The 72,089-nt window shown below is 33.9% G+C and overlaps 3 protein-coding genes and 2 long non-coding RNA genes across 5 annotated transcripts; 2 read left to right on the forward strand and 3 right to left on the reverse strand.

The window, feature by feature from the left end:
* The first annotated feature begins 20,937 nt into the window (after positions 1-20,937).
* Positions 20,938-27,491, forward strand: LOC114368598 (zinc finger CCCH domain-containing protein 48-like). The gene is made up of 9 exons (XM_028325811.1): positions 20,938-21,726; positions 22,406-22,501; positions 23,205-23,294; positions 23,473-23,574; positions 24,789-24,935; positions 25,055-25,174; positions 25,268-25,327; positions 26,394-26,491; positions 26,906-27,491. The coding sequence occupies exons 1-9, from the start codon at positions 21,304-21,306 to the stop codon at positions 27,048-27,050; spliced, it is 1,281 nt and encodes a 426-aa protein (XP_028181612.1). The 5' UTR covers positions 20,938-21,303; the 3' UTR covers positions 27,051-27,491.
* A 451-nt stretch (positions 27,492-27,942) lies between these two features.
* On the reverse strand, positions 27,943-32,572 carry LOC114367602. Its single transcript, XR_003657246.1, has 2 exons — positions 32,530-32,572; positions 27,943-28,181 (listed from the first exon to the last, which is right to left on the reverse strand). It is a non-coding gene; the product is annotated as an uncharacterized LOC114367602 (long non-coding RNA).
* Positions 32,573-32,588: 16 nt separating this feature from the next.
* On the reverse strand, positions 32,589-33,817 carry LOC114367603. Its single transcript, XR_003657247.1, has 3 exons — positions 33,404-33,817; positions 32,731-33,319; positions 32,589-32,647 (listed from the first exon to the last, which is right to left on the reverse strand). It is a non-coding gene; the product is annotated as an uncharacterized LOC114367603 (long non-coding RNA).
* Positions 33,818-43,155: 9,338 nt separating this feature from the next.
* LOC114368601 (sorbitol dehydrogenase-like) lies at positions 43,156-47,919 on the reverse strand. Its single transcript, XM_028325813.1, has 6 exons — positions 47,720-47,919; positions 47,554-47,621; positions 46,817-47,053; positions 45,065-45,355; positions 44,349-44,536; positions 43,156-43,618 (listed from the first exon to the last, which is right to left on the reverse strand). The coding sequence occupies exons 1-6, from the start codon at positions 47,835-47,837 to the stop codon at positions 43,426-43,428; spliced, it is 1,095 nt and encodes a 364-aa protein (XP_028181614.1). The 5' UTR covers positions 47,838-47,919; the 3' UTR covers positions 43,156-43,425.
* Positions 47,920-70,506: 22,587 nt separating this feature from the next.
* LOC114368403 lies at positions 70,507-70,857 on the forward strand. The gene has a single exon (XM_028325692.1). The coding sequence runs from the start codon at positions 70,507-70,509 to the stop codon at positions 70,855-70,857; it is 351 nt and encodes a 116-aa protein (XP_028181493.1).
* The last annotated feature ends 1,232 nt before the right edge of the window (positions 70,858-72,089 follow it).

Here is a 72,089-nt window from a genome sequence, read left to right on the forward strand (position 1 = left end):
GTTCCTTAATCATGGCAGGAGCTGGCGACAATGGTGGTGTATATCATCAACTGGACAGATTTCAGCGCTTATTACTGAACGCGATGACTACACAAATGCAATGTTTGTTGAAACGTAACAATGAAGAGCTCTACAGGCGAATATAAGGACTAGAGCAGCAAATGAATCCAAATGCTGGGAGACCTTATGGTGGCAACATAAGGGTCAATGATGGATCGAACCGAATAGAGGGGCAAGACAGAATTGAGGGAATAAAACCCAATGTATCCTCTTTTAAAGGCAGGAGTGACCCAGACGCCTACCTTACCTGGGAGATGAAGATTAAGCATGCATTCTCCTACAATGATTATCCGGAAGAGCAGAAGGTGAAGTTAGCAGTAGCTACATTCTCATACTATGCCCTTGTTTGGTGGAAGAAAAATCAAAGAGAGATGAAGAGAGAAGAAGGGCGGGAGATAGATACTTGGACTGAGATGAGAAGGGTTATGCAAAAGAGGTATGTTCCAACTAGCTATAGTAGAACCATGCGACAGAAACTCCAGAGGTTATCCCAAGGAAGTTTGATTGTTGAGGACAAGGAGATGGAGATGGCACTAGTGAGGGCCAACATTGAAAAGGACACCAAAGTAGTGCATGATGGCTTCACCAACAAGATTTCTTTCCAGCACCATGACCAAAAAATTATTCATAAACCTCTATCCCTCAGAGAAGTGTGTGATGACCAAATCAGAAGGAGAGAACAAGAGAGAGACAATAGTGAGGCATCACAGAGGAATAGAAAAAGGAAGAGTGATACACTTGAGAGATGGAGTGATACACAAGAGAGAGAGAGTGATAATTCTAATCAGTTAACTATTTATGTTTCTCCTAGTGTTCAACCCTTATTGCAGGAATTTAAAAATGTCTTTCCCAAGGAGATTCCTCATGGACTACCACCTTCAAGAAGCATAGAACATCAAGTTGATCTCCTTCCAGAAGCTTCATTGCCTAACAGGCCAACTTACAACAGCAAGCCCCAAGAGACTAAGCATAAGGATGCACAGGCCAAAGTTGAGTATGTGAAAAGATTGTATGACCAAGTGAAGGTGCAAATTGCAAAGAACAATGAAAGCTATACCAAGCAAGCCAACAAGAAAAGGAAGGAAGTGGTACTTGAACCCGGTGATAATCCTGAACATTTAAAGGCAAATGTTTTCCAAGAAGGAGGGAATGATGAGAATCCTGAAACTGGCTAAATACAGGTTAAAGGCCCAAGTGGAGAAGGACGAAGGCCCAAGTGGAGAAGGATAAAGCCCCTGAGTGGAGAAGGATGAAGGCCCAAGTGGAGAAGGATGAAGGCCCAGAGGCAGAGACATTATCAAGACTATTAATTGTTGCTGAAGGCCCAGACTAATTTGAAGGCCCATAATGAATATGTTCTATTTTTATTAATAATTTTTATTTATTGTAATTTTGGCCCAAACTGTTTAGAAGGCTCATGTCTATTTTTATCTTTTTGTTCAGATACATTATAAGTATTGGTTTTTGTTTTCAATAAAAGAAACTTTTGGCATTTGATAAAATTTGGTGAGAGTTTCTCTCTGGGTTCCTTGTTGAACCAATTATCAGACTTATCAATGTAATCCTTGTGGCGTCTATCCTGACTTATCTTCCCTCTTTGGAAGTGGCGTAATCCAGAACTCCATAGCCTGTATCAAACGTTCCGCCCCGTAAGGTTCACATCAGTGCAGGACACCAATTGTTCACTATTATAAACAAATGACATTAAGAGAAAAATTAGATAATCCAAGATGAACGTAAATTTAAATTACTCATAAAAATATATCACTTGTCGTAACCTGCCCTCCAACGGGGGCGCGACACGGGCCTCGATGGTGTGTCTTCCGTTGAAGGAAAATGCGTGGAGTCGCCACCAATGTTTATTCGAGGAAAACATTGGAAAAACCAAAATGGAAAATGCCGAAGTTCTACTTATTTCGAAATGAGGATTCGGGAGTCATTTATGCACGAGAAAGGTATTTGCACCCCACAAGCTCGTCGCAAGGGACGACAGCCTCTAATCGAGTGTGCAAATCATGACTTCAATTTTATTTATTTTCCCTTTTATCTTTATTTTCCCTTATTATATTCTTTACCTTTTTATGTTTTTTTTTTTACTTTTTTGGGGTCGACAAGGGTGTTTTTGTCGCTCCTACATATCCTCGGGTGCGATGAGGAAATCAGACCTACGTAGTTCTTTAAGAACTGAACATTGGTTAAATTGTTTTTTTTTTATCTTTTTTGAAAGATTGATTGTAACTGAGCAAAGGTCGTTTAAGGCGTCGGACCTTGAAATGATCTTTTGATTTTTGAAAAGAGAGAATCGTTAAGGCGCTGGACCTTTGAATGATCTCTTGATTTTTGAAAGGAGGAGAGAACCGTTAAGGCATTGGACCTTTGAACGATCTCTTGATTTTTGAAAAGAGGAGAAAGAGTCATTTAGGCGTTGGACCTTGAAATGATCTTCTCAAGTTTGAAAGGCGAGAATCGTTAAGGCGTTGGACCTTTGAATGATCTCTTGATTTTTTTTGATGAAATAAAGAAGTTTATGAGATGGTTTTATCTGGTTTTGGCTCATTAATTTTCAATCCTTTTTTAGAGATAACTTGCGGTGCTAATGACTGGTTAAAACTTATTTTACATTGATGAAAGGAGTTTACAACACAAATGATCGATCGAATTTTCTTTTAGTGGTGATTAAACGAGATTACGGTATGAACGATCGATCGAAACTCGCTTTAAACAAAGAAAAAGATCACCGATGACCGAAGAAGGAGATGAAGATGCACAAACAATAAAAGGGAACCCCTAAGGGTCCATAAATCAAGTTCAAATCCTTAAAAGCAAACACTAATCGGATGAAGAACAAAGAACAATGAAGAACGGTCGAAGAACGAAATATGAACGATGTAGGAGCATTTCGGAAGCATTTAAGGATTTGATTCAGAAGCATTTCAGCCTTCTTTTCTCTTCTTTCTTCTTCTTTCTGGACCTCTAGACTTCAGGGAACTTCAGGGACCCTTTTCCTTCAACCCTTCATGCCTATTTATAGCAAAATGAGGCATTTGGGCTGAATGTAGCTCGCCCAGGCGAGCTGAAGACTTAATTTTGAAGTAACTTGCTCGCCTAAGCGAGCTGGTTACTTCACCTTTAAGTTTTTTAATGGGCCTAGGGGCTAGAAAATGTCCCCGAAATGACCATTTTTCCCCTCTTTTGAATATTTTGCACATTTCCTTCCGAAACATCACAAAACCCTTCGGAATGCACGACAATTGGTGTTAAGCAGCTCAATTTGACTGGAAAGAATCCAAATGTTTGCAAATGATCATCCTCAAACAAAATTAGGGTATGACAGTTGTCCTTCTTTACTTATCTTTTATTGGAAATAAAAGGGAAGTAAAGATAAAGACGCTAATCTCGTTTGAGGGATCTCACCATCCAACATTGTCATCTTTGAAATGCAAATGATGGTCATTGTCGCCTTTGATGGCATGCAATGACTAAAGACATTGTCGTCTTCGCAATGCAAATGATGGTCATTGTCGCCTTTGAAGGCATGCAATGACTGAAGACATTGTCGTTTTTGAAATGTAAATGAAGGTCATTGTCGCCTTTGAAGGCATGCAATGACTGAAGACATTGTCATCTTCGAAATGTAAATGAAGGTCATTGTCGCCTTTTGAAAGCATGCAATTACTGAAGGTCATTGTCGCCTTTTGAAAGCATGCAATTACTGAAGACATTGTCATCTTCGAAATGTAAATGAAGGTCATTGTCGCCCTTTGAAAGCATGCACTGACTGAAGACATTGTTGTCTTCGAAATGCAAATGAGGACATTGTTGCCTTTTGAAAGCATTCAATGACTGAAGACATTATCTTCTTTGAAGTGTAAATGAAGGTCATTGTCTCTTTTTGAAGGCATGCAATGACTGAAGACATTGTTGTCTTTGAAATGCAAATGAAGGTCATTGTTGCCTTTTGAAAGCATGCAATGACTGAAGACATTATCGTCTTCAAAATGCAAATGAGGACATTATCTTCTTTTGAAAGCATGCAATGACTGAAGATATTGTCGTCTTCAAAATGTAAATGAAAGCATTGTTGCCTTGTGAAGACATTATCGTCTTCAAAAAGGGGGCAGATGACCATAATTTGTCTCTGCATGTCATTGGACTCGATTGTCTCTGGATGGCAAGGGGTGCGGATGACCATAATTTGTCTCCACGTGCCATCGAACTTGATTGTCTCCGGATGACTGAGGGTGCAGATGACCATAATTTGTCTCTGCGTGCATTGGTCTTGATTGTCTTTGGATAGCAAATGAGACTTTAATAGTCTCGGTCAAAAGGCATTGAAGTCTTCGACAAGAGGCAGATGACCATATTTTGTCTCTGTATGCCAACGGATTCGCTTGTCTCTGGATGGCAAAGGGTGCAGATGGCCATAATTTGTCTCTGCCTGCCATCGGACTTGATTGTCTCTGGATAGCAAATGTGTGCGGATGACCATAATTTTTTTCGTGTGTCATCGAACTTGATTGTCTCTGGATAGCAAAAGAGATTGTAATAGTCTCGGTCGAAAAGTAAATGATAGAGGACTTTGAGTCCTATGAAAGCATAAAGGCGAGGACTTTGAGTCCTATGAAGGCGAGGACTTTGAGTCCTATAAAGGCGAGCCAATAGGTACAAGTACCAAAAGGCCTTAACCTTATGAGAAAGCAAGATATTGACTCTCTAAGAGGGCCTCTCATCTATTCGTTTATTGCCTAATATGAACATGATTTTTGGGAATGCAAATGTATGCAACCTTCATCTTGAAATGCAGTAAATGTAGGCTTTGTATGCAATAATGCAATGCAATGGAAAATTGTAAAATGTTCATGACATTCTTTGTGATTTTGATTTTGATTTGATTTGATTTTTTTTTTTTTTTGGAAAACACATATTGATTGTTTTTTCTGAAGATGTGATAACTCATGCAACCTCATCCTATTTTTTGCAAACCTCTTCGGGGACTCCCTCAAAGTGTATATTTTGTTTGATTCAGTCACTTGAAAATTTTGGATGATGGCAGTGGAGCCGTTTGACACTTAATCAATCAACTGAAATAAGGGTCCTAGGGTTTTCCACCCTTTTTTTGTTTAAAACCGATTACTCTACACAACAAGAGAAATATAAGGCCTTGGGACCAATTGCATGCTCCATTGAAGGATGGCAATGGATCGTTGCACTTTGGTATATGACCAAGTGAAACTTTCTTGATTTAAGGTCATAGAGTGATGCCATGAGTCTGTTGATCCCGCTGGGAGTTTGATGACATGGGCTGATCACGAAAGAATTTATATGACGAAGCTACCACTTGGATTTGAAAAAAATCCCAAAGAGCTTGCATGAGAGACTAACGTCAGATGTACCCTACTATAACTATTGGCTTCGGGCATTTTCTATGAGCTCCTAGTTGAATGAGATTTCTTCTCAAATGTGCAAGTGTGAACCTTAGGGGTTTCTCTTTTTTTTTAGATAAATATATTTTTTTTAACAATCACAAGCGTGCACGGGTTTCATTCCAGAATCCCAACTTAAAATCAAATTAGTCATTTCGTGATCCACATGAGCTTTATTGGGCTTGTAACGTGGTCAGGGGTAAAAGAGCTTATGAAAGAAAGGATTAGGCAAACTCAAAGAGTGTTTGAGGGTTATATTGAGTAAGAACCTCAAGAGCGTCTTGCTTGTACCTTTTGCTCACTTCAATTTTTGAGTTGGGCTCTACTCCTTTTGTCTTGTACATTAATCTTTCATTGCACTTTTGTGCCTTTCTTGCAGAATTTGGAGATCTTTTGTCTCTGTTTTTTTCTTTTTTTTTACTCGCCTTTGGTGGATTTATTTTCTTTTTTCATTGTTGCCCAACTTAATGCATGTGTAGTTTGCATTACTCTTCTTGCTGGTTCAGCAGTGGTTCCCACTCAGGGTTTCTATTTTTCTTTTGCTATTTTTACTTTGTTGTTGTTTTTAGAAAACAACATGCTTTGGCTCGGAGAGGGTAGCAAAGGATAAATTAGTGTTTAGGATGTTGAAACATGGCCATGTGTCATTTCAAATCTTGACCAGATCCTTTTTGTAGTTTGGATTTTGGGAGAAAACCTTAATAACACGCCCCGGATTGTTATTATTATTTGTATCACCCTAATTTTTGCTTAGGCTGCCCTTTCGGATTTTCAACCTACTGGGTGAGAACTTTTGATCTACCCCTAGGTTCGCTTGAGGCTCATACATGCTTCTCATTGCCCCAGTGTAGGGCCTTGAGGTATCTATTGTTGTCTTTTGTCACGACCTTGTAGCAAGGAAAAATGAAAGAAACTGTGTAGATTCTCGAAAATGAAATTTCAAGGACGAGAAACATTTAAAGGATTTTTCAATTGACAGATTAAGCCGAACAACTCTTGTTCTTGCTAATTCACTTTTCTCTCAAAAAGACAAACTTTCAGGAATGATAAAATGAGGTCACATGAACGTATGTACTTTTTTAAACACAGCCAATCAAACATTTTTTTTTGTTTGTGTTGATTTTTTTTACTCGTGATTTACGGCACCCTCACCGAACGTGTAGAACGAGAGATTTCTGATTGAACAGACTTGGAAGTCAAACTCAGGAACGCAGGTCGCTTGAGCAAACAAACCATCGGCTTACACTCACATTCCAGTGAAAGTTAAATAAGCAAAGATGTAATTGTGAGAGGATGAGAGACATGGATGTCAAATTAATCCATATTATTAGCATTGTAACCTTGGTTTACAATAATGGCATAAACTTGAAAATCCTAATGAGTCATTAGAGACATCTAACAACAACCTTCAAATTGCCCCATGTATAGTGTTGTTTGCCAATGTCAGAATTCACAAGCAACTCTCTTCAAATTTTAGCCAGCTCGCATCAATTAGACCTTGCACCTTATGTTTCAGGGTCCTACAATGCTCAATGGAATGCCCCGAAAATCCTCCATGGTAAGCACATGTTGTGTTCGAGTCGTATCTTCAGAAAAATGGGGGTTGAGGAACCTTGGCTGGGGTTATGGCTACCATTGAATTATCGAGTAGATATGGGAGCAAGTTAGCATAAGACACCGAAATTGGGGTGAATTCTACAGGCTTTTTTGCTGGAAAATTCCCTTCCTGGTTGGTGTTTTGGTTTGTGTTAAAGGTGGTGTTTGGCATTGGATAGGCAACAGGTGGGCCTTGTGGCTGATTTAGGGATGGCCTTTGTGGTTGATTGGGTGGTGGGTAATGAGAAGGGCTAATATTGACTGAGTAATGAAATTGTTGAGCTGGTGGGAAATTTGGCCATGTAGGAACGGCATCCACAACATGGGTTCCTCCCTCCTTCTCATTCTCTTTATTTGCCCTAGCTTTCTCATCCATCAAAGCGGGATAATCAAATTTGTCTCTTCTCAAACCCACTTCGATCCTTTCACTAGCGAAAACCAAATCGGCAAAGTTTGAAGGCGTGTAACCCATCATTTTCTCATAGTAGAACACCAGTAACATGTCTACTATCATTGTAATCATCTCTTTCTCCGTCATTGGGGGCGCTACTTGAGCTTCTAGATTCCTTCACCTTTGGGCGTATTCCTTGAAGGATTCGTGCTCCTTTTTGCACATGTTATGTAGTTGCATCCTATCCGGAGCCATATCAGAATTATACTAATACTGGCTGATGAAGGCAACCATTAGGTCCTTCTAAGAATGGACTCGGGAAGGTTCAAGATTAGCGTACCATGTGGCGACTGCCCCAATAAGGCTCTATTGAAAGAAATGCATCAGCAGTTTTTCATCTTTCGCGTATGCCCCCATCTTCCGATAGTACAATTTCAGGTGATTCTTGGGGTAAGTGGTCCCCTTGTATTTATCAAAATCCGACACCTTAAACTTCGGAGGGATGACGATGTCAGGCACTAGGTATAACTCTTCCATGTTAGCAAAAGCATGATCTCCGCCTCCTTCAATGGCCCTGAGCCTTTCCTTTATATGATCCAATTTCCCTTTTTCTGCCATAGTAGGAGGGACTCTCCCCGCCACAAAATGCAAGGGTTGTGGTTGTGAGCGAAACTGAGGTTCCTCCAAAGTGTTTGGCAAGGGTACAACATCAATTGCTTGCCCCTCAATGGCGTATCCGAGGCAAGGCTCAAAGTCTGCTAGATTGTGGTAGGGTATTTCATGTGCCTCCCTCATGGGTTGAGAGACATGTGCATGATCAGATTGAGGTTGTTGGCTCTCAATGAGTATGGGATTGGAGTTATTGACATTCTCATTGGGAGTGTGCACCACATTGGGTGGTGTGTAGTTGGGAGGCAAGCCATATGGCGGGAAGGCATGCTTGTTCTGAACTTGCACAAAATGAGGGCCGCTTGTACTTCCCAACTCCTTGCCTCACTAACCTACCATATCCAAGGTTGGATGATTTATTTGGTTGAGGCCAGATGGGGAGTCAGGTCCACCTCAGCAACGACATTGGTAGCGACAACTGCAGCCGCATTAACTTCCATCATCTTTTTCATGCTCATCATGGTCTCCATCATTGTGGCCATTTTCTCTTTTAGGGCCTCTATGTCGGCCTTTATCCGCTCTTGCACCTCGTCTACTTCACCCATTACTTTAGCTCTAACGCGTGTTCGATAAAGGCCCCGTAAAGCACGTTCTTTCCTTTTGATAACAATGATTACAGTTCTTACTTCAAGGAAAGAATGCAATGAGCAATGCAACCAATGAAAAACATGGATGTATGCGAATAATGCATTGTTGAAGTATTGCAAATTTTATGCGGGACATAGGGTTGAATCAATTAAAACAACATGGTCCATCACATCTTGTCAAAGTGAGACTGGAAATAACACATGGATGTGAACAATCCTCAACTTTTTTTGTAAATTGGCAGTAGACAAAGAAACGATGTAACTTGATCCATCTCCTGCCCCAACTTTCACAAACTGGTTACTTCCATACTTGACCTTGACATGATGAACCTTTTCTTAAAACATGTGCTTGGTTCAACCCCATAATCCAAGGAAAATAAATTTTGATTGGCAATACTTTAGCAACCTATCATAGAGATGAATGACCAGGGCACACTCATGATATGCATGGCAAATGTAATTATGATATTGAGATGTGTTAGTTGCTATTCATGAGTTAGTTTGATATTGAATATTTGCAAGGAATTAGCGCTTTACCTCCAATTTATGGTTCTTTTGGGTAGGAATTGTACATACTTATCTTTATTATGTGATTATATAGAGTAAGAATTCCATTTTTGTGAATTTATGTTGAATCAAACTCAGTTTCAGGCCAAAGAAGAGAAGGTTCAAGTAGCTGATGACTCACTCAGCGAGGCAGATCCGCTCAGCTAGTGGCATCCGCTTAGCGAGGCATACAACTCACTTAGCGGATTGGGAAACCCTAGAAGAGGATAAGCTAGAGATGTGCTCACCCAGCGTGCAGCCAGCCCACCCAGCAAGGATGTTGTCTTTTCTCGCGCTCAGCGTGCCCTATCTCGCTAAGCCAAAATTCACTTACTCTCACTTAGCGAGTCAGTCTCGCTAAGCGAGCCTTCGGAAGCTAAAAGGTCCAAGAGCCTTTAAAACATTGAAGCCTTTAAAACATTGAAGTTGGCAAAAATAAAAAGAGTGGTTGGAGAGTTTAGATAGTTTTGCACAAAAGGAAGCAGAAGAGACACAAGGAGAGCAACAGAGAGAGCTTAGGCTAGAAAAGAGAGAAATTTAGGGTTTAGAGGTTGTAGGAGACATCCTCAACCTTCTTCTTCCATTTCTTTCATCAAAAACAGTTCCTTTCTTGTATTTTGAGTTTCTTTGCTTGTAATGGAAGGCTAAGCCTCTTTGTTGGGGAGCTCTGCTGAAAAACCTTGATGTAACACTCTTACTATCTATTTAATGTTATTTTTATGTGTTCATTGCTTCTATCTATGCTTATTTTACATGTTTGTGGCTTGATCACCGATTTATATGTATAGTTAGGATTTTTAGCACTTGGAAATGTTTTAAAACCTTTAGAACTTGGAAATGTTTTAAAACCTTAGTTCATATTATGTTGTAGGCTTAATGCAACTCTTTTAGCTAAGTTTGTTGAGGGATCAAGGACGAAGTTTAAAGAGAGTTAGGCTTATTCACTAGAGAGATCTTGGTTTGAGTAGTTTCTCAGCATAAGAATACTAGGATAACGTTAAATAGAGAAAAATACATATTAAACATCAAGGGAAATTCAGTAGAATGACCTAACGCTCTTAACTTGATAGTTTTTCACCTTCATAGCTTTAGATATTTTGTTTATGTTCGAATAGGTTTTCTAGTATAGAACCCCATATTTACATTGCTCTTAATCCATACAAATGTTTACATATTGAATGTACATGGTCTGAGTGAAACAAATTTCCTGAGGATACGATACTCGGTCTTACCGTTTTATACTACTTGTGCGAATCGGTACACTTGTCGACGTTCACAACAAGATGCCCGAAGAACCATCATTTTCCTAGTTAACCATGCATTAGGTACCACATTCACATCATTTTTTTTAGAGAAATGGGTGTATAATCCCAACCAAGTTGGTCTATAGCCATTATCATGGTACCCAACACATGTAACTAAGAATGTGGTGTGAATTCTCATGGTTTTTGTGACTTTTTTTTGTTTTGTTTTTTTTGCTTTGTTTTGTTTTTTTTTGTTTTTGCATAGGAAAATGCAAGGATCATGCATTAGTGAACATGACATGCATACAATGGAAATGGGATATATGCAGTTGGCAGAACAAAAGCATGCTAAATGAAAGGGGTATGATAATGTGGTGATTTATGCAAATGCAATGCATGAATACGATGCAGGAGTGATATGCCCATTATGATGTCATGAAGAGATGCATGACGTAATTAAGGAATATGCCAGAGTAAGTTTGTTATGTGCCCCCTAATTGAGGAACCTAATGGAAATGACCCAATGGTTCACTTCTACTGATAACTCCAAAGGGTGGTTTCATGTAACCTTACTGGCTTCTAAAGATATCATCCTCTTAAGTAATACATTATGGCGATAGGGACTATCAACGACAATGCATCACTAAAAAAGGAAAACTCTAGATGAGGCTTCACTGCCATCAAGCGAGTTGGAGACCCAACATGACCACAGATCGGCCTCCACTCCTTATGGCTCACATAGACCTGGGTATAGGGCCTAACATCTCAATGTGTGTGCGAGATGTAGGTGTCATGTGTGTGTAGAAAAAGTATTTCTAACTATGAACGTAATCAATAGATAAACATACATCGAACACAACAACATAGCAAAGTTTATGTACAAATATGGACAAACAAAAGATAAAAGGAAAAGGGAACATAAATAAAGAGGAAGTCATGATAAAAACATTGCACACTAATTGAATGCCCTAATTCTCTAACAGTCCCCAGTGGGGTCGCCAACTGTCGCAACCTGCCCTCCAACGGGGGCGCGACCCAGGCCTCGATGGTGCATCTTCCATTGAAGGAAAACGTGTGGAGTCGCCATCAATGTTTATTCAAGAAAAACGTTAGAAAAACCAAAATGGAAAAGGTCGAAGGTTTGCATATTTTGAAAACGAGGGCTCGGGAGTCATTTACGCACGAGGAATGTATTAGCACCCTACGCGCCCATTACAAGGGATGGCAGCCTCTAATCGAGTGTGCAAATCATGACTTCAATTTTATTTATTTTCCCTTTTATCTTTATTTTCCCTTTTTATACTCTTTACCCTTTTTGGCTTTTTATGTTTTTTACTTTTTTGGGGTCGACAAGGGTGTTTCTCTCGCTCCTACGTATCCTCCGGTGCGATGAGGAAATCAGACCTACGTAGTTCTTTAAGAACTAAAGGTTGGTCAAATTATTTTTTTTAATCTTTTTTGAAAGATTGATTTTAATCGATCCAAAGTCGTTTAAGGCGTTGGACCTTGAAACGATCTTTTGATTTTTGAAAAGAGAGAATCATTAACGCGCTGGACCTTTGAACGATTTCTTGATTTTTGAAAAGAGGAGAAAGAGTCGTTTAGGCATTGGACCTTGAAACAATCTTCTCAAGTTTGAAAGGCGAGAATCGTTAAGGCATTGGATCTTTGAATGATCTCTTGATTTTTTTTATGAAATGAAGAAGTTTATGAGTTGGTTTTATTTGGTTTTGGCTCATTAATCTTCAATCCTTTTTTAGAGATAACTTGCAGCGCTAATAACTAGTTAAAACTTATTTTACATTGATGAAAAGAGTTTACGACACAAACGATCGGTTGAATTTTATTTTAGTGGTGATTAAATGAGATTATAGTATGAACGATCGGTCAAAACTCGCTTTAAATAAAGAAAAAGATCAACGATGATCGAAGAAGGAGATGAAGATGCACAAACAATAAAGGGGAACCCCAAAGGGTCCATAAATGAAGTTCAAATCCTTAAAAGCAAACACTAACCGAATGAAGAACGATCGAAGAATGAACGATGAATGGTGTAAGAATCGATCATGGATGCGATTCGGAAGCATTTTGGCCTTGTTTTCTCTTCTTTCTTCCTCTTTTCTATTCTTTCTTCTTCTCTCTGGACCTCTGGACTTCAGAGAACTTCAGTGACCCTTTTCCTTCAACCCCTCATGGCTATTTATAGCAAAATAAGGCATTTGGGATGAATGTAGCTCGCCCAGGCGAGCTGATGACTTAATTTTGAAGTAACTTGCTCCCCCAAGCGAGCTGGTTACTTCACCTTTAAGTTTTCTAATGGCCTAGGGGCTAGAAAATGTTCCTAAAATGACCATTTTGCCCCTCTTTTGAATATTTTGCACATTTCCTTCCGAAACGTCGCAAAACCCTTCGGAATGCGCGACAATTGGTGTTAAGCAACTCAATTCGACTGGAAAGAATCCAAATGTATGCAAATGATCATCCCTGGATGAAATTAGGGTATGACAGTTGTCCCTCTTTACTTATCTTTTATTGGAAATAAAAGGGAAGTAAAGATAAAGACACTAATTTCGTTTGAGGGATTCACCATCCAACCGACCACTAGCGGAAGTCCAAGCGGTAAAACCTGTGAAAGCATGAAGACATTGAAGTTCTTCATTTTCTTGTTTTATTCTTTTTTCATTTTTATTTTCTATATATATTTTTATTGTTATATATACATATATATATATATATATATATATATATATATATATTTTTTATTTAAAAATCATAGAAACAGAGGACGTCGAGTCCAATGAAGCACAAGGACAAAAGATATTGAAGTTTTTGAGATAAAGGAGATGAAGATGCACAAACAATAAAGGGGAACCCCTAAGGATCCATAAATCAAGTTCAAATCCTTAAAAGCAAACACTAATCGGATAAAGAACGAATAACGATGAAGAACGACGAAGAACGGTCAAAGAACGAACAACGAACGGTGTAGGAATCGATCATGGATGCGATTCGAAAGCGTTTCGGCCTTGTTTTCTCTTCTTTCTTCTTCTTTCTGGACCTCTAGACTTCAGGGAACTTTAGGGACCCTTTTCCTTCAGCCCCTCACGCCTATTTATAGCAAAATGAGGCATTTGGGCTGAAGGTAGCTCATCCAGGCGAGCTGATGACTTAATTTTGAAGTAACTTGCTCGCCCAAGCGAGTTGGTTACTTCACCTTTAAGTTTTCTAATGGGCCTAGGGGCTAGAAAATGTCCCCAAAATGACCATTTTGCCCCTCTTTTGAATATTTTGCACATTTCCTTTCAAAATGTCGCAATTTTTTTCGGAATGCACGACAATTGGTGTTAAGCAGCTCAATTCGATTGGAAAGAATCCAAATATTTGCAAATGATCGTCCCCAGACGAAATTAGGGTATGACATCACTCAACCATATATTATGCAGTTTGAAAACATGCATACATTGTCAATGGAGTGTAGCATATAGAAACCACAATTTCAAATGTAGGAATAAACTAAATGATACAATCTCAAGTCCTTTAGTTTAAATACAAGCTTCGTATTCTCTGATGAAATCTGTTGGAAGACCACCTCGTCAACTACACCAATAATGTCTAATCAACTTTAAAAAATAAAAACATGTTATAAAAAGAAGGCTTTTATGTTTGCAAAAAAGATTTAAAAATGAGAGGCTAAAGAATAGCTACACTCACCAACCAACAAACCGCGCTCAAAGTTACCTCTAATGACATCGGCAAATTTAATAAAACTATGTGTTTTAAAAGGTACATTAACCAAATCAATTTCTCTAATAATAGTCACTCTAGTAAAGATCAATTTATAGGGGTGTGCACAAATTTTGTATTGACCGTCATTCTTGACCACTTTAAAAATGTGCATCATATAAGTACAATTCTCTTTCAAAATTGGCTTCTAAGACTTGTTGGTCTTGCTTACAAATCGCATGAATTTGGTCGCCCTGCTTATGGCAAAGCATGTAACAAATGGTTAGTGAAAAAAAAAAATTTACTAAAGAACAAAACTAAAAAAATGTAAAATAATTATGATACATTGGAATCTACTATAACCATCTATGCTTGCTCAGACTTGTCCCGTGTTCCAACAAACTAAAGATCAATTATTATGACAACAAGTTTCAGGGTTTCTTTGATTCATTTATATCTTTTATCTTGTCTGAAATGCGAGCCATCTTTTTATTTAAAAATGTAACAAAAAATATATCACCAATTATTACAAAAGATTTAGAACAGTAGAAGTAAATTGGAAGAAATATGGATAATAATGTACTTTTTTAAATGGTTGAAAAAAATTGAAAAATAAAAAGCAAATTTGAATCATAATATCACAACAGCCAGCACAATTAAGCTAGCCAAGAGGGTCAAAAAGATTAAACAATAGGCACTGGAACAAAGTCAAGATAAAAAAATAAACACTTAACAACAGCATGACAATAGAGGAAGGGTAATCAAGTTTTAATAACATATTTCTCAGCTCATTTTGTCTTAGCTAACTTACCAGGGAGGTATGCACAGGTTGACTGATTCAAAGATGGAAGAATTATAAAAATAGGAAGAGAGAAACCAATTCTTTAAGGCCAAGTGGATTCGGAAAAAATATCCTTCAAAAAATTGAACACATAATTGGCTCCATTAATCCATTCACGATAAATATTAAATGTTTTAGACACATTATTTTTGAAGAAGCAAAACATCATTGTCACCCATGAATCGATACTCAATCCCAGTTCATATTCAGTTTTATGTTGTTTGGCTATCAACTTAGAACTATCTTACTTTCCCTGCCTATATTCTCTTCTCTCCCTCCTATGTCTCGGAAAAAAAGTAGGAAGCAGAATAATATCGTTTCTACAGATGTTACGATGTTGATCTGTAAAGAATACCTTTGTATCTCTCGATGGAGAAGCGCTTTCACTGAAAAAGAACCAAACCAAGAAAATGATTAAGGAAAAAAGAACTGGGAAGCAGAAGAATACCGTTTCTGAGGCCAATACTGGACTCTTTGGGGTTGATGTCATAGAGAAAACCTTTGCATCTCTCGATGGAGAAGCGCTCTCACTAAAAAAGAACAAAACCAAGAAAATGATTAAGGATAAAAGAAATGGGTATCAGAATAATATTGTTTCTACTAGACTCTTCGATGTTGATGTTGTAAAGAATGAAATGAAAATACTAAATTCAAAGAGCAACAGCAAACGTTGTAGAGACCCTAAACTCAAAAAGCAACAGCGAAACAAAACCCAGACAAAAACCCATTAAAATTACTCATTTACATAGATTTAAACCATGAAACCCTTAAATAAAACCCAAAATACAACACCAACCAAGAGAGATGATGAAAAGAGAAAATGAAAGCTTAGGGTTGAGGGAGAGAAGAATGACTATTTTTCTTACCATCGTGTCCTATCTTGTCTTGTAGTCTCTAATGGAGATAAGTTGCACATGCTACCTTTTTTTTTGTTTTTTCTATCTTAGATGGGAGAGAAAGAGAGAGATTTTTTATTTTTCCTAGCTTAGAGAGAGTTTTTTATTTTCTTCTCTTTCCAGTCAAAATCTACACTTCCAGTACTACTACACTTAATCTGCACTTCCCTTTTTTTTTTTTGTAGATAAAGGTAAGAAGATCAAAATACCACAATTATTTACAGCTATCGTTGCACTGCAAGTGCTGCCATGCCCCTCTCTTTCTCTTTGTAACCTTCTGATGCTTCCTTCAATTTAATGAATACTAACTCTCTCTCTCTCTCTGATTTTTCTGCAGTTTATGAGCTCTTTTTTTTAGTTCTAAGCAATTCCTCCTTTCGTGTCGCAAGCAAGCCTGTGTGAGCAGCTAATTTTACTGACGGTGAAAGTGTGAATTGACAAAAATAACCTCAAAAGTGGACAGGTGTCAACAAATAAGGATGTCCATTTTGAACATTTCTACAAACTACTCTTTTATACTAGATATATTAGATATTAGATTTAGTGATTATACCAAAATAGCAATCACGTGAAAATATGATAAATGCATCTCAAACATTAAAAATGCATATTTAAAATTACTTCTGAGAGTAAGTGAATTCATTTACAACATGATTCTCATGTAAGAAAAACACACAAAAAAAAATTCTTTGTTTCTTTTTATTTATTCTTTTTTAATTTATGATGAATATTTTATAATATATTTTTTTATAGAAATATTTTTATAATATATTTCTTTAAACATTTTCCCCTTAAATTTATTTATGTAGTTAATTGTTTTGAAAAAATAATTATAATGCATATTTTGGCAATGCATAAGTTTTTTAGACCACAAATATCTTTTACTAGAAACAATCATGTTTAATTTAGATAAGATAATATATAGTATTTTTATATTATCATCTAATTATAAATTATCATGTGACATAAGTTTATTAATTTTTATAATAATTACGTTAAGATTATATTTGGTTCGGTGATAGATATGAAATAAAAGAATTCAGAAAAAAAAAAGGAAATAACATAGAGTAAATAAAAAATAGTAAAACGGAATGAATCATACATAATGGATAAAAATGTGATTTTTTTTTTTTTTGGATATTTTATATTGAAGTGAAACACGTATTGGACTATGTTGCTTAAAAAAAGGACCAAACAAAATGAATTATAACTTTAAGGCTTTAATTGTCATTTTACCCCAATTTTTTTTTTATTTTTGAAAAAATTTATTTCCAACAAATTAATTTAATACATTTTACTCCAACTTTTAAGAAACTTACAGAATTTCTCCTATACCATTTTATTCCTCACATGATTGTACTTTTACTCCAAACATTTTTATTTTTTTGGAAAATTTTATCCTAAATTTTAGTTTTTTGACAAATTTTACCACCAATTTTTGTGCTTATTAATGGATAAATGATTGTGATAAAATTCGCAAGTTTCTTAGAAGTCAAAAGTAAAATGTATCAAATTAAAAATTTGGGAGTAAAACTCACCAAAAATTAAAAAGTGAGAGGTAAAAAATTCAATTAAGTTTAACTTTAATTCTTAACTTAACTTTATTTTAGAAATAGTTTAAATTTTATTTATTTTATATCTTTTAAAAATGCAATGAAACAATATGTAAAAACAAATAACACGAGAAGAGGGGGTTGAATTGTGTTTTTAAAATTTTAAAATTTTTCTTAAAACTAAAAAACACGTTTATTGTTTAATGAATATAAATAGATTCATGTAATGAGAAAAAAACAAAAGGAGAAGTATAATCAAAAAACAAATTCAAAATCCTTTGTCGATTAAACAAGAAAACACACAAAGAATTCATATTGGTTCATCTCAACCTCAAGATTTGTTGGAATATATCACTTAGCACTTTTAGTCTTTTCTTTCAAGATATACAAGGTATTTTGAGAGCTTTGTATCACAAGAATTTACAAAAAGGTTTACAAGAAAGAATGAAAGAATGATTTGCATAGATTAATTTGTCTCTTGTTTCTTCAAAGCTTATTCTATATATAACCTTCATCTCCAAGTATTCGTTGTCTCTCAACAATCTGATTTTTCACTCAAAGACCATGCTTATAGGATATCGTGTCTTGTACTTCAGCAGAGAAGTCACTTTTTTCACCATAACATATCTACAACAACACAATGCGCCTTTTGATGAGGATCAACCTCTTTCAGACTGCGGAGTTCATTTATTCTTCATAAGACTTTGATAGATCCTAGAAAAATGTTTTCTGCACGAAAGAATATCATACATAAAGTATTAAATGAAGGTCTTAAATACATTACTTAAATGTTATATCAGATCGTCTTATGAGTATATCATCTGAAAACTTCAAACACATAGAGATAGATCATGATCTAATAACATATCAGATGCAACTTTTATTATTTATATTTATTTGCATCTAATTAAAATAATTAGGAGTCTTAATTCGTCTATAAGATATACATGTCTTTTGACTTGACACAATATGTTGTAAAAAATAATTTTAAAAATGTTTTAGTTAATTGTCTCATTCTTAACAAAACCTTAAACCTATATGGATTAATACATAATAATTGATTGTCATGACATTCTTAAGGTACATGGTAAGAGTGATAACTAATTTAACTTCTTTCTAGGATAAATTTATCCTTTTTTTTATTGGGAGGATAAATTTAACTTTAATCTACAACAATTAGCTATTTTTTCATAAGCAAAAGGATGAAATTACATAATAACTGCCTATCATGACCTTCTTAAGAAAGGTGTGTGGATTATTATTAGAAATATTATAATTTTCCACCATATTATTTTTGTTTCTTTCTTAATTTTTTATGTTTTGAAAATATGAAAAATACATTGTACAATAAAAAACATTTTATGTCGATTATTACATTTGCCATTTTGAGTGATGTCAATAATTTGTATTTTCATATCAAAACAAATACTTCTTGTATGTATTATGTATATGTATTTGCCAAATTGAACAAGAAGCACCCAAAGAATAAGCAAGAAGCAAACACACTATGTTGTATGCGCCTTTGATTGAGGAAGCAAACAAGAATATAAACAAGAAAGAAACACCGTGATTCATTATGATATGTAAATTTTTTTGGTCAATAATAATCGCCAATGACTAATGAAACTAATCTCTGATCCAATAAATTAGGAGACACTTATAGTCTTTGACTCATAAAAAAAACACAAATAAAAAGAAACAGAAAAACATGATAAAGAATGGAAGTGCAACGACTTATGTTTAAGGAGGGTAAAATTGATAAAATTAAAATACCAATTTTATGATTTAGAAATTTTAACTCCATTGAGGCTATTCCACAAAAATAAACATTTACTTTAAAATCTTCCAATTAAATAAAGAATAAAACAATATATTCATACTTGAATATATTATTATTTTTTATTTAATTAAGTTTTTCATATCTAGAATATAACCTGTTTTTAAAAAATTACCTAATATTTATTTTTTCTCCAAGTACTTAAAAAAAATTTGTGTTTCATTTTAATACTTATCGTTAGATTATATCCGTTAAATGATGACGTAGCAGACAAAATATCACGTAATCATGTCTAATCACTAACCACATAGATCTCCATATCATTAATTTTTGTTTTTAAATATGAAAAAAATAAATTTTAAATCAAGCTAATCTCACTGTAACACTGTGAATGATGTTGTGGAGAAGGGGTCTTTTCTCTGAATCTAAACGGCTGCGTAGAGGGAAAAAGCAGCGATTCAAAGGAAGAAGTTGTGATGCTCGTCAAACGTACGCAAGAACTGGGTCGTGGTGACGGCCGAGGTAAAGGGAGTTGGTGTTGGAGAACTTATGCCGGGATTGGAGGGAGGAGCGGAGGGACGGTGGCTCCTAGGTTCAGAGTGAAGGGGCTTATGTGACAGGATGAAAGGGGTGAGGGATGAAGGATTCGATTCTCTGATTCCACTCCCCCGTTTTCCTTCTTTTTTTCTGCAAAATTGATGTTATGTTTTCCACCACTTCTTCCTCCCTCATCTTCATTTTCCTTCTCATGGTTGAATGTTTGTCGTTTTAAATGAGGAGTGGATTGGAGGAAATTCAAATTTAGTTGTTGTAAAATCGACATGAAATATTTCAGATTTACGTATTCTTGAATCATTTGTGTTGTTCAATTCAGTCCGATTCAAATAGGAAATACACATTTGTCTCATTTTGACTCTCCCCATCTCGAATTTTACTAATTGGATATGGGACTGGTTATGAAGGGAAGCTTTGTGGGAGAAAGGGGGGAAAGGTCAGGCTAGTAAAGGTTTTACTCAAACATATGGGATAGACTAGGAGGAAGCCTTTGCCCCAATAGCTAAGATGAAGTCTGTTCGTCTCCTGCTCTCTATTGTTGCAAATCGAGATTGGCATCTGTTCCAATTAGATGTTCAAAATGCCTTCTTGAACGGGGACCTATAGAAATAAGTTTACATAAGTCCTCCACCCGGTTGTGTAAGGGGGGAACAAGAAAGGTTAACAGGAGCGGAAGCCAAACGACGGGGTTCAGTTGGAAACTATTGTATCTTACCGTCCAAACTTTTAAATATTTAAAAATGAAAATTAATGCCGCCGAGGACGTGTCTTTAGGTGGATAATGACTAGGTGGAATGTTCTGACATTTCATCTCTATGCAGCTTCACACGCAGATATTAAAATGAAATATGATTTTTTTTCAAGTATTTGAGAAAAAAATAAATGTTAAATAATTTTTTAGAAACAGACTATATTCTAAATATGAAAAATTTAATTAAATCTTTTTTTCAATATTTACTCTATAAATCATTAACAAATCATATTTCACACAAATATAACAAAAAAAAAAAAGTCATACATATACTATGCTACACACAATGAGAACATGTTGACCTGGGCATGCTCAGTCAGGACAGTTCCGTAATTCCACCACGTTTCCACAGACCTCACTCTCACGGCTTACGTGTAGTTCCCAAACTCTGTTTCCCGATTCAATTCATCACTTCACTCTTTCTCACGAACCCTAATCCCTAATCTCACAATCAATTAGGGTTTCTCATCTCATTTCCACGAACTCCATTTCATTCCACTCCTTGATGATCACAAATATACTTTCCCCTTTCTCCCCTTCTTCTCAATTCCCGAATCAATCGCAAACCTCGATTCCTTTTTCCTCTTCCAATCGCACCCAAAGCTAAAGAATAAATACTCGTTCAAATATCAAACGCCCAATTCCCTCAATCCCAATTCACTCGATCACACACACACTCTCTGTTTCGATCATGGACGTGGACGGTGGCAACAAGCGCGTGTACAACCGCCTTGGTGGGGACGCGAAGCACCAGAAAGTGTGCTACCACTGGCAAGCGGGGAAGTGCAACCGCTACCCGTGCCCCTTCCTGCACAGCGAATCGCCCGCGAATTCGCACCACGCCAATGGCACCTCCTCGAAGCGGACGTACGACAATTCGGGCTTCTCCGGCCCACGCCGCAGCCCCAATTTCAACAACACGTGGGGCCGCGGCGGGGGCCGCGGTGGTGGTGGTGGTGGTGGTGCCGGTAGAGGTGTGGTGGTGAAGGCCGAGAAAGTTTGTAATTATTGGATTCAGGGGAGTTGTAGTTATGGAGAGAGGTGCAAGTTCCTTCACTCCTGGAGTGTGGGGGATGGGTTTTCTTTGCTGACCCAGCTTGAAGGTCATCAGAAGGTAACAAAATAAAGAAGGTTTTAGTGGATAATTGTGTTAGTATATAGTGTAGGATCTGAAGCCACTAAATGAGTAACGGTAAAGTAATTAATCTGAATCAATTGTAAATGAGAAAATCAATGTTTGATATTGATTTGTTACGCACCTAGGTGTAATGTTGACTGTTGATTTGCTCATCAATGACGGAAATTAGGTACTTTACTGATATTGACAGTTGATTGTACTTTATAATAAAGTGATTTGCCTACTTTGATGGAGGAACTGCATTCTATAGTATAGACTCTGCTTGATAGTGAAAGGTTTTAAATTACGGTTGTGGTTGCAATTTTGTTGTGATCCTTGATGTTGTGGGAAATTGTGGACAAATGTGGCCACAATTGTGGTTGCAGTCTCTACAAAAGCCTTGGTGATGTGGCAGAAATTGCGGTTGCGGCCTGTTTTCTTGAAACATTTAAAACCTGAGCTGGATAGCTTACTTACCATTGGATTTTATGATGTGTGTGTGTTTTTAATTCTAATCGTGTTTTAAATGTTGTATAGGGCTAAGTGTGATGTGTGATCTGGGTTTGCATTAATGTTACTCTGTGAAAATTGATATTTGATAGCACGTTTACAAGAGTGTGTGGGTGTTTGGTGATTGGAGTTGACTGGATGAACTGTGGTTTTGTTGAATGAACAGGCTGTGAGTGCAATTGCCTTTCCCTCTGGTTCTGATAAGCTGTATACTGGAAGCACTGATGAGACTGCAAGGATTTGGGACTGCCAATCTGGAAAGGTGGTTATTAATTGGATCATGTTTTGTTTTGTAGAGGCATTTTTTGTTTCAATTTTAAAGTTACAGACACCTTGTCTTTTTTCACTAATGTTAAGCTTAATGATTTTGTTTGTAATATTGGAATAGGAGAATTTTTTTATTACTTTTAAGTTTGAATTTGAATTGTTTGTTTGTTCTAGGTGAAGCATGTCTTGTTCAGTCATAAAATTACTGCATGTGTGATTGCTAGGTTGAATCATATAATTGTATAACTTGTATCTTTCGCTTTGTTATTGTGGTTCTTGATACATTTAATAGCACAACTAATTTGTTTATTTTTTTTACACCAAATACTATAATTTTGCATTAACCCTTCTCCTAGATTCCAAATTTTGTTGCTTACACTTCAATACTCATGTTTATGTTTATAACAAACTTTTTTGGCATAGGCATATGTTATGTTATGCCTGATGTTCGGTGCCAGACACTTTTCTCCATGATACTTTTATGTGAAACAACGATATTTTTACTGCAACACATGATTGTAGTGTTCTTTATTTTTTCAATTATTTCAATTGGCATCATTTTTTCTTCTCTATTTTGATTTCAAATTTAAAAGTTAGCAGTGAACATTGTATTTTTCTTTTAACTTTTTAATAGTTTGCTTTTGAGCTTATTGAAAAGTTGAGATTGATCTTGGTTTTGTTTGTCTATGTTGCTGCAGTGTGTAGGTGTGATCAATCTTGGTGGTGAAGTAGGTTGTATGATCAGTGAAGGCCCCTGGGTTTTTGTTGGGATACCCAATTTTGTCAAGGTAAGAAAGAACACAAATAGGCATCTCTTTTTGTTTTTCTCTAATTTTGTAATCTGTAAATTTTAAAATAATGTACTTCTCTCTACTTTAGTGAAGTTTTTTTGCTAATGTATGTTCTTTCCACTGCTGATAGCATCATAACTAATGTTCTTTTTGGTTGATGATATTGGTGATGCAGGCCTGGAACACACAAAATTTATCGGAGCTAAGTCTAAATGGTCCTGTTGGACAAGTTTATGCACTTGTTGTGAATAATGATATGCTCTTTGCTGGTACACAGGTAAATATTTTCTTTCCCCTTTGACAATGTTTTTGTTTTATTTAGAGTCATGTTTTATTTTTTGATACAGTAGTCCTGATTTCAATGTTGATTATCTTCATGGTGCTTAGGACCTGTTGGATGAGATGAAAAAGTGCATTTTCATCTGTGTTTATATGGATTAGACTTTACTGAGTGGCATCTTATAATGTTAGGAACTCAATATATGGAAATTACGTTGGGGTGATAATATTGAGGTTAATTTTGGGGCTGATAAGTAATGCTGAGATAGGGAAATGAAGACTTTAAAGGAGAAACATTTAATATTATTTGCCTTTGCCCAAATTATGGATACAATTTGCAAGTGAAATATTTTTGGAGAAAAATTACTAGGAGAATCTAAAGGGTACGCTTGGGAGTGGGGCTTTGGAGGGAAATGGAAGGGAGAGGAATTTTTTTTTTGTTTAAATTTAAGAGTTATTTGATAAGAAGAATCAAAAGATTAGAGCATTAAGTTTATGCTAACCTAACATTTTTTTTCTTTCATTTTAAAAAGATTATCTAATTAGAGAATATTTATTAGAAATGGAAAATTTGTCATACCCAATGAATGGGAGATGAAGGATGATATGATTGTAAATGATTATGTCATATCACAAGTCTTGTGTTGAAATATTGGATATGTAAAGGATTGGATGATGCTTTATAAGCACTGATTACTAGCTAATTAAACAACTCAGATTAGTCTTTTAGGCAATGTGATTCGCCAAGAAGATTTTTCTTATGCTTAGTTGGGCTTGAGGTGTTACCAAATGGTATTGAAGCAGTCAGCTGGATATGTGGGATATTCCAGATTGCTGGTGGATGTATTGGCTTAGGCTATAGGTCATTGATTGTGTCTAAGGAGGACTTATTGGGGATTTATTTGGGAGAGACTGTGATGCCTTGGATCTCATGTTGGTTATGTGAAGGGTTGTGTGATGCTCTGTATAAACTCTTTAGGTATTAACTATTAAGGCAGCTGGATACCTTTTAACTCAAACAGTAAATGAGTTTATGCTTCTAATGTCCTGGGAAATATTTTTGTTAAACTCAACCAAACATGTTTCAAAGCCTGTTGTATTTTTTTATTATCGAAAATGACAACAGAATACACTAGAAAAGATTCTCACTTATCTACATATTTGTAATACCATCTTTATTTTTTTATCTCAAATGAAATACTTCTGCTGCAGGACGGATCTATATTGGCATGGAAGTTTAATGTAGCTACCAACTGCTTTGAGCCGGCTGCATCACTTAAAGGTCATTCTCGGGGTGTTGTTTCATTAGTTGTTGGTGCTAATAGACTTTACTCTGGTTCAATGGACAATACAATAAAAGTAAGTTTTTGTAAGCTCTTTGCCATAAATGTCTGATTCAATACGTGATTCAATTTGGTGCTAATAGGTTTTGGTTTGTTAATTTGGTGCATTTCTTCCAACTGGTTGTTGTCTTTCAGGTATGGAACCTTGAAACCTTGCAGTGTTTACAGACACTAACAGAGCACACATCTGTTGTGATGTCTGTTCTCTGCTGGGACCAATTCCTTTTGTCTTGTTCATTGGACAAAACAGTGAAGGTTGGTTTTCACACTATTTACTGGTTATATATGTATTGACTATATGCAAGTTTTGGAATTAATATTTGTTTAACTTTTATTTGATTTATGCAGGTATGGTATGCTACTGAAAGCGGAAACTTGGAAGTGACATATTCTCACAATGAAGAAAATGTATGCTTTTAATTTATTTACTTTTTCCCCTGGATACTTGGTTTTATTTTAATATGATATTTCTTGTCCAGTTTGAAATGACGATCTCTCATAATTATGTGTAATCAATTCTTAGCTCTGCTATCAATGATCCAGATACTACTGTTTTGAACTCATGGTTTAGAAAATATAGGAAATGTGCTCAAGTTTCTGATGATGAAAATGGCTCAGTATTGCATACAACCAGATAGGTACTTAACCAGAAAGGGGCATATAGATGTGTAGCTTAGTTTTTAAAGTCATTCCTTGGTGATAATACTATTCTAAATATTTGAATCCTCTCAAATAATGAGGCATAGGAACCAGATACAAGATAAAAAAATGACTCAAATCTGGATATGACAACTTTTTTAAAGCAGCCTTGTATAGGGCTGAACTAATAAGTTATAAGCTAAAGGGAAAGAAGTTTTGGAGCTGGAGATTTATTAGTATTTGAAGTAGAGAGAACAAGAAATTACCACTACTTGTAGTTTTTTTTTGCCCCTTCAATTGGCTTTTCAATTTCTCAGACAGCATTTCCTACTTTACTAACTTCAAGAAGCTATACAGCTGGAATTAAGTATTCCATTACTTGGAATGCTTCTGATAAGTGGGGTTAATGGAAAGTCTGGGCTTTGTAAAAAGAAGCATGATGTCTAATCCTTTAGCCTAATCTATTACTTGTGAGAAAAAGGGGACCAAATCACCAAAATGAAATAAAGGGGGGCAAGTCCAATATTTGCAAATATTTTATGTATAGTAATTAGAAACATCTAAGAGGGTGGGGGCATGGCCCATGCCTTCCACCCTCTGCATCTGTACTTCAATGAGCTATTTACACATTTTATATTTCTATGTGCATTCATTTGTTGCATTATCATTTTTAAGGGGTACTATCTTTTAGTTCTTATATAACTATTCTTCATTCTTAACAGCTATTATTCGCACATGAAATGTGGCTGGGGGAGGGGGGGGGGGGGGGGGGGGATTGTTAAGTGTGTGAGATGGCTTTCACGAAGTTGCTGATGTTGTTATAATCTGTGTGCAGGGTATACTTACCCTATGTGGGATGCATGATTCACAAGGCAAACCCATTTTGCTCTGCGCTTGCAATGATAATACTGTACACCTCTATGATCTGCCATCGTAAGTAGTTGACTTCCTATTCATGCTCTCATTTGATTCACTACAACATGCAAACCACTAGAATTTTTTGAAATTTATTCAATGCATTGTGTTTCTTGCTCATGAGAGCTTGTGTTTATATATGATGGTAAATCTGGCTTGGGTTTCATTAGTATGTTTTACATAACAAGCTTGATTTGTTATGCAAGTTATTGATTCCACTTAGAAGGCGTGGAAATAATAAAGCGACTTTTGACCATTTGAAGAGAAATTGTAATGACTTTTTATTATTTTAAGGAAAACCCATATTTTACCCAAGTAGTGTATCAGTTCCTGTTTTCTCCACTACTCTATTTTCACTGTGACATTGTTTTTTATATCGCTGATGCCTAATAGAAGGGAACTCATTATTCATTGTTTGCCCCGTTTCTTCAGATTTGCAGAGAGAGGTAAGATATTAACAAAACAAGAGGTACGAGCAATTCAGATAGGGCCTAACGGCATATTCTTCACGGGTGACGGTACGGGTGAAGTAAGAGTGTGGAATTGGATAGCGGAGGCAACTACTACCACCCAATAAAGTGACACTTACAATGTGTTCCATTTAATTGTTTCACTAGTTTTTTTTTTGGTCTTCCTTTTTGTAATTTTTTAGCTGCAAGAAGGGAATTCGGGCTGACGTTGGGATTGAGAAGAGGCAGAAAAAGAGAGGTAAAGGGAGTGTGTGTAATTTAAGTTTGCGGAAGTAGTCTTGCTTTTAGAATCTGAGCTGTGGAAGTATCCTTGGCACAAAGCTGTGCTCAAGTAGGCGTGCCTATTAATGTTTGTAACATTTTGTGAAATTACAACATTATTTAGCATTATTACTTAACCCCCTCCAATGCGTATATATACCACCAAATAAATGTATGTTACTTGTTATTTACAAGTAACTGGGGGGTCTTAAATTTTCGAATGTTGTATTTTTTTTCCTGGTGATCATAAGCTCGACGAAATATAAATGATTTAACTCGTTTTCTTTTGCTGCAGCTATTAAAAGGTGTCATGTTATAATTAGCTTAAATTAGTTTTTGATTTTTTAATTTATTATTTAGGTTCAATTTGATCTTTTAATTTTTAAAATTAAATTAATTTGATCCTTTTGTTTAAATTAAATTGGCAGTGTTAAAAAATGTGTACTTTATGATGATTTAAAATCGTTTAGTAATCGTTTTAAATCATTATAGTGCAATTTTTAACATTATTGAATTAATTTTGATGGTAGGATCAAATTGAATCTAAAAAATAAATTAGAATGTAAAATACTAATTTAACCCTATAATTACCGTTCTCTAAAAAAAACCCCCTATAACTATCAATATTGATTATAGAAGAGTAGAGTAGAGTTTATCGGAGTTGTGTTTCCTCAATGCACATACGAAGTACCTATTGTGTGTAAAGATTTGGTGATCAACACCTGCTACGTTTGACCATAAACGGAAACTTAGAAAGTCCATCTTAACATCATGCTATCTCTAGAGCTATAACCTAACTTGTCATAGCTCTAACAACTCCTTGGTGCTGGAACCTCTACGCTTATAAATGGATAACTCTATTATGATTACAATATTATAATTTAGTATCCATGATCCAAAAGTTTGGTGGCTCCATTGCACCGAGATTGATAGTTGTAGCCATTGGATAAACATCAACCACGTAGTCGTAGGTCGCACTAAACATGAACCAATAAAAGCCATTGGATAAATTGTTAAAAAATAAATAAATAAGTGGACAATATTAATGCCTATAACTTGTTACTTGTGATTATGACTTATAGGTTAATGGCTTTTAGAATGGAAGTTGTCCATCATGGACCGGTCCAAAATGGTTGGCTGTGGCTGGCCACTGTCGGTGCATTGTATTTCAGTTCTTTTTTTGTTAGTTTACTTTTTTTGGTTTTTATTGGTAATCAATAGTTTTATAATTGCAACTAAGTCCTGTTTCAATAGGGCTGTTCATAATCTAAACCATTCCAAACATATGGGATTCCAAACATATGGGAGTTGCTACGTGCACCCAGTAAATAGTGAAGTGGCGAAAATGTCCTTAAGGGAAAGCCATTTCCGGAAACATTTCGGAAGACTATTATTCCAGAAACTTTTCGGAAGAACCTTCTTCCAGGAGAAGAATTAGTGATTCCGGAAGTACTCAGAAACTCTTTTTGGAAGAACGTCATCCAGAATTTTTCCGGAAAAAGTTTCTTCCGGAAGATATCCTTTTACTTCCGGAAGAAGGGTCTTCCAGAAGTTAGTTTTTTTTTTTAAAAATAATTTATTTTGTAATAATTTACTTTTAATGAATAAACTAAATTATAAAATAATTAATATTATTATACATAAATAATTAAATAATTAGTGAACGTAATTATGACTAATATTTATAATTTGTTTTTTACGCGCATGTAAAATATGAATTTGTGTGATAATTTAGTATAATTTAAATCATAAAAATTAATTAATTCGTAAATTTTATTAAAAATATAAATTTTTTATTATGATAACATTTAATTTCTATTACAAAAGTTAATATATAATAAAAAAATGATTATTATTTTATAACAAAGTGAAGAAAAAATAATTTTCATTTTATAATAATAAGTAAAAATAAAATAATATTTAATGCATATGTAATGATGATTTTGCCCCTGTGTAATTTTCTTTAAATTTACGCGTTGCACGCTTCGATTTCACGCTTCCGTTACTCACTTTCTTTACTGCGCCTTCTTCCTTCTCTGCTTTCTTTCTTTCGTTTTGGTTGTTGTTGCTTTCGGTGGTGGTCCCTTTTGCGCTTTCCATTGGTGGTCCCATGAAAGTATTTGAAGATTTGGTGGTCCCCGTGAAGCAGGTGTTTCGTATTTGAAGTTTTGTTAGTCGTTGTTCTTCCTATTTCGTCAGAGGTACGCATTTATGAGTATTTTTTTCAATTTCCGGCTAATTTTTAAAGAAGAAAAACAATAAAAAACTGTATCCGAAAGAAATTTTAGGCACAGCAGGAGGAAGTTCTGGAATGAGAATGTTAGTAACTTCCGGAAGAAGGTCTTCCGAAAGCACTTCTTTCGGAATAGGCCTTAGTAACTTTCGGAATGTTAAATTATTAACAAATTTTTTTATTTCTGTTTTAAAATTTATATATATATATATATATATATATATATATATATATATGTTGTGGATTATTGGTTTAATTAGGTATAATGGTATAATATTAAATGATTTATGTAACTTAATTGTATTTTGTTGTAGTAGAAAAATATTTTATTAGTTGTTTATTATAGTGATAAGTTTAGTTTAAGTAAATAATGTAGTTATAAATTTAGAATATATTTGTATTAGTTGTTAGTATGTTTGTTAGTTAATAAGTAGTCAATTTATGAATGTGGTTATATGATAATTTGAATATACTTGTGTATGATACATATGTGCTGTTAATATGTTTGTTATTTAATGTGTAGTAAATTTTTGGATGTGGTTATATGATAATTTGAATGTACTTGTGTATGATGCATATGTCCTTAAGATGGACGAAGATCAATGGAGGTATGACTTTGCGATGTCACAAAAAGTTCATATGGATTATGATTATGATAATCAAGAAGAATGTGGGGTGAATGAACCACATGTGGATTGTTCAAATGCTTTTAATACGTCTCAGGTAATCATAGATAATTTGAGTCATTTGGTTGAATTGATGTTTTGTATGAAAATTAATATGTTAGGGTTGCGTTGTAGGTATTCGCTACTCGAAATGATGTTTTGCAATGGGCTCGAACAGTTGCCCATGAAAATGGATTTGTTGCAGTGATTATGAGGTCTGACACAGAGACCGGTAGCAGAGGAAGAAGTTCATTTGTCTTAATTAGGTGTGAAAGGAGTGGTGCGTACAAGTGCGGAAATAAAGAATTTGTTAGAAAAGACACTGGGAGTATGAAATGTGGTTGTCCCTTTGGGCTTCGTGGGAAACCAGTGCATGGAGGGGAATGTTGGATGGTGAAGTTGATCTGTGAGATTCACAATCATGAATTGGCGAAGTCCTTAGTTGGACATCCATACGCCGGACGATTGACTAAGGAAGAAAAGAAAATTATTGCTGATATGACAAAGTCGAAGGTGAAACCGAAAAACATCTTGCTAACGTTGAAGGAACACAATGCCAACAGTTGCACCACGATAAAGCAAATTTACAATGCAAGAAGTGCATATCGTTCTTCAATAAGAGGAGCTGATACCGAAATGCAACATCTGATGAAGCTTCTCGAACGTGATCAATACATTCATTGGCATAGATTGAAGGATGAAGTTGTGGTGCGTGATCTGTTTTGGTGTCACCCAGATGCAGTAAAGTTATGCAATGCATGTCATCTGATGTTTTTTATAGACAGTACCTACAAAACAAACAGGTACAGACTCCCACTACTTGACTTTGTTGGAGTGACACCAACGGCGATGACATTCTTTGCTGGGTTTGCATATCTGAAGGCTGAGCGTGTTAATAATATTGTATGGGCTTTGGAACGATTTCGAGGCCTATTTTTAAGAAACGATCGCCTCCCTCTTGTTATTGTCACTGACAGAGACCTAACACTGATGAATGCAGTGAAAACTGTGTTTCCCGAGTCTACTAATTTGTTGTGCAGGTTTCATATCGATAAGAATGTGAAGATGAAATGCAAATCTTTAATCGGAGAAAAAAATGTGTGGGACTATGTAATGGATAACTGGGGTACTTTGGTTGATTGTCCGTCCGAACACCAATTCCATGAGTCACATCAGAAGTTTCAAGTTGCTTGTTCACCTTGACCGATGTTCATTGACTATGTTAACGACACATGAATTATCCCCCATAAGGAAAAATTTATTACAGCATGGACGAATAAGGTCATGCACCTAGGCAACACAACAACAAACAGGTATTAAGAACTGATTTTATTTGTTAGTAAGGATTAGTAATAAATGGTATTTAATTGTTGTATATTTTCATGTTTGTTGTGTATTTTAAATGTAGGGTTGAATCAGCTCATTGGGCTCTCAAAAGAATACTACAAAATAGCGTTGGAGACCTATGTAATGTTTGGGATGCCATGAACAACATGATCACGCTGCAACACGTCGAAATTAAAGCATCCTTTGGAACCAATACGCATGTGATTGGACATGTATATAAAAAAACCTTATACAAGAGGCTTCTTGGGATGGTTTCAAGGGATGCTTTAAATCAGATTGCTTCTGAGGTTGACCGTCTACGTTATCTCAACAACAATCTCTCTTCTTGTGGTTGTGTGATGAGAAGCACGCACAGTCTTCCTTGTGCATGTGAGCTTTTTAGGTATACTGCTGACAGCATCCCATTGAAGTCAGTCCATCTTTTCTAGAGGAGACTTTGCTTTTCAAACCAAGGGTTATGTGAGGCGGAAGTTACCATCAAGGAAGAGATAGAGATCATATCTAAAAGGTTTGATGAACTTGATGTGGCTGACAAAGTAACTCTGAAGAGTAAACTTCGAGAAATTGCATACCCTGATCATAACTCTATGTGACCTCCTCCATCAAAGGTCAACACTAAAGGTGCACCGAAGAAACCGATGTAAAGAAGTCAAAGATCCACAAAGCGTGATCCGTCTTACTGGGAGTACGTTGATGTTTTTCATTCTGTTCAAAGCAGCAACTCTCCAGTTAAACGAAGTGCATCATGTTCTCAACCGCCTCAGCCAACAAGGATCATCCCGATGTTGGATCAATTTTTGCCATTCTTTCAAGGTTTCATTCGTGACGTTGTGGATGTGAAAGCGGACGGTAACTGTGGATATCGGTCCATTGCTGCTTTATCATGTATGGGGGAAGATTCGTGGCCGTTAGTGTGTAATGAATTGATTAAAGAACTAGGCAGGTGGTCGCATGAGTACATGAACCTCTTCGGTGGCATAAAGAGATTTGAACAATTAAAGTTGTCCCTACTTGTTGATGGGTTTTCAAAGGTATGTTTTTAGGTTAATTTTTTTTAATAACAATCTTTAAATTACTTACATGTGTAAGTTTGGTTCATTCAGGTTAGTGTGGACAAGTGGATGGGCACACGCTCCAACCTAAGGTTGAGCACACTCTCCAACCTCTGTGCAATCGCCTCATATCTGTCGTAATCATCCTGTCAAAGTTATTAAAAATATTTATTATGAAATTTAAAATAAATAACAACTCATAAAACATTAAACGCGCAAATAATCTTACCACATGTGGACGGGGGTCAAATGATACTGGAACCTGGGGGTTGGGCGGCTGTATGTAGTCCTCAGGGTCTGCAGCTGGTGCATCCCTCGGCTGGTCACCTGCCTAGGTCGGTATCATGAATGGGTGAGATATGCGGAAAAACCACTCCATGTAATCCGCAGATACCTACCCAAGCACTAGACAAAGCTGACCCGCAGGTAGTAAGTGATCCGCAAACTGCATCCACCTGTCATGTATCTAATCGTGTGACAATCGTGCACTAACAGGCGGCGGATGGATGCTCTGGATGTAACCAAATTGGCGTACCACCCTCTCCGGTCGAGCTGTGATGACCATAGGACCCCATCTCAGTTGACCTTGGAAAGATGAAATCTCCTGAAATGCCCTAACCCCCCGATGCTCCGTGTACGACAACCAGGACACATCTGTGACGGTCAAACCATCACAGCGTGCCCTGTAGGGTGCTCCTGTAATCTCCCTTCATGTGCGCCTTCGACGTCAACCACCGGGAAGCACGTGGGGACATCTCCTGGTATGTATCTTCAGTCACGCACTGGTGCACACTAGGGAAGTGCTCATAGATCCAACACTACACAATAATTGAGGTTAACATAACATAAAAACATGTTTAAATCATAATCGAACGTAACATATTAATAAACACAAAATTTACCTGAAGTAGCATCAAGTACCCCGCAAGCTGTCGGGTGGTGGTCCTACAAGGTGAACCACATGCACGTATGTTGCACTCTTATTAGCAAAAAAAGTGCAACCGACAAGGTGCAATAGATAAGCGCGAGCTGCGACAATCCACCGCCGGGCCTGACATCTCGTCTCATAAATGTCTCGAACCCATCCTAATCATACATATGCCCCACGTGTGAGTGCTGTCTCGGCTCTGGCCTCCTCGGCAGACACCTCCAGCAACTCCGTCAGCAAAAATCTGGTCTCCTCCGTAGAAAGAGTGTGTATGATTAGGATGGGTTCGAGACATCATCCAATGTGATCGTCAGCTCTCCTACAGAAAGGTGGAAGGTGCTAGTCTCACCGTGCCACCTCTCCACAAATGCAGATATCAGTCCAGGATCGCCAGTAATAACTGAACAATCGATCAGTGGACTTAATCCTGTGGCAGCCACCAGGCCTTCAATCTCAAGCACTAGCCTCCCAATCAGTGTCACCTTCCTCCCATGTGACACTAACTTCAAATCAGGACGTTCGTGATTTGAAGTACAAATTATATAATTATTAAAAAAAATTAATCACAAACAAATAAATCAACAATGATAAATAATTAACAAATTAAAATACATGTCCACTCCAAACAACATGTGCAAGATGCTCGGCAAATGATGTGAGCACTGACGGGTCACGTGGACCACCAGGGAATCCCTCAGCAGCATCATCACCATCTGACCCCTCACCACTATCAGCACCCTGTGCGTCCGCACGCATCTCAGGTGCCTCCGCAGCCAGCTCAGGAACATCGTCAGTCATGTCAGAAACGTCCTCAACCATATCACGTCCCTCCGTAGTCATCTGATGAACGCTTAGCCTAAGGGCTGAGGCAGTAGGCTTACGCCTCTCGGGAACATCAGCAGCATCCTGGTCAGCAGGTCTATCTATGCCTACAAGTCTACCTATGGCACGACCTAAACCTCGTGTTCTGGCCATGATCTGCAAATCATGTCGAACACGTATTTTTTTCGATCAAAATATACAATATTTTTTTTATAAAAAAAACAACTTTATTTATAAACAAATAAAACTAACTTAAATCAAATTATTTTAAAACATACACAACATAATTTTTAAAAAAATTAAACAACTTCATTTATAAAAAAACACAACTAATGTAAAAAAAATTAATTAGTAAACATCCACAACTTAATTTAAAAAAAAAATAAGAAACTTCATTTCTAAAAAAAACACAACTAAATTATTTAGTAAACATCCACAACTTAATTTTAAAAAAAACATAAACAACTTCATTTATATAAAAAAAACAACTAATATAAAAATAATTCATTACTAAACATCCACAACTTAATTTTTTTTTAAAAAAACTTCATTTATAAAAAACCACAACTAATGTAAAAAAAAATTAATTAGTAAACATCCACAACTTAATTTAAAAAAAAATTAAAAAAATTCATTTATAAAAAAAACACAACTCAATTATTTAGTAAACATCCACAACTTAATTTTAAAAAAAATAAACAACTTCATTTATAAAATAAAACACAACTAATATAAAAATAATTAATTACTAAACATCCACAACTTAATGTTTTAAAAAATAAACAACTTCAATTATAAAAAAAAACATAACTAATATAAAAATAATTAATTACTAAACATCCACAACTTAATTTAAAAAAAAATAAACAACTTCATTTATAAAAAAAACACAACTAATATAAAAATAATGAATTACTAAACATCCGCAACTTAATTTTTTTTAAAAAATAAACAACTTCATTTATAAAAAAAACACAACTAATATAAAAATAATTAATTACTAAACATCCACAACTTAATTTAAAAAAAACTTCATTTTTAAAAAACCACAACTAATATACAAATAATTAATTATTAAACATACACAACTTAATTTTTTTAAAAAAATAAACAACTTCATTTATAAAAAAATACTTCATTTATAATAAAATAAACAACTTTATTTATAATAAAATAAAAAAGTTTATTTATAGACAAAAAAAACACAACTAATTTCAAAATATATAATTAGTAAACATACACAACTTAAATTATATATAACAATAAAACAAAAATGGGAAAAAAATTTCCAAACATACACAACTTTATTTATAAAAATTAACTACTTCATTTATAAAAATACATAAGTAATTTAAAATTAAATAATTAGTAAAATACTCAACTAAAATGATATAAAAAATAAACTGAAACAATTAACATAAATAACAAACTTAATTAACAAAAACAATATTTAAAAAAAAAACTTTTGGAAGAAGTAGTTCTTCCAGAAACATTCCGGAAGAAGGGGTCTTCCGGAAAGTGCTTCGGGAACCACTGAAAGGTCATCCAAAAGAACCCTTCTTCCGGAAACTTTCTGGAAGAGGTGGTCCGGGAGCTTTCCGGAAGACCAGTACTTCCGGAAGACGTTTCACAACTTCCGGAAGAATCCTTCTTCCGGAATACCTTCTTCCGAAAGTTCCGGAAGAACCCCTAACGGGTCTTGCGGAAGGCGCCACCGTCACCAAGCTGTCGCCATTTTTTCTGGCGTCTTCTACCCTAAGGTTCCACTATCCTAAGGTTCCACTAACCTACCCTAAATGCTACAAATGTAGTGCATAACAAAACCAAAGCTAAGAAGAAGGTCACCTACCTCGAATGCAAATGGGTCCAAGGGCTACCGGAGAAGCCTCGCGGAGAAGAAGCACGTCGCGGAAGAGAGAAGAGAAGAAGCTTTCGCGGAAGAGAGAAGTGAAAAGAGAGAATGCTTCCGAAAGAGGGAAAAAAAGCTTTTTAATTTTTTTAATGAAGGGCAAAATTGACCTTTCAATAAAATGTTGTGTGCACCAGCAATATTGCTGGGTGCACCTAGCATATCCCCAAACATATTGGTTTGAATTTTAGTATTGACCAGGTTGAGTAGTCAAACTCAACCCATCCATTTAAATCTAATAACTTTTGGTTTTGATAACAAGTTTTTCTTCTTATATATTTTGAATTTTTTGTTTTCTAGTATTTGCATTTTCTTTAGAAAATTTTAAGCTATATTTGAGTTTTTCTTTTGTCTGATAAACTCACTCAACCCAGCCTATCATTCATTGGAGAGAAGTCATGTGAGCATCTTTCTTTGCCATAATACTAGCATGAAAATCTCGTACCTCAGTGCCAATTCCCACCTTTCGGCACTGTGTCTCCTGTTACCATGAATGTGCTCCATTTTCCTATACCGGTTGAATTTAGCCGCACCTTTGTTATGGTTTTACCTATAGTCGAGAAGTTTGCAATACATAATACGAGTATGAGTATGTAACCTTACAAAGTAATGGTACATGGAAGTATATATAGTTGGTATGCTTGTCAAGAAAATTACTTTTAAAAACATAAGTTAATTTATCTTTTTAAGTGATTTTATCATTTTTTTTTAAATTTAAAATTTCAATTATCCAGGTTAGTTTTATCAAGAAAAGTGTTGGACAAACTATAGAAAATAAATGAGTAGCTTTTTAATTAAAAAAAAAAGTTTGAAATGCATACTTTCATCTTACTCTTTGATTTATGAAAATAAACGAATATAGTAGTTTATTGAAGGCAACACCAAGTCATGGACAACACAAAATCATCCTTTCATCTTCCTTTATAATCTTCTCATTTCGACAACGGATTCTCTCTCTAAAAGCATCATTCTCAACATCCTTTGGAAAAAATCCTCTCTTTCTCTCTGTAACAACTAACAAGCTTAGCTGTTTATGTTCTTTAAGAGTTCCAAAGTCAAACTCGTGATGTTTCCTGATTCATTGCTTTCACGAATTCACTAAATTTTACCAAACCGGTTTAAAAATGTCATGTGAATTGGTATGCATGAACCAATTCACGGTTCCTTATTGAAGCGAGAGAATTATGTTTTACTAGTTTTGCGTTCCTTCACATGTCAGTAACCTTTTACGGCACTACCCTTGAGTGCAGAGAAGACAATACTACTCATAATTTTCTAATGAAATTTGGAATGTGGATGTTGTGAACTACAGAACAAGGCTAGGATTCGAGGACCAGATCCTCCAGAATAAGAGTAAGGAAAAAAGCTTGTATTATTTTTCATATCCATTAGAATTACATATCATTTGTTTATATAGATGTTTCTGCCGTAAATTCTAGATACAATTTTCTAATGGATTTTGGCATTTTCTGCCTTAGAGGAATTTGGAAATGCAGTGTTGAGGTGAGACAGTCCATAACGGCACAACGACTCTGAAGAATTGGTAGATTTTGCTTTTGGAAGATTGTTGCCAGCTCATCGCTTGGCCACATAGTCATCCAGGTAACGTGGCCTGTTGCTACCTCATTTTGGTCTTTCTTCTTCTTTTCTGGTTTCTGTTGCATGCTCTGTTCCTGTTGCATCATCCTCACCATTTGCATCATTCTGTGCACACTACTTTGTATTTGGGTTCTCATTCATAACATCCCTGCGGGCTTCCAAAACAACCTTGTCCTCAAGGTTGTAATCCTTTTGAAGATTCTCCCAACTTTCCCATGACGTGTCTTCAGGAAGTAGTCTTGACCATTGCACCAGCACCTGCAAGTGCTTCCCCGAATTTATGATTTCCCACTTAGTGTCCAGAATTGCGAGGGGAGTGATTATCGGATGATTGTCTTCCGACAAGGCTAGTAATTCCAGAGTGAGGGTTGAAGGTGTTGACTGATACAACTTTAACAAGGAGCAGTGGAATACGGGATGAATCCGTGAATTTGCCGGTAAATTCAATTGATATGCAACCTCCCCAATGCGTTTCGTAACCTAAAAGGGCCCGTAAAAGCATTTTGCGAGCTTTGAGTATTTGATTCCGGTGGCTGTGGTCTGCCGGCAAGGTCTCAATTTGACCAGTGCCCAATCCCCCTCTTTAAAATTGGCGTCCCTACGCTGTTGATCGACTCATTGCTTCATCCTTTGTTGAGCTTTGGTGAGCTTCTTTGTTAGACTAGCGATAATTTGATCTCGGTGCTTTAACCAGTCATCCACTGCTTCTACCTTTGATGTTCCCTCCAAATACTGAGACAAATTCAGAGGTTTCTTGCCAAAAGTAATTTCATATGGCGACATTCTCGTAGCATAATGAACGGAGGTGTTGTAGGACCACTCTGCCCAAATTAGAAAACGCCCCGATGTTGCTGGCTTCTGATGGACCAAGGATCGGAGGTACTGCTCTATGACCCGGTTCATGACCTCCGTCTGGCCGTCGGTCTGAGGATGGTAAGCCGAGCTCATACAGAGCTTGGTACCACTGAGCTTGAATAACTCCTGCCAGAAGCGGCTGATAAAGAGAGGATCTCGGTCGGAGACCAAACTCTGAGGCATACCATGGATTCTGTCGGAAATGTCCATGAATGTCTTCGTGACACTGGAGGCCGTATAATGAGGTGGTAAGAGTCCCAGATGAATGCCATTTGAAAAGCGATCCACTACTACCAGAATGACGGAGTGCCCTTGAAACGAAGGCAATCCCACAATGAAGTCAAGGGAAAGATCTTCCCAAGGCCGTGCCGGCACCGGTAATGGACAAAGAAGACCAGAAGGTCACCGGTGATCGTATTTGGTTTGTTGACAGGTAAGGTAGTTGGTGACATACTGACGAATGTCCTTCATCATGTTTTCCCACACAAAATTCTCGTTAACTTGCGCGAGAGTCTTCATAATGCCCATGTGGCCTCCAGTGGGTGTAGAATGGAATTCGACGAGAATGAGTGGTATTACTCGAGCATTCTGTGGTAGCCAAATACGCCCTCGTTGCAAGATGAAATCCTGCCGAAGAAGGTAATCAGGATGCTTGTGAGGTTCCGACAGAAGCTTTTGTTGGAATTCCGGAAATTCCTTGTGTGTTGCTAACTCCTTGTGCAAGTCCTACAAAAAATCACAATTGGGAATTGTTAGTATGAAAAATTCCCCGGAGGGAGGTTCCAAGCGCTTGGATAAGGCATCTGCCGCCGCATTCGCCTTGCCGGCGCGGTACTGGATAGTATAATCATATCCCAACAATTGTGCGAGATATGTCTGCTGCACATGAGTTTGAATCGCTTGCGCCATGAGCTCTTTCAGACTCCTATGATCAGTTAAGATCGTGAAGTGGTGACCCAGAAGGTACTGGTGCCATTTCTTTACGGCTATCGTGATTGCCGCCAGTTCACGCACATAAGTAGATGCCCGGAGCAGCTTCGAGCAAAAAGGCTTGCTAAAGTAGGCGATAGGGTGATGTCGTTGAGAAAGGATCACCCCCATGCCGATACCCAAGACTAGAGCTTTGCACAGTGCCTCCTTCAACTTGAGAAAAGCTTGGTTAGCCGCTATGGTCCAGAGAAACGATTCCTTAGTCAACAAGGCTGTGAGGGGTGCCGCCAATGATGCATACCCCTGAATGAGACACCGATAGAAACCGGAAAGGCCCAAAAAGCCCCTTACGGCTCTGACCGAAGTGGGTGTCGGCTATTGATGCGCAACTTCTACTTTGGCAAGGACAGGCTCAACACCACGTTCTGAAACTATATGGCCAAAATATTCGACCTGTGGAGTCGCAAAGGAGCATTTGGAGAATTTCAGGAAGAAGCTGTGAGCGCGAAGGGTCTGAAAGGCGAGCTTCAGGTGTATCAAGTGGTTAGAAAACGACTTGTTGTAAATTAATATATCATCGAAGAAGACGATGATGAATTTACGCAAGTAAGGTGCAAAGGTAGAGTTCATAGTAGCCTGAAATGACGAAGGGGCATTACATAAGCCGAAAGGCATGACCAAAAACTCATAATGTCCATGATGAGTTTTGAATGCCGTTTTGCTCACATCCGTCGGCGCCATCAATATTTGATGATATCCCTAGAGCAAATCCAATTTGGAGAACTAGCATGCACCCCCCAATTCGTCAAGCAATTCATCAATTGTTGGGATTGGAAAACGATCTTTAATAGTGATCACGTTCAGTGCTCTGTAGTCCATGCAGAAGGGCCAGGTTCCATCTCGTTTTTTGACCAATAACACAGGAGAAGAAAAGGGGCTGGGGCTGGTGCTGGGTCAGATAATGCCATGTTGAAGCATGTGGGTAACTTGAGTTTCAATCTTTTGTTTATGAAAATGAGGATACAGATAAGGACGAACATTAACCGAAAAAGAGTTGGGTGAAAGGTGGATAAAGTGGTTAGTGTTGCGGGAAGGTGGAAGAGTGGAAGAGTGGTAGGTGGTTGAAATAGGGAAGAAAATTGAGTGGTTAAGGCATGGATATCAGGGTGCGGCATGGAAGATGATGAAGCCTGATCATAGACCCTTATGTGGAAGTATTCGACAGCGCTGTGTGTCTGTGTTAAACGGCGGAGCTGAGGTGTAGTAATGGCGAGAAGGAAACTATCTGAATTGCCTTTAAGTTCAATTAAGCTGCCTTGGTAGACAAACTTCATAGACAATGTGTTATAGTCAGTTAACACTGGTCCCAAAGATTTGAGCCACTGAACCCCGAGGACGACATCGACCCCACACAGGGGAAGAACATGAAGGTCCACCATGAATGCCTTGCCCTGCACAAGAATGTCGACATCTCGACACAAATGGTGGCATCCCAGTTCATTTACATTTCCAACCAGCATGCACAATGGCGGAGTGGGTTGAGCTTTCAAGCCCAAAGACTTCAAAAGGCGTTCCTGCACAAAGTTGTGCGTACTCCCTCCGTCAACGAGGATGACGACAAGCTGGTGCAAGATCCGACCCGCGAGTCGTAAGGTTTCTGGAGCGGTTTGTCCCGAAAGGGCATGTAGGCTTATTTGGGTTGGAAGTGGTTCGGTTTGAGGTTGGGTAGAGGTTGGGTTATGTTGTGAGTCGGTGTGGGTAAGAAGGGACGGGTCATCTAAAATAGGGTTGTGTTGTGGGGGTATATTAGGGTTCGTATCCTCAGAAGTGTGGTCCTCATCCGCGGCAAGAAGAAAAAATCGAGGGGCACAACGGTGACCCCTTGTAAACCTTTCGTCGCAATTAAAGCATAAACCGCGCTCCCTGCGGTTCGCAAGTTCCTCGACAGTGAGGCGTCAGACGGGAAGAGGAGGAGGTTTGGCCGAAAAGGGTAAGAGGGGTAGGTTAGGGTTGTTGGTGGAAACAGGGGCTGGTAAGGGTGGAGCAAAGGGAGTTGTGGAAGGTGGTGGGGCAAAGGATGGTCCTGAAGATGCTAAGGCAAAGGTGGGTCCTGGAGGTGGTGAGGCAAAGGTGGATCCTGGCGGTTGTCGGCCACGAAACCCTTTGCGATTTTCGTGGAGCTTGTCTTCAATGAGGCGTGCAAGTCCCGTGACATGCACAAGGGAAAACGGCTGGAGAGCCTGCACCTCGCGACGGATGTTGGGGTCGAGGCTAGAGATAAAGCAGCTGAGGAGAAAGGAAGAGGGCAAACCAACAATCCTGTTGGTGAGGGCTTCGAAGTTGTTCAGGTAGCCCCTTGCTGTCCCTTTTTGTGTCAATTTGCAGAGGAGTCCAGTAGGATCCTCGTACAGCGAGTGGGCAAATCGGGCCTCAATGGCTTGAAGGAAGGAAGGCCAAGTGGTGAGTTGATGGTTTTGCATCATCCACTGAAACCGTGCCAGGGTTGACCCTTCCATGTAGAAGGATGCTATGGTAAGCCTGTCTGACTCAGGGGTTGAATGATATTCAAAAAACTGTGTAATTTTGAATATTCAGCCCGAAGGGTCTAATCCATCAAACCTAGGAACGTCAAGCTTCATTCAAGGAGGGTGATTGTTGGGTGTGTTTGTTGCAGGTATGGCTGAGGAGGAAGAAGGGGTCTGTGAGTGATGGACTGTATGTTCCAGGGCCTTAATACGATGAGTCAAGGCATCAAGTTTTTCGTTGGTGTGAAGGGCGTTGGAAGCAAGTTTGGCCACTGTCTCCTCTAAGCGTTCCATGTTCGATTTAGAACATGTTGTGTCAGCCATGAGAAGAAGGCAATGAAAGCACCAAGTTGTTGTGAACTACAGAACAAGGCTAGGATTTGAGGCCTAGATCCTCCAGAATAAGAGTAAGGAAAAAAACTTGTATTATTTTTCATATCCATTAGAATTACATATCATTTGTTTATATGGATGTTTCAGCCGTAAATTCTAGATACAATTTTCTAATGGATTTTGGCATTTTCTGCCTTGGAGGAATTTGGAAATGCAGTGTTGAGGTGAGACAGCCCATAACGGCACAACGACTCTGAAGAATTGGTAGATTCTGCTTTTGGAAGATTGTTGCCAGCTCATCACTTGGCCACGTAGTCATCCAGGTAACGTGGCCTGTTGCTACCTTGTTTTGGTCTTTCTTCTCCTTTTCTGGTTTCTGTTGCATGCTCTGTTCCTGTTGCATCATCCTCATCATTTGCATTATTCTGTGCGCACTGCTCTGTATTTGGGTTCTCGTTCATAACAGTGGACATATTAGTTCTTGTAATATAATAAACATTCACTCATTGCCCACAAAGAATTAACAATTGTTGGCCACGGTGGTCCTTAAGCAATGAACATGTTAATTCCTTAAGATGACTAATGTAGCCAGCAACCATGATTTCTGAAGAACCACGAATAAAGTTCTTAGAAAGTGAATTATGGATCTAACTCAATCCTACAAAACTGTCTTGTAAGGTGAGTGATAGGCGATGTAGAATCTCCAACAGAAGTTTTAGTACATGTTTAGATAAAAGTTGCAAAAACCTAAAATAACCATGAATAAATGTATTGGAATTTTTTATTGTGCATTGAAATTCTCAATGACTACAGAAAAAAATTGAGGGTTTTCTCATTTACATATTAAGAAAAGGTTTCACCGCATAACTGAATCTGTAGATGCTGCAGTTACCACTCACATGTTTTACAAGTCCTTCTTGAAGCCACCTTATTATCAATACATTGGTATTTAACATGAGCAGGAACATGTAAATTACATACTCTGTTCAAAATAAGACAGTTTGTAAAGTGGCAGTCCAGTATCTAAAGATTGAACATAACCTTGATGGCGTTACCACCACGAGCACTTGTTTCAAAGGCTTCTTCCACTTCCTTTTGAGAAAACCCAAACCTATGAGTTATAAGGGGTTTTACATCGATTTTTCCACTCCTTAGAAACTCAAGGCAAAGAGGCCATGTGTTCATATAGCGAAAAACTCCAAGCACATCAACTTCCCTGTATTATGTATGATAAACCATCACTATCAAACGTTACATGAATGAAGAAAAATTAAGAATTGCAAAAGTAAAACAACGCATATGACATGTATTTTTCTTAAATCATTCGATGTCGTGAAGTGCCTACTAAAATGGATATACAATATATATATATATATATATATATATATATATATATATATATATATATATATATATATATATATATATGTATTTTATCTGGAACTTATGAAACAGCAATACTTCAATTTGCTTCATGTATCCATATCCGATACGTATCCAATACATTTATACTTCAATCTGTGAAGTATCCAAGTATTCCAAGCCTTCAAAAAAGTTATGAAAATCCAATACCACTACATGTGAAACATAGAAGCATGTATAATATAGAAATATAGAAGCATTGTTCCTTGATGAACCAAGAAAGGAATGATATTGATCCCATTCTTATTATGCTAACAATGATTTATAATTTTTATTTTGTTTTTGGCAATGTCCAAGAATTATGTTCTTAATTTGAATTTGCAGAATCACAATTGTATATTTATTTTGTTTTATGATTTTTTATACATATCTAGATATGTATCGAACACGTATCATATCTTATATATTTTTAAAATAATCATATCAGCATATCTAGTAAACGTATTTTATTTGTGCATCATACATAGTCTGTAACAAATGGAATATAAGCTTTTATTAATTATTTTAATAAAATCAAGAAATACCTTGCTGCAGCTGGGGTGAGTGGGACAGTCATTTCAGAATGTCCCATTCCCACTAGACAAACTTTGCCACCTGGCTGAGTAGCACTCAGTGCTGTAGACATGGTTTTGTCAAAACCAGCACAATCAAAGGTAACATCTATATCAGCTCCCATAACCTTCTGTATCTGCACAACTTCTTCAGCCACATCCTGCAAAGCAGTGTATTTAAAATATGGTTTGATTGGTATTCATAGTAGCACCCAGAAATGCACAGTAAATATATAAATGTGTCACACAAACACATTTAAATGGCAAAAACATTACAGAAACCAAGCACTAAAAACTTACTACAGAGTACAGAAGGGAGAGTGAAACAAGTTGTGATGAAACAACAGTTCTTTCAAGGAAAAGAATATATAAAATGTAAACAAAGTGTCAACTGAATATATAGGAAATGATGAATGGAGACAGAAACAGATAACTAGTGAACTGTCAGTTTTGCTTATCACACACCTAACTCTTGACAGCATTGTGTTAAAATACTAGTTTCATTATTTGTTTATTTATTTTTATCAAACCATTGTTTGTGAACAGGCACAGCATCATCAGCCACTAAACATACATGCAAATTACTGTAATGACAGATGCAAATAGTGTTGCAGAATGGGATTGTTCAACATGCTTATTGTTAAAGAAGAAAATATGGAAGACTTTGGGAAACTAAGGATTCTAAATACCTGAATGTTTGTTGAGACTTTAACAATGTCATCGGCACCAAGTGATTTTGCAACAGATAAACGATAGTCATCTACATCCACAATGACAGTCCTGGGTGCCCCAAAAGCACGAGCTGCAAGCATTGTAACAAGTCCTATAGGTCCTGCTCCCATGATTAACACATATGTTTCTGGTCCAATATTAGCTCTCCTACAAGCATGAACACCAACACTTAAGGGTTCACACATTGCTCCCTCCTCTAGGCTCACGTTGTCTGGCAGCTTAAAACATAGGTCTGCAGGATGCACTATCTGTAAAGAGAAAAAGGCAACTCAAACATGGGTTTTCATTGGAGTTTTCACCACATTTGAGTCTAACTACAACATTGTTTTTAAGTGTACCATGCCTAAAATCATGATTATATTGTATTTTACAAGTCATGATTGTTGAAACAACTATTATCTCATACTTAAGAATATACGGCAAAAGTTCATATTTCCAATCACATGGCCAGAAATCAAAGCAATTGAAGTTTTAAACGGAACATTTTCCAATGAAAAAGTCACATATTAACACCGAAGAAAATCATATTAAACATTAAATATCAAACTTGAGTGCTCAAACTTGCCAGCGTATCATCCTTGTAATCTGAGTACATTCATGCAGGTTTTATTCATAACACTTTGAGTAGTCTGTACTCTGTATGGTTCAAAGGTTTGTGCAATTGAATAAATTTTCTCTAAAGAAATCATTTACCTTGTTATAATCATCATACGGCACAAAAACAGGAAGCCAGGTGATGCTTATACAGCATGGAAATTAGATATATGTATGATTTTAACTCTGGATTGAATATAACAAGGACTGTAGCATATAGTAAATTTCATCCCAGAAAATTATAAGATAAGAAGATCTTGGTCTACACAGAAACATTTTCATTGAACTTTAAGGTCACAGCTTGATTTTAAAAAGCATACCCTTCAAACTGCTTTGAGTTTGAGCTTATATAGCAATGTTGTGGAATCAAGAGTCAAAGTGCACGCTGCTTGCTACCATTTTGTTAATGTTATAAAGTAAATCTAAAAATATTGACTTTCTATACATAAAAAAACAATATGAGAATAAGTACAAAGATGAAATGGAATTCTATATTTTCAGTTTCTTCTTTTAGATGTTAGTTAAATCAATGGCAGGAGAGCGAATTGACAGGGACTTCCCACTTGTTATCGAGAGTCATTGACATGATACCAGTGGGTCATTGGCTTCATTTCATCATTTTACTTGTTTCTTCGAAAGTTCCATCAATTCACCTATTCTTAATCTGGGGAAAAAATAAAAAATACTACTGACACATAACATTGAGGGATATGCCATATCTCTCATGATGATGCATATAACAAATAGTCTCAGATATAATATGCTATGTGCCCAAGTAAACGTATAACCATCCAATGTATATTCTTAAATGGTTTGAATTTACACACTTCTAAAACGAAAAGAATTTGTGAAATTATACTGATGATTTGTACAACAGATAACATTACCTATTCCCATATAATTTTGAAACTGAAGTCAAGAATATAAGTAAGTTGAGTTTTTTTAGGATTCTAAGGAAGTTTTGTTAAGTGATGCCGTATTTAATTGCATGAGATTTGGCTTGATCTTGCCATTGTTTCTTTCAAACTCTTATTATTTAGAAAAGCCAAGTATACTTCCAGTTGCACATGACTGAAAGAATAATACTTTTTGAGAAGCTGTGAATTGTTTCAAACCTGATTAGCCAGGGAACCATGAACTGGTGGAGTAGCAAAAAACTTCATATCATCGCATAAGTTATATCGACCCTGTTTGCAGTGGTCGCAACGCCAACAACTGATCCCAGGCTCAATTGCCACACGGTCACCAGGCACCAAACTCTTCACTTGACTGCCAACTTCTTCTATGATCCCAGCACACTCATGACCAATAACCATTGGTTCTTTAACTATAAAGTGAGCACACCTCAGTGTCTGAAAGTAAATGAAACAACAAAAATTGAAACTTTCCACTAGAGAAAACATAGATAAACGCAGGAAATAACCCCTCCAATATAAATTTCCAACCAAAACAAGATCTGAAATCCTCTTGTCTTACCCAAACGTGGAAATAAAAAAAATTACCCATCTAATCAATCATAGATTGCTCATTTAACTCAATAGATTTCTTAGCAAATTAATTACAGACATAGATCATCAAACACCTCCAACATAACTTCATCTTTCTTTTTTCTACTGAAATCAGATGTAATAGGATGTGGGTGTTCATGGATTGGATCGGTTTTGATAAGAAAAATCATCTGATTAAATCACATCGGTTTTCTTAATTCATCATCCAATCAGTTCTCTTTACAATTTAAATCCAATCCAATCCAAAGCAGGTTGGATTGAATCGATTTTCAGTTTTATTCTTCCTTTTATTTTTCATTGGAGAAAGTATTAAACAGATAGTAAGATATCTATCAAATATCTACCTTGAGGTAGTGAACATCACTCCCACAAATACCAACAGCCTTCATTCTAACTCTGACATCATGGGGTCCTTCCAAAACACATAATTAAGTAAGCCAATGACTTGAAAATAAGCTTAGAGGATAGTAAATGCAATCATCATCAATTAAGGAATTTGAAAATGAATACCCAAAGTAGGAAGCTTGAAAGGCTGAATCTTGAGAGAGTTTATTCCAACAAGCCAAGCAGCCATATTCTCTTCTTTGCCTTCTCCATGTTCATCAATTGACATTCCCCCCTTACCCATTTCCTCTCTCTCTCTCTCTCTATTCTCAAAAAGTTTTCGGAGATAATAAGACTTACGGTACAGTGCTGTCAGTTCTAAGTGGCTGTGCTATCACTTGAATCCACTTATAACTTTTATAAGTGCCCTTTTTGGTTCATTGGTATTTTAGTCATGATATATGTTTTTTTTATTTAGTACAAATTTATAGTAAATAAATATTTTTATTATATAAATTATGCTAAAATTAAATTTGTAATAAGTAAATATACTTTTTTACTATATAGTTACTCATTTCGTTACATAATAAGTGTTATTTTAAGTTTTTTTTATTAAAAAAACTAATAAATAAATGAAAGAGATTAATAATTGTACGAAACTAACTTTGTAATTAATATTAGTGAAAAAATGGTTAATATTACATTACAATGATAGTACTTATTTAGAGTAATTAATATTAGTGAAAAAATTATTAATATTACATTAAAATGATAGTAGTATGAGTGAAAAAGTAATTAATATTATATTAAAAAGATAAAATAACACTTATTTTAAGATTTATTTATTTATTTTACATAACTTTTTATGAGACAAATGAAGTTTATTTTTAACTTACAAAAACTATTTTAAGCTGTGATATAATTGTTTTTAACTATTAACGGTTTGTTTTAAGAAAATATTAAAATTAATTTAAAGGTAAAGTAAAATATGGAAAACTGAGAGGAAAAATAATTAACAAGATCCGGTATATAAATAAACACGAAAAAATATTATAAATTGAGATTATTCTTTAAGTTTTAGTATTGTGTAAGAAAAATATTAATTTACCTGTTTATTTTTATTGTGTCAGATATTATGGTGTTCTTCTAATTTAGATAGACTAATTTCTTATTATTGACTTTGACTAAAGTTTATTTAAAATTACAATTTTTTTATAGTTTTTGCATGTTATTTTATGAATTTTACTCATATTTTTATAATTTTTAATAAATTTTACATAAAGGAGTGTTAAAAAAAATTGACAGAATATGTTACTTGGCCCTTTTCATGTTGTAATTTATAATGAGGAAAGTAAATTATTATTAGTTCTGTTTTTTATATATAGAAATTAGATTTAATTGCAAAATCCGTTCTTTTATTTTGCCAAATCTATTCCCTTTTTTTAATTTAGTATCTGAAGCCTATATGGAATTTTTTGAGATTTCATAGAATCTATTCAAAAAATTTATATCTTGTTTTGATATATAATTGAATATGTATTCTTATAAATAAACAATTTTTGTTATACATATAAAACTAAAGAATGCTGTTTTTTTCTATTATTTGTTATTTTATAATATTCTAATGAATATTTATTTTCATTTTTATTATTAGTTATTAGAATATTTTTTATTATTAGAAAGAATAAATAAAATTGAAAAAAATAAAAAAAAATCAATAAAATTAAAATTCTCGCGGTCGAATATTTACTCTTTTATTATCAATCAAATTCAGATGTAATATAGGGCACAACTCCTAAAAAAAGGATTGTTTTTGGGTTTCTTTCGCCATTTTATTATCTTTTAAAATATTTATATATGTGATTTAATAATATTTTTTACTTATATTAATATATTCTTGATATTTATTATAATAGTATTTTTTTATTTATATTTAAATTTATTTAATTAGGTATGTAAATTTTTTAAAAAATTAAATTATACAGTAAAGATATGTAATTAAGTAAAATGACAGTATTTTTCATTTTTTAAAATATTTATGTATGTGATTTATTGACATTATTTTTTTATTTTATAATAAATAACATGAATATCTTAATATAAATAAAAAAAATGTTGTTAAAATATTATTTTAAAAGATAAATATAATATATAAAATAAAAAATTGAAATAAATATACATATTCTAATTTACATGAAAATATAATTTAATTTTATATATTATATTTTAAAAGATAATATATATGATGATAAAAATAAAATAAATTAATTTTAAAATATTTTGCATAAAGTTGATATTAATATTGTATTTAGTACTAAATAATTAAATGAATACTTGGGTGTAGTGGTAAAAAAATGTGTTTTTAATTCCTTCCACAAATATTATTAAAGTTCTTTTTTAAGAGGACGAGTTTTACAATTTTAAGCCTATAAATTATTAGTCGTTTTCTTCATATATTATTAAGTATTATTTATTTTTATCAACAAATGAATGTTGGTTTTGTGTTTGATATTGGGTTGTTCTCATCTATAAGTTTCGGCTGTGCATATCCTCTCAATCACTGTCTATTGCTATATTGGGCTTTCAGATAACGTTGGACCATGCTTCTGTTGGGTTTATTTTATGGGAATTGGTAGGGGCACCTAGCAAGATTGCTGGTGCACCCAGCAATTTTTTAAAATTCCCAAAATACCCCTTAACGTTTCTGCGGAAGAACCTTCTTCCGTGCTATTTCGCGGAAGAACTTTTTCCGCAGAAAGTCACGGAAGAACCTTCTTCCGTGAGTTAATTTATTTTTTTAATTTTTAAATTTTTGGATTATTTTGTATTTGTCTATGTTATTTTGTATTTTGTGTTTTACTATTAAAAAATTTAGTGTATATTTAATTCAGGTTATTATTACAAAATAAAAAATATTTATTTAATACGTATTAAATTTTGTAATAGTAAAAAAATTTGTGAAAGTAAATATTTTTTATTTTTAAAAGAATATACGGATTAAATATTTTTTATTTAATCTAGGCAACTATTACAAAATTTAATGTATACTTAATTTGGATTATTATTACAAAATTTAATGCATTAAATATTTTTGTAATAGTAACCCGAATTAAAGCATTAAATATTTTTTATTTAATTCGGTTTACTATTATAAAATTTAATGCATTAAATATTTTTGTAATAGTAACCATACTTAAATATGCATTAAATATTTTTTATTTAATTCGGGTTACTATTATAAAATTTAGTTCATATTTAATTTGGGTTATTATTACAAAATAAAAAATATTTATTTAATATATATTAAATTTTATAATAGTAAAAAATTTGTGATAGTAAATATTTTTTATTTTTAAAAAATATACGGATTAGATAGGTTTTATTTAATCTGGGTTACTATTACAAAACTTAATGTATACTTAATTTAGATTACTATTACAAAATTTAATGCATTAAATATTTTTGTAATAGTAACCCAAATTAATGCATTAAATATTTTTTTATTTAATTCGGGTTACTATTATAAAATTTAATGTGTGAAATATTTTTGTAATAGTAACCAGAATTAAATATTTTTTATATAAATTCGGATTATTATTACAACATTTAGTGCATATTTAATTCGGGTTATTATTACAAAATAAAAAATATTTATTTAATATATATATTAAATTTCTAATAGTAAAAAAATTTGTAATAGTTAATATTTTTTATTTTTAAAAAATATACAAATTAAACAATACATAGGTTATTAGCGCAATGCTATAATTAACTGGGATAATGAGCCAATTAGGTTATAAAATAAATAATGTTACTATATATATCACTACAATTTCTAATGCATATTTAATGTGCATGTAAATTTAAATAATAAATTTTATGATAATTAATTTTGATATAAATCATATGAATTATTTAATTTGTATATATTTTTTTAAAATAAAAAATATTTACTATCACAAATTTTTTACTTTTACAAAATTTAATATATATTAAATAAATATTTTTTATTTTATAACAGTAATCCGAATTAAATATGCATTAAATTTTGTAATAGTAACTCGAATTAAATAAAAAAAAATATTTAATGCATATTTAATTCTTGTTACTATTACAAAAATATTTAATGCATTAAATTTTGTAATAGTAACCCGAATTAAATAAAATATATTTTATGCATTAATTCGGATTACGTTTACAAAAATATTTAATGCGTTAAATTTTGTAATAGTAATCAAAATTAAATATATATTAAATTTTATCATGATAATCCAAATTAAATAAAAAATATTTAATTCGTATATTTTTTTAAAAATAAAAATTATTTACTATCACAAAATTTAATATATATTAAATAAATATTTTTTATTTTGTAATAATAACCTGAATTAAATATGCATTAAATTTTGTAATAGTAAAATACAAAATACAAAATAATCCAAAAATTTAAAAAACAAAAAAGCAAATTAATTCACGGAAGAAGGTTCTTCCGCAGTTGAAAATAACAACAGCGAAACAACCTTCTTCCGTGCGATCTCGCGGAAGAACCTTCTTCCGTGCGATCTGGTTCTTCCGCAGGAATTCACGGAAGAAGGTTCTTCCGCTGTTTGTTATTTTCAACTGCGGAAGAACCTTCTTCCGTGGCTTCCACAAGATGACAAGAAAAAAAGATTCTTTCGCAGTTCAAAATCGCGTTTTTTAAATAAGGACAATTTTGTTCATTCACATAATTGCTGGGTGCACCTAACAACTCCCTTATTTTATTCACATAATGTTATAAGTCACGCCAGCTGTGATATGAATCATGCCAAAATAAAGCTACTTATTTCTCTCTATTTTTTCATAGACATTAAACTGTCATATATCTGAGAATGATTTTCAATTACCATTTATTAAAAAAATAATAACTAATAATATTTATAAATAATTATATACTACAAAACTACTGTAAGTGTTTCTAAAAAAATAAAACTGAACTTAAGTGTTTATCACAGTGTATGCAAAAGGATATGAATGGGGGAGACCATTGGTTATCCTGCAGTTGTGGAACATCAAGAGTGCGTTCTTGCAGTAGAAAAAACTAATCTATGCACTCAATGGTAAACATCAATAGTTTTGATCCTTTTTTGGAACATAAGCAACAGGGTCTAAGTTCCGAGATAAATTACAGTGTGTTGTTCTTTTAAATTTTTTGTTTTATTCTTATTTTATTATAAGTACTAATGTAAGATTTTTATATTATTTAAAACATGAAATTACTTACCAGAGCATCAAGATTAGTATTTACTAGCAACCAATTTTTTTTATTGTATTATTCACTTTTTTTTTTACTGAATGCTATTTACCCACATGTTATGTCTGAAATGATATAAGTTTGTTTCCTTAAAAACATGAAATTAGAAAAAAAAATAAAGAGTTTAAATTTAATTATTATTTTTGTAAAAAATTAATACAATTTAATAGGGATGTTTTTAGTGTAATTTGATGCGATTTTGACTTAAAATTAATCCGACAAGAAAGTTAAGTGGAGTGTGATTTGATTTAATTTAAATTATTTATGAAATCCAAACCGAAAGAAAACAATCTTTTTGAGTTTGGTTGGGTTTGATTTGTGCAGTTTGAAAATTTTTCTAATATGTATCAAAAGATGGTTAAAAAATTGTTATTAATTAAATAAAATTTGAATAATAACTAGTTCAAAAACAATCAACAAAGATAAATAAACAACAAAATTTTATAACAATTGAACTTAAAGTAAAACAATAATTATTTTCAAGTTAAATAATATAATTCTTGAAAAGTAACTATTCAACTTAAAAATAATCATTTAACTTAAATAATAAACTATTCAACTTAAGTAAAAATTATACATAATACTTACTTTTAAGTTCTAATGACTAAATTTAAAAAAAAAATAATAAAACAATGTTGATAATACTTGTTTCCAATCATGTATACCTAAAAGTAGATATCCAATAACAAAACATTAATTACAAGTTACATCCATAATTTTTAGGATGTTTGCTATTTAATTTAGTTTGGTTTTCGATTGTTAAATCGCAAACTAAATTGAACCGTACAGTTTTAAAAATAAAAAAACTGAATGAAAACAATAACCATTGGGTTTTCTGTGAGTTTTTTTATTGATTTTTTATTTTACGCTCAATTTAATTCGGTTATGAAGACTCTACTGTTAAATAATTAAATCACATCTTAAATATAAATTATAATATAGTTATCATAATAATAATTAATATTTTAAGTATTAACAATATCAAAAACATTATACCAATATTCCTTCCTTTCTTTCTTCTCACATCACACTGCGCCATTGGAAGCCCTTGAACAACGAAGAACGAAGTAGCAACGTCCCTCTCAATATTTAGATTCAGCTTTGTTCCCTCTGTCTTGCCTAATCTTTTTCTTAATTATTGTAACTTGTAACAATCTCTTTCTTCATGGGGAGAGAGGAGGGTCATAGGTCCCTATTTGTTTTGATATTTTCTTTTGTAAATGTAACAATTGGCAGGGTTCTCTAAATAAACATATCATAAATAAATAACCAGCTCATTCAGAGAACAAAGTATCAATCATTCATTTTCTTCATACTTAAAAAGTATATCCAACCCGCACTTTTATCTGTTTATATATACAAATGTATACCTACAACCTAACTTTTCCTAATGCACTTGTGATTTTTATCTTTGTTTTTTCCATTCCATTTTCAACTTCTCTGCATTTGTAATAAGAATGGATCAGAGAATAGAGAGAAAAAGAACGAATTGGGGAGAAACAATATTGTTTTATGTGAAAGAAAAAGCCATCACAGTATGTGTTGCAAGATAACCCTCAAACTGTTAGACCAAGGAATTATTGCACAAATACAGTACAGGACTTTGAAAGCCTGAGATGGTGTTTTATATTTGAGAGTTTCTATTATTTATTTTTAATGCTATTTAGCACCAAATGCCCCGTTTTCCATCCTGCCATTTATTTCATGCACATGAAAAACCCTTTTAGTAGCATAGCTGGTTTCTTCATGTAAGCATTAGCATTTCAAGATAGAAATTTAAAATACAAGGCTTTGACATAAAATATGCGTATTGTCTCTCACAGTTACTTGCATAAAGTTGGATAGAGAATATATTGCTGCAAAACCTATTGAAATTGCTGAGACACATCATAATACAAGTGGCCAGAATGTTATGATATGAAGAGATTTAATTCATTGGAAAGCAAAACTGACTAAGACTTGGTCATTTGCAAGGTACCTTGCAGTAAAGTGTTGCTTCTTGCTGATCCGGGTTATGCAAACTTCTTGATAACTGAAGAGGATTCTCACCTTGTGAATGCCTAAATTTGTGTCTACCCTCTTAATGATTCATTGGCATATATTACCACTATTCTCTGAAAGTTAGTTCCCCAGTTGTGATTCTTAAACTTTTCCCCTGAGGATAACAATTAGACTTCACTTAAACCTTCGTGAATAGGTCAAGAATCAAGATCTTCACTTAAATCTTTCTAACATGGCATCTTATTCATGGAACACATGGATTTCGCTTCCCTTGTTAGAAAGATCATCAAGTAATTGTTTAGTAATTTAACAAAGTTAGATTGAAGGACGAAAGATTGGGTATGATGGAAGAACGAAAAGTGGAGGTTTTAAAGTTAGGGGAAAAAATAATCAAAAGTTGGCAATTTTATATAAGGAAAAAAAACCCATTAACTTAAAAGAAAAAAAGATACTGCACAACTGAAAAACGAAAAGCTAGAATATTGATAAAATTTAATGCTTTAAATATTATTTTCCTGTAATTTAGTGTTTTTTTCATTTTCTTTCTTATAATTTTGTTTCGTTTTAATCTTTTGGGAAATGTATTTATTTTATTTATGGTCCTTAAAGTGCCTTTTTTCAACGTTCAAAGTATGATTTTTTATTGTTCATGTCTAAAATATTTTAAGAAAGAAAAATAAAACAATATATTTTGTAAGGATTAAAATAATTTTTTTACATGAACAAAAAATGAAAAAAAAAATCTTAAATTTTAGGAACGAGAAAGGTATTTAAGTCAAATTTAATTATATGAAAACAGATGTTGGAGGGAATAAAGTGATATAAATTAATCATAAACTTAATATGAATATTAAATCACTATGGTTCTGTTTGAATAAAAAATTTCATAAGTATTTACAGAAAAAAAAAAGAGAAGATAAAATAAATTGAATTTTTCTTATAAATTAAAATCAACTTATGAATATCAAATTTTAAAGAAATTAGATGAGAGAACTTGTAAAAATTGATATGATTTAATGTGAATATAATTACATAAAATACTTTTTAGATCTTTCAATTTTTTTAAATTAGGAGGACGGATTAGGATTTTAAAAAATTATTTTAATATAAAAAAATATTATAAATTTTAAAAGATTTTGTAAGAATATAATGACTTTTAAGATTTTTTAAAAGACTTTTATGATTAAGATTTCATAATTCAAATTTTAATGAATTCATAAAATATGAATTCATAATATTTAAAAGAATATTATGAATTATTAATATTTTAAAGGACTTTGTGAATTTTTAAAAAATATTTAAAATTATTAATAAAAATCCATAAATTTTATACACCTAACACTTTAAATAAAACTCATCTTATACAAAGAATCATAAATCTATTACCTAACAAATTAATTTCTCCTAACATATTTACTAGCACAATAGACTCATTTCTCTTCGATCATATTAACTATATAAAAATTATATACCAGTAGCATGGATACTTATAGTTATCCCCACAATAACGATCCCACCAAAAAAAAAAATTATGAATATCTATCGCTTTCAACAAAGACACAAGGGATTATGTATGATGAGAAAAGAAAAATATGTCAATTGACCGGAAAAGAAAGAAAGAAAGTCTATGAAATTTGAAGGGTTTGGATGAGATTATTTAATGTGTATTTTCTACTAAAAAGTATCACAAAATCCATTAAAATTCACCCTAAGAAATAATACATCAAAATTTGTAAACTTTTAAATACCCAAAGATTTTTTTAAGTTATAAAAAATCTTAATTGAATACCAACATATTTTATTAAATTTCTTAAAAAATCCTAACAATTTTGAATGAATATCACAAAACTTATTTCCATTATTCGAAAATCTAGATTAAAAACTTCTAGACTTTTTTCAAAAAAAAAAAAAAAGTCTTTTAAAATAATCCTAGTTAAATACACCCTAGGTTTAGTCCCAATATTTTAAAATGATGATTTCAGCCCTCATAATTTTTATAATTGGTGAACTTCATCATTCATCCTAGTATCCTAAGTTTCATAAAAAATGACAAAGTTCTCTAATTATAAAATATGAAGAACAAAATCATTATTTTTAAAAGTTTAGGTGTTAAAATCACTTGAACAAAAAATTGAGAAACTTTTTGTTTTACGGAAACATATTTAACTCATTTCGTTCAAAACCAAAGAGTCAATACAAGTAATTGCATGATAAGAAGTGTGGAGACTAGTAAAAATGGTGTTTCCCTAACTAGTTTACGGGCAACACCATTGGCTTGTCTCCTAGCAAACACAATTGAATAAAATGTATTCATAGCAAGCATACTACAACAATTGGATCAAATTTTCCAGTTCTGAAACTTCCTTCTTTGGGCTTCTAATCTTCTCTACAACTCTCTTAGAATTGTGCCCAAATGTGATGTTATTCATACCCAACGACATGGAAAAACGAATAGCTCCTCTAAGTGCTTAAGCCTCACCTTGAATAACTGACTGACAAGGCTTCATGAAATTTGTCCTTACCACAATAACTCTGGCCTTCTCATCTCTCATATATGCAAGTGCCCATTCCAGTAATGTTGAGAACCTCTCTGAAACTAGCATCTACATTGCACTTTAATGTTCCTGGTTGTGGAGGTTCCCAGCTATCACCGTTGCTAGTATTATCCTTATTCGTCCAAGTCTGTCACAGATTTGTTATTCCATAGCATATCATTTCTTCTTCGCCAAATACTCCACAATAGCATCGTTACCCTCTTCCTTTGTCGGGAAAAATTTAAAGATTAGACTAGACAAACTATCAACCTCAAGGAAAAGGTTATTAATAGCTTGTGATAGACGATCGAGTCTCTCCCAGCACCCTTCATTCTTTGTGCAATCAACAAAAATGTGTAGTGCGTTTTCAATTTGGTTTTCACAGAGGGGACACAACGTGGAACATTGTACACCTCGAGATCACAACTAATGGTAGGCAATCAGAACAAAGCCCCCAAAGAAACAGTTTAACCCGTTGCCAATCATATTCCAATCTCCTTCCCTACTCAAACCTCCATAGTCCATCGGATTTTCCATAATGATTTTGTACGCACTGCATATATTATACTCCCCATCACCCTTATGCATCCAAATGATTTTATCATTGTCTATATTCTACAAAATTTGAAGGAAAACATGCATGTCCTCTGGTTAAAGATTTGATTAATCAGCTCCAAGTTTCAACTTCCATGAGAAGCATCAATAATGTTTGATACTTTCAAATTTTCAAGCCCACTAATATAATAGGAGTTTTAATGTACAAATTCTTTTCCATTCTCAACCAAGGTTCATCCCAAATACCAACATGTGAACCATTACACAACTTTCATCTATATCCTTCCTTTATGACCATTCTAGAAGAACATATGTAGTTTTTTGCATCATTTAAAAGTTAATCATTCTAATTGTGAATTATAATAATCAAACTTCTTTCAACCAACACTAGAATCAAGTGAAAAGGAATTTCATTTTTCATTCATAAGGTAACAGGTTCAAATATTGTAAACGAAGAAAATAATTGTTTAAAAGAAAAATCCCCCCTTCAATAAGTATTTACAGAGAGGATAGTTGGATTTCAGAATTGTGGTTGTGTTGGTCTTATTGTAAGGGCTGGGTACCCTTGTACCCATTATCCTCTTTATAATATTTACATGCTTATTTTGCTAACAAGAAAAAAAAAATAATCCATTAAAAAAAATGTAGGAAAATTATTCAAAACTTAAAGTTAGATATAAAAGATTTCCCATTAAAAACTTCTTTAAATTTATTTGTGTGCAATACTACCAAAAGTCATAATAATTAAAAAGGTGGAAAAAACTATTGAATCTGAATTAGGCATGAAAAATTACTTTGTACTAATGGGTCTCGCTCCAAACTCGTCCTGACTTTGACAAAAAATACATGTTTTAATCTGATTTGTATAACATTCCAATTTTTCATGTGTGTGTGATAGACAGTGTTATTGCTTTGTTGTATAATTGGATAGTGTTTTTAGACTATTGAAATGGTAGAAAATGAGATGTTACCTTAGGATACCTAAGCATGGTTAAACTCTTAAATTTTTAACCTAAAGTCTAGAAAAAATAAGGATAATTAAGAGAAAATCCTCTAGTCAAATAATGGTCAACTCATTAATGACCTAGATGTTAATAATTGATTTTGCTTTAAAAATAGAAATTAGAAGAAAATTAGTAACTAATTTAAGTAAGGTTAAAAATTAAGTGGGGATAATTAAGGTTAATTAATGGTAATCTAGATTTCATAGAATTAGAAAAGGAGTAATTAAGTCATAAGAGTTTAAAGTGGAGAGCATTTTCATAAATGATTATACAACTAGTTTAAAAATAGAATTTGAGTTTAATTAGTTGCTGACTAATTAAAGTGTCTAATTATATGATGTAGAATAATTAAAATAAGTTATGTAACATCCTAAAAATTTACAACTCAAACTAACAGAGAAAACTCTGTGTTGTCTCATCTGTGCGCTATGAATTTAATTTCAGTAGTTATATTTTTTAATTATAGAATTTCATGCTATGTATATATATTTATGTGATTGTTTTAGTAAAACTTGACAGAGAAATAGAAACAACCTGAGCTAGATTTCCATTTGTGCAAGAATTGCATTGTGTATTGAGTCGCAGTGTAATTTTTCCTTGTGTAAGGTTTACTCTGAATACACGTATTACTAGGAATGTTAGCATAGTAATCAAGATGTTTAGGATAAAATTTACTAGTTTTGGTAAAAAGTAAGAATACTCATTTTTGGCAAAACTCTACTTTAACTTTTTTAAGTGAAAATTTCAAAAGTGAAGCACACCACATTTGGCAGTGATGCATGCGCTTTCCATAGCTGATGAATGGTTATTCATGAATCAAAATTGAGTAATTAAGATTGGCCAACACCTTAATCCAATGGACCATGTTCTAAGGTTCTTTTATAAGTTCATTTACACTCCAAAATTCACCATTCATGCTCGTTCTTCCTCTTCTTTACGAGCTGGTTAAGAGGGAAGGAAACACCATTTCCACTCTTCTTCCAAGCTTTACCAAGTGTTCTTGAGTCCTTCTTCATCAAGCTTAGGTATGTGATTATAGTCTATCTGTGAAATGGTGAGGTGTATGGTTATGTTCCACATTTGTGAGATAGTGAAGTTTATGTTTAGAAATGGATGATCTATAGGATACACTGGGGTATAGTGGGCAGAGAGGTTCGACGAACCTAGGGTAATTAGCGAGTGGTAACTACTTGGCATTTGGTGCACTCATTTGGCGTGGGGAATTCACAGTCCTCACTTTGCTATTCCTGATGGGCTTCGAGACTATACTTTTTGGAGTTGGGAGCTTGGGAATCGGTATACGTTGTACCCGTATGTGATGATCATTCCCAACTGTCACCCATGTGGTTGTGTAAGACTGCCAATACCTAGGAGGCTTGGTGACATTGTTGGGCCTTTTATGTGCCGAGTGTGACAGACATTTGTGTCTGGTGTGATTATCGATGTTGTCAAGTGTAGTATTTCGTTGTGTCAAGAGTGATAGTCAGTGGTATTAAGTACTATAGTCATTTATGTCAAGTGTGACAGTTATGCACTCTAGGGCATCAAGAGTGTTGTTTGCCTAGAAATTATGCCATGGTTATGTATTTGTATCCTCTATGTGTTGTTTGTGACGTTTGAGGAGCAGAAGACTCACCCCTACAACCAACAACTTTCATGTACCGACGTTAGGGGAGACCATGATGATCTCATGCTTGTAGAGATAGAGGAGTACAAATAGCTATTGTGGCAGTTAAAGCCTTTATCTAAGGAGGATGAGGATGATCCTTTTAAGGATCTGTATTAGATATAGTTTGGTACCTTGGGTTGGGTAGATGTCTACTCTAAGACCTAGGTTTTCTTTTGGATGTATCCATTTTAGAGTTGAATGTACCTAGGCTCAGATAGTCATATTTGTTATAGATTTACATGTTAAACTTACTTTCAAACATTTATGGGTTGTAATTACATTTTATTTTCATGTGACACGATACTATGATACCTTTATTACTATGTATAAAATTATGTTATTTCACCCTTATATTTAATTATTATGTTACAAGGTTCATATCTTTTCGAAAGTCACGATTATTGTAAACCTGTTACGGAAATTTTTTAATTGTACCGACTTTCAAGAAATGATGTTAATGTGTTTTTATATGTTTTAATGAGATTTATTACACGAGTTTTACAATGAAGTTTATTTGCATTGTTTTTTTTAAAATTATATATTACTCAAATTTTGAAGAATATATTAATTTATTGACATATATTTCAAGAATAAAAAAAATTAACAAGATTTTTTCAAGTAAATTTTGATATAGAATAAGGGGTGTTGCGATATAAATACGTGTGTGAGTATCACCATAACTATTTTAGCAGGAATGAAGATGGGTGTCAAATTACACTTGTACCTATTACCATTATATTTTTTTAATAATTTTGTGTTACAACACACACATACACACACATAATATATTTTAAAGATTTTATTTTTATAATTTTTTTAAAATATAAAGCAATTAGCTTAATAGTTAAATAATTAAATAATAAACTTAAAAAATATACATTTAACTAAAAAAATTAAATTCTTAATTTTTTAACTTTAATTTTTTTGTTATTCATTTATTTATATATTGTTTAAATACAATTAAAAACTGAATATATAATTTATTTATAATATATAAGTAAAGTAAAATTATAAAAAAGAATATCCGATTAAACCTGATGGGAATGAAGATGGATATTAAAATTTTAAATTTACTTCTTGTGCCCGTACTTATGGGGTCTTTTATGGAACCTTTGGTGGAAACGGAAACAAAGAGGGTCAAATGACCTGCTCCATTGCCATTCCTGATAGTTCTATTTTAGGTGCATTAATTTTTTTTAATATACCCAAATTCAAATCCGTTGTTCTTAAAATCTCCCAAAAATTCTATATACAAAAAATTGAGATTATTTTTTCCTCTATAATGGATTACCGTGATAACTCGATTTTGGAACTATCTTCCTACGTCACGTCCAACCACCTAGACCATTTCTAGGTTTTTTTTCCGCATATGCACACACTCTCTCCAAATATTTCCCAATATACACCAGCTTTTAGTTTTATTCCCAATCTACACTTGTTTTCTAATGGTAGTTGGAAGTCGGGTTTGGCCACCCCGACTTCCGTAAGTGGCCTTTTTAAAAAAAAAAAATTTATAAAATATAAATATTATATTATATAAAATTTTGTTTAATTAATTTTAAAATTACTTATTTATTTAATTAAATTTTATAATTTTGTTTTTAATTTTTTAAAGAAAAATATACAGATAAAGAAAAATAAAAAATTGGATAAAATTAAATACAAGTTTTTAGTTACATTGTATGTAATTTTGTAGTTAAATTTACATGTTGTTGATATTTTTTTTGTTATGTTCGTGGGATTTAAAAATAAGAAAATTAGTTAGTAGTATTAAAATAAATTAAAAAATACAGTGAAAAATAATTGATACATCTATCTTATACAATAGACATAAAATTTCAAAGTGTAATAACTGAGATGATAGTTGAGAATAATGAAACATATTAAAAAATACAATTACAATGCAAATATGACAAAACTAATGATGATATAAAATATGTTGCGCGCAGGATACATGTCTTCTTCTATTTGGATTACTGGTTTGTTAAAAATAGCCAAAATTTATATTGTGTAGAATCGTTTCCAATAATTGGATTGTACTAATACCTTTAGCACGTCTTCATCATTTTTCAATTATGTTATTTCATATTCAATTAAATTTTCTGAATACTTAGAGCATGACCTGATTGTCGAAAGAACAATCGTCTAACCAATTGTGATTAGTGAATTCCATAAGGGGAACCCCTATAGGTGCAACTTGCTTGATTAAATGCTTGAGTTTGTTGATGCTAGATCCAGAAGGAATGCCAAATCTTATTGGATTTGTTCCAGTAAAGGAGTAACCCAAAAATTCACCTTGACATGGTATGTTCCACTTCCCGTTGTAATCATCATGAGTAGGAGTGATAGTTGATTGAAGTAGGTTGAGTACGATGGTACATAATAATTCTATAGAGCCAATGCACGAGTATTGCTCATTGCACATTAACATTGTGTAAACATCATCATCATTTTTCAATAGTAGAGATTGAAAAAAAATATTGTTGACCTGCATCTATGAATGATTGTTGGTAGTAGATTTCATCCACTAATTGATCGTTGGTTAGTTGAAGGGTGTTGTGCATTCTACGCTTGAGTGTATCAAAAGAATAGTCATTAGGAATTAGCATTGTTGTTGGAGAGGGACTTTGAAAATAAACACTAGTTTGGTTGTGTGTGATTGATCTATTTGAAAAAATGAAGGCTAATATGGAGTTAGCAATGGTATGGCTGTTTGTTTCTCCTAAAAATGACATAGTAATAAGATTGAATTTGGTTTATGAAGGTATGATGTGTGAAATTGTGCGTTTGTATTAAGTGTGTTTTGTGTTATTTATAGTTGTATGAGCATTTTTTTCACGTTGATGTGTATTGGAATCCCATGTTTTTTTTTCCATAGTAACTGATGTAGCAGACGTCCATTATAATTTCAGAGTGAAAAAAGAAATTGAGTTATCTATTTCATGTCAAGTCAGTTATCCTAGTAAGACATTTAATTTTTTTAGAGACTAGTGCAAATTGCAGAGTGTTGTCAATTTGAATAGTGATTTTGTCATGTAACTAATGCAACAGACATCCATGATGATTTTCAGAGTGAAAAAAGAGATTATGAGTTGTCCATCTCATGTCAGTTTTGCTGATGAGACATTTATTTTTTTATAGACTAGTGCAAATTATAAAGTGTTGTCAATTTGGACTGTGATTTTTCACATGTAATTAATGCAGTAGACGTCCATGATGATTTTCAGAGTGAAAAAAGAGATTATGAGTTGTCCATTTCATGTCAGTTTTGCTGGTGAGACATTTAATTTTTAAAGATGTGTGCCAATAGCAGAGTGTTGTCAATTTGGAGCAATAATTTGTCCCTTGTAAGTAAGTCATTAGACGTCCATGATGATTTTCAGAGTGAAAAAAGAGATTATGAGTTGTCCATTTCATGTCAGTTTTGCCGGTGAGACATTTAATTTTCTGACACAATGTAGTGTAAATTGCAAAGTGTTGTGAATTTTAACAGTTATGTTACCATGTCACCTACTACAGTAAGTAGGTAAACTGAAAATTGCTAATTTAAATTTAAAGAAAAAAATTATTTCAATACGTAAAGTGATAACTGAACATGAATATAAGACACTACATGAAAAGCTCAAAGCAGAAATAACTAAGACATGAATGATCCGTTGATTACCAATCCTGTTTGAATATTGTTTCGTGGGATGGAGACATGTTACTTCCTTCGGGCCCGGAAGAGGAGTCAATATCATTATCATGGTTTTTGACCCAACAAGTCTCGTATTCATTTGATAAGTCCTCAAGATTGGAGGTTGAGCCATGTTGGTTGGTTGGTGGGTTATTATTGTGACAGATTATGGCAAATAACTCCATAAATGGTAGTGACAGATTGTTATAAAAAATGTTGAACATTTGTCGAACATCAACATCATCTCACAGAATAAAAGATGTGTACATATAACGTTGTCTTGACTCAAATATAGGGCATCGAAAGTGGAAATGTTGGATATGTTATTGTGGGTCAATGTTTAGTTTTTGGTGAACAAGTTCAAGCAATTATGTAAAGGTTATGGCCTTGTTGACCATGAAAGTTTTTGTGTTGTTACTAACAAAGGTGATGCCCTCATTAGTATTGCAAATTTGGTCATTGTAGTAAACACAAACATATACAGTTAGGTGACACATTGTGGTAGGGATTGAGATGAAAATTTGAAATTGTTACAAATGTCTTTAGCTATAGTGGTATTTATAGAATTTGGTTATAGTTGGATGAGTCACTAGTTAACTGTGCATTTAGATGAACGGGTAAATGAACACTTAAGCATATTTGCAAGGGTCCATAATGTGCAAATTGCAGAGTGTTGCTAGTGAGCCATTTAATTTTTTAGAGATGTGTGCAAATTACAAAGTGTTATCAATTTAGAATTTGATTTATCCCTAGTAACTGATGGAGCAGAAGTTCATTATAATTATGAGAGTGAAAAAAAATCTGAGTTGTCCATGTCATGTCAGTTTTACTGGTGCGACATTTATTTGTTTAGAGACATGTGGAAATTGCAGAGAGTTGTCAATTATACGATTTCATTAAACGATTTCATGACGAAAACATGGATGATTTTAGTGAGGATGAGGATCAACAGTTCTTTGATCACATCAATCACCAAAGCGATGACCAAAGTGATGACGAAGGTGTTGGCAGACCAACGACACCTCTGTCACCTCCGTTGCAATATCACCAACCTAGGTGTCTAGTAGACTTGAACTTTGATCACCTGCCACACTACATTGATCGACATCATTTTGTTCAGCAGCAACATAATGTACAACCACCAACCGGTGCACTTGAGGTTGGCATGGCCTTCGATGAAAAAGCACAATGTATTCGAACAGTCAAAGAATACAACATCAGAAATCATTTTGATTGCAGAACAATTTACTCTGACCAGAGAAGGCTAAACTTCGTGTGTAAATTACATGAAAATGGTTGTACATGGAGCTTGGGTGCATGCAATTCAAAGAGGCATAACAAATGGATTATCAAGAGTATCAGAGGTCTGCACACTTGTCTTGCGCCAATGCTCAAACAAGATCATCGACAACCCGACTAACACGTCATAGCACAGATCATCCAACCAATTGTCAAAACAAACCCAACCGTCTCCATCAAGACGTTGATTGCAGAGATCAAAATGTTCATGAATTATACCTCATCCTACAAGAAGACATGGTTAGCAAAGCAAAGAGCGTTGGAGATGATTCATGGAAACTGAGAAGAATCATATGCCAAACTGCCAAAAATTTTGGGAGCTTTGCAATCTTGTGTTCCCGGGACTGTGGTCACTACTCAAACAGAATCCGTGTATGAGGGAGGAGAAATTGTACCGGGCAAAAGAATGTTTAAGCGTGTCTTTTAGTCATTTAGTCCATGCATTAATGGCTTTGCATATTGCAAACCCATAGTACAAGTAGATGGTACATGGCTTTATGGGAAGTATACTGGCGCACACTGTTGATAGCTATCGCACAAGATGGAGCTAACCATATCTTCTCGATTGCCTACGCCATTGTAGAAGGGGAGACAACTTCAGCAGCCTGGGGTTTTTTTCTAACGAATTTGAGAACATATGTTATTCCGCAAATGAACATTTCTCTCATTTCAAACAGACACATCTTAATTATAAGTGCCTACAACAACCCAAGTAACTTATGGGTTTAGGACACATCCCATTTGTTTTGCCTGCATCACATTGCACAAAACTTTCTTCACGATAACTCAAACTGCAAACATTTAAAGAAACCACTGATGCTGACTGGTGAGAATCTATTTTATTTATTCGTTAAACTTTACTTTCAATCAAATTTTATAACGTAATAGATTGATTGAATATTTACATGTTACGCATACACGAAGAAGATGCATTGGTGACATCTTGGGAATATACGTGCAAATAAGCCAAGTGCAGCTAAATGACTTGATCAATTACCCAAACAAAATTGGGTACAATGCTTCGATGAGGGGAAACGTTGGGGACATATGACTACCAATTTGTCTTAGTCTGTTAATTCCATGTTCAAAAAACACAAGACATTTGTCGGTGTCATCGTTGGTTGAGGAGACGTATTTCAAGACCGCACAACTCTTTGCTATTAGAGGTCAACAAACTCAGGCAATGATCAACTCTGGCTCACAGTATTCTAAAGTCATCTCTGATGCATTGAATAGCGGTCAACAAGAATCTAATACACACATTATAAATGAATTTGATAGACACAATCACACTTTTATTATAACAAAGACTCAATCCCCACTTCAAACGCCCAGACCACCTGGAAGGTTTAGAGTAATGTTACAATCCAAAAAGTGTGATTGTGGTGAATATCAGGCTAAACACTTACCGTGTTCTCACGTTATGGCTACCTGTAAATCTGTCAATGTTGATCCCATGAACTATGTGCCAAAGTTATTCACTTTACAACCCATTTTGCACGTCTACGACAACTCCTTTGATTTACTGCCACGCGAATCAATGTGACAAGAATATGAAGGAGATCAGTGGGGTCCTAATCCAAGGAGAAAGAAGATTGCAAAGGATTGTTCTGTTTCAATTCGCATTCCTACCGAGATGGACGAAGACGAAAATGAACGGAAAAGTAAAAAAAAATGTAAAATTTGCCGACAACATGATCATAACAGAAACAATTGTCCTAACATATCTTCATCTTAAGTTTTTCCTTAGCCAAGTGTGATTGTATAAGTATTTTATTGATAATGCAGTATAATGTTCTTCTATAAATAAATTATTAAACAAAAAGTATTATCATTTTTAATTAAATATAATAACATAAACAAACTAATTATATTTATTAATATAATTATTATTTTACAACATTCAGATTTTTTAAAAAAAATATTCACCTAAAAATATGTTAAGTTAATTAAATAATAAAAGAAAAATAATTATATTTAATAATATCATTTTCTTATCAAAAAAATTAATTATAAAATTATAAAATTTAATTAAATAAATAAGTAATTTTAAAATTAATTAAACAAAATTTTATATAATATAATATTTATATTTTATAAAATTTTAATTTTTTTTTAAAAAGAGACCACTTACGAAAGTTGGGATGGCCAAATATGACTTCCAACTACAATTAAAAAACAAGTATAGATTGAAAATAAAACTAAAAATTGGTGTATATTGAAAAAAAATTAGAAAGAGAGTATGCATATACGGAAAAAAATCCCACTTCTTTCTAGTCAACTTTTTCCGCCACCCTTTTTATTGATCCAACGAATCAACAAAACAAACGCTGTTAAAGTGGCAAAAAACATTGAAGGTAGCCCCCAAAAAATCCCAAATAGTTCACTGCTCACCTTTAACGCCGGCCACCTCTATGTGCCTAGCCTTCAATTGCATTTAAATTGTGTGCCAAATTTCCATTCATTACCTGTTCTTATTATGACTTTGTCAAACTTGCCCCCACAGTGCCACTCACCCAATTCCACTTCATCACCACATGTCCAACTTAGTCTCTCACTCCCCATTTCAATCCCTTGCCATTGCCATCATTGACTTACTTTCTCAATTAAATCACTTGTTGCCTCCACCCAAGTTTGGGTTTACTTGGTGTTGTTGATTTATTGGGGTTGAATTTGGTTGTACACTTGCCTACATAGTGACAATATCTGGCGCAAGGTCTAATGGTTAAGGGGCTAGTTTGTCTCCCCAGTGACATTATCTGGACCAGGGTCTGATGGTTAAGGGGCTAGGGCTAGTTTTCCAACTTGTTGGTTAAGTTATCTGATAAATCCACAAATACCACCAAAATATAAAATAATCATAAAACGATTAAAAATGTCTTTAAGTCTCTCAAAATGTGATAATATACACTTTTAATTTTTAAAATAGTATGATTTTCTTTTGATTCCTAGCTTGTTTATGAAAATATGTAACATGTAGTCCTTGTTTCTTAAACAAGAAACCCAAAGTATACATTTGTGAAAGACAGTAATCATATTTGACATATTTCAATAAAAAGAAACATAAAAGAGATAATTTTATATAAGTTTAATGAATATGCACAATCAATATAAAAACTTTTATAACTATCAGAAATCATATAACTTTTAAAATAGTTATTATAAATGTTAATAAATTTATTATATATAATTAATTAAAGGGGTAATCAAACTTAACTCAGAAGTTGAGTTTTAACTTTTTGCCCAAAATATTCTTCAATAAATACAGTCTCAAACGTAGAAAATAAGAGAAAACTTAAGGTGGAAAAAGGTGAATTATCCTAGTAATTCCTTAATCTAATATTTTGATCATGTTCTGGTGGAACCACTTTTGCACCTACCGGTGTAGGGTTAACGTATCCTATCAGGTGGAAACTGAATGTGTTGCCACGGGTCAAACACCCACATTCTTGTATGCAAACACAATTCAACATCTTTCCTTTATTTTTTCTACACTCACCCAAAATTCAACAAACCTAGAATTACGCCCTTTCTTATATATGCTCCACAAATAATGATATTATTATGTAATAAACCACCAATTAAAATCAAAGTCCTTTTCTGTTCGAAGTTTTTCTTCACATCACTAATTTGCAGACTAAGAAAAATTAATTATGATAACGACCATTTGGGTTATGGCAAAGCGGAACTCAAATCAAATGCTAAATGTCAAAAGTGATGTCGTTGAAGGTAGCACCACCTAGCTAGTACAAACGGCAGAAGGTATTATTTACACGTGAATTACATTATACTACATTGTCTAACCCTTTATATATATATATATATATATATATATATATATATATATATATATATATATATATATATTACGTTTGACTACGATATCTGTGGTTAGTTAGTATTATCATAATAAAAAAAATTAAAAGAGGAACATATTCAACCATTATGAGAGTATTTAGCTGAATAAATTAAAAGAAGGAAATTAATTAGAAGAGAGTTTTATTTTATAGTCAAATGATATCATCACAAGCTTGTAGAAAAATTATGATTATTTAGCAGAAATTATATAAAAAAATTACCAATTCAATCAAATTAATCATCGTCAGCATGACATAATTTGGGGGCGGGGGTTTTAATACCAGGCTTAATGAATTCACAAAAAAAAAATAAAAAAAATAGAGCCTCCTTTTGAATTTGTAGTTGTCCACGTTATCTGTAAATACAATAAAATTTAATTTTCATGCAATGCGAATTTAAATTCTTACATCGTTAATTAATTAGAAATTCTTTTTGATATGACTTCCAAAGAAGATATTAAAAAAACTCATAAATAAATGATAGTATAAAAATACTTTAAGGGATTGGGTCAATTTGTATAAAAAAGATTCAAATATATATATATATATATATATATATATATATATATACATTAAATTGAATACAAAATATCAATTCTGTACAAAAGGCCAAACAGTTTAATTATGTTGCACTCCCGGCCCAATATTCATACTTAGTAGTAGCATTTAATTAATTTAATAATATTATTTTAATTAAATTTACCAAATGTAAGTGTCAACAAAAATTTGGTGAAAGTATATACAATACAGGAAAACTAAAATTAAAAAAAAAAATCATATCGATCTATAATGCAAGAATCATTTTCTTTTGGCAATTCCCTCGTTTCTTTCTGCCTCTGTCGTTGAATCCAAACTTTTTCTCAACGAATACACACCAAACATTACTTAAAACCCCTCCTCCCCCCTCTTCTTTCACATCCTATGTCTCACATAATAAATACTCTATATAGTTTTTATACCAATATATTTATATATAGGTACGAAAAATTCCCACATAAGAATCACTCTCTATATATAGTCCCACTTTGTTTCTTCAAATATATCCAATTAATAAATCTCTTTTCATTTCTTTTCTTGCATACAACATGTACTCAACAAAGAGCATAGCTGATTCAGCATCATGGTGTTGTGCCTTGGCACTATTGTGTCTAATACTATTGGGGTCCATAAGGGACAACCATGTGCCGGAGGAGGAAGACCCTGCGGCGGCCGCCACCACGAGAGGGCGGAGCAACCTCTTTGAAAGGCCGTGTGATGAGATATATGTGGTGGGAGAAGGGGAGACCCTACACACCATAAGTGACAAGTGTGGTGACCCTTTTATTGTTGAACGCAACCCACATATTCATGACCCTGATGATGTTTTCCCTGGCCTTGTCATCAAAATCACCCCCACACCCACATACACCAATACTAAGAAATTGTTCAAGAGGTAGAGCTTCTATAGTTTTAGTTTTCTTTTTCTTCTCTTTTTTACTTTTTTGTTTTCTTGTGTATTTCATTATGTATATGGTTATGGTATACCCAGGTATAGTTGTGAATGATACGTGAGAAGAATATAATATGGAGTTTTCTTTTTTTGATTTTTCAATTTTATAGAAGTTGAAAGTAATAGTGATAAACACTTTCTGTTTGATTTTCACAAGAGAAATAAAATGAAAAGATCATTTGTTATGGTCATGATCATGGTCTTCTCTTATTGTTCCTTCATTTTTCTTTCTTTCATTTGTTTATGATTCTGTTTTTTATTGTTTGGTTGATTGATGAATAGTGTGTTTTTCGGCTATAGGTAAGGCCTCTCTCTCTCTCTCTCTCGTGTTCCAATTAAACTGGTTTTAATATGTCACCATTTTAAAAATAATTGAGTTACGATTATTTTTTGCCACGACATATCAGTTCTGGATGGTATTCTTTATTATATAAATTATTATGTCTGGTGATGTATAGGTGAAACTATTACAACTGCTTCATCACCATTTATGTATGTTTGTTTTTCTAAAAAATGGACGGTTATAAAATCCAACTAGAAAGATAGCTAAAATGTGTAAGGACTAAGTACAATTCTCCTTCTTACGTAATCCATGTCCATCACTATTTTAACACCTTAATTTATATTATTGCTGATTAATTAATTAATAATTAATGAGTTTTAAATTTAGAAAGAAAAAAAAAACTTTTCGTGCACGATGATATATATTTTCTATTGAAAAAATGTTCTTTCCGTAGAAGAATTTATAAAGTACTTGGAACGTTTGATTATTGTTTCATCCGAAAAAAGGGTAAAATAAGAAGAAAAAGGATTTGGATAGAAGACGATAAGAATAAGGAAGATTGAAGTAGAGGCGGCTATAAGAAGGAACTTGAGTTTGAATGACTATCATGGATACCTGTGACTTTTTGGTTGGAACTCGTGTAGTATAATATACTTTTCCGAATCTTTTGAATTTGAGAATTACAAAAGTAAAACAGAAAAAAGAAATAGTAGATATATACAATGGATAAGATATAATTTTAAACTCTCAACTATTATCATTTGGTCAATTTTTACATCTTTTTACTATCATATTTTTTAATTTTGACACATTTTATCCCTCATATTTTTTATTTTAATTTTTTTATTTTATCACTCATTATGTTTATAACAACTGACGTTGTTTATAAGAATTTA

This window comes from Glycine soja, chromosome 9, assembly GCF_004193775.1.
Source record: "Glycine soja cultivar W05 chromosome 9, ASM419377v2, whole genome shotgun sequence".
Taxonomy (NCBI): Eukaryota; Viridiplantae; Streptophyta; class Magnoliopsida; order Fabales; family Fabaceae; genus Glycine; species Glycine soja.

Coding starts and splice junctions, on each gene's coding strand:
- LOC114368403 (XM_028325692.1), top strand. CDS start 70,507: ATGTACTCAACAAAGAGCATAGCTGATTCAGCATCATGGTGTTGTGCC.
- LOC114368598 (XM_028325811.1), top strand. CDS start 21,304: ATGGACGTGGACGGTGGCAACAAGCGCGTGTACAACCGCCTTGGTGGG. Junction 21,727..22,405: donor AGCTTGAAGGTCATCAGAAG/GTAACAAAATAA, acceptor TTGAATGAACAG/GCTGTGAGTGCAATTGCCTT. Junction 25,328..26,393: donor ATTCTCACAATGAAGAAAAT/GTATGCTTTTAA, acceptor ATCTGTGTGCAG/GGTATACTTACCCTATGTGG.
- LOC114368601 (XM_028325813.1), bottom strand. CDS start 47,837: ATGGGTAAGGGGGGAATGTCAATTGATGAACATGGAGAAGGCAAAGAA. Junction 47,622..47,719: donor TTTCAAGCTTCCTACTTTGG/GTATTCATTTTC, acceptor GTGTTTTGGAAG/GACCCCATGATGTCAGAGTT. Junction 43,619..44,348: donor CTCACCCCAGCTGCAGCAAG/GTATTTCTTGAT, acceptor TACATAATACAG/GGAAGTTGATGTGCTTGGAG.